This window comes from Erythrolamprus reginae, chromosome 4 (assembly GCF_031021105.1).
Source record: "Erythrolamprus reginae isolate rEryReg1 chromosome 4, rEryReg1.hap1, whole genome shotgun sequence".
Classification (NCBI taxonomy): domain Eukaryota; kingdom Metazoa; phylum Chordata; class Lepidosauria; order Squamata; family Dipsadidae; genus Erythrolamprus; species Erythrolamprus reginae.
In genome coordinates, this window is record NC_091953.1 from 35,046,206 (window position 1) to 35,111,002 (window position 64,797).

At 38.5% G+C, this 64,797-nt stretch overlaps 3 protein-coding genes across 3 annotated transcripts; 1 reads left to right on the plus strand and 2 right to left on the minus strand.

Annotated features, from left to right (window-relative positions):
• Positions 1–11,603: 11,603 nt before the first annotated feature.
• On the minus strand, positions 11,604–38,179 carry LOC139166437 (protein spire homolog 1-like). Its single transcript, XM_070749952.1, has 13 exons — positions 37,846–38,179; positions 36,729–36,772; positions 36,054–36,218; positions 33,348–33,473; positions 33,107–33,163; positions 31,934–32,047; positions 29,943–30,072; positions 27,573–27,748; positions 24,138–24,269; positions 20,991–21,052; positions 18,147–18,174; positions 17,694–17,833; positions 11,604–12,506 (listed from the first exon to the last, which is right to left on the minus strand). Exons 1-13 carry the CDS (start codon positions 38,072–38,074, stop codon positions 12,329–12,331), a joined length of 1,581 nt encoding a protein of 526 aa, XP_070606053.1. The 5' UTR covers positions 38,075–38,179; the 3' UTR covers positions 11,604–12,328.
• A 972-nt stretch (positions 38,180–39,151) lies between these two features.
• Positions 39,152–52,129, plus strand: NEPRO (nucleolus and neural progenitor protein). The gene is made up of 10 exons (XM_070749953.1): positions 39,152–39,430; positions 42,206–42,310; positions 42,718–42,872; positions 43,521–43,597; positions 46,351–46,482; positions 46,737–46,814; positions 47,248–47,618; positions 49,097–49,164; positions 50,259–50,512; positions 51,724–52,129. The coding sequence occupies exons 1-10, from the start codon at positions 39,421–39,423 to the stop codon at positions 52,097–52,099; spliced, it is 1,626 nt and encodes a 541-aa protein (XP_070606054.1). The 5' UTR covers positions 39,152–39,420; the 3' UTR covers positions 52,100–52,129.
• A 1,722-nt stretch (positions 52,130–53,851) lies between these two features.
• Positions 53,852–60,657, minus strand: TAF13 (TATA-box binding protein associated factor 13). The gene is made up of 4 exons (XM_070749955.1): positions 60,499–60,657; positions 57,898–57,976; positions 56,710–56,807; positions 53,852–55,431 (listed from the first exon to the last, which is right to left on the minus strand). Exons 1-4 carry the CDS (start codon positions 60,523–60,525, stop codon positions 55,261–55,263), a joined length of 375 nt encoding a protein of 124 aa, XP_070606056.1. The 5' UTR covers positions 60,526–60,657; the 3' UTR covers positions 53,852–55,260.
• Positions 60,658–64,797: the final 4,140 nt, after the last annotated feature.

Genomic DNA, 64,797 nt, shown 5'->3' on the forward strand with positions numbered 1-64,797 from the left:
TTTTAAAGTTTTCTGATTATTTATGATTTGTTCTATCTTGTTGTGAGCCACCCCGAGTCTTCGGAGAGGGGCGGCATACAAATCTAAATAATAAATAAATAAATAAATAAATAAATAAATAAATAAATAAATAAATAAATAAATAAATAAATAAATAAATGTTAGATTACCGTAACTATGAGTTTTATCCCATATGGTGGGAGAAAACATGAATAAAGTCTGAATCTTTGCCTCCTATAGAGAAATAGCTTCTTCTCATGTCTTTCTGACTCACAGCTGGATTCAACATATGTAGTTGTGTGTTTCTATTTTTTTCCTTAATTAGAGTAATGAATTGCCCTGGCTAGCTGCTATTTTATTTATTTATTTTATTTATTTATTTAGTCCAATACATAATACACATTGAAGAGAATAGATATGTAGTAATATAAATAAAGAAAAGAATAGAAGAAAAGATATAAAAGTATAGGTGAACATATTTGAAAGGAAGAAAAGATAAATGAGATAAGGAGAGACAATTGGACAGGGGACAGAGGGCACACTGGTGCACTTATGCACGCCCCTTACTGACCTCTAAGGAACCTGGAGAGGTCAATCGTGGATAGTCTAAGGGAAAAATGTTGGGGGTTAGGGGTTGACACTACTGAGTCAGGTAATGAGTTCCACGCTTCGACAACTCGGTTGCTGAAGTCATATTTTTTACAGTCAAGTTTGGAGCGGTTAATATTAAGTATGAATCTGTTGTGTGCTCTTGTGTTGTTGCGATTGAAGCTGAAGTAGTCATTGACAGGTAGAACATTGCAGCATATGATCTTGTGGGCAATACTTAGGTCGTGTTTTAGGCGTCGTAGTTCTAAGCTTTGCCACCTGCCCCATCACAGTGGCACTGACAGTTTTAGGCATCACTACCCTTTGAGCTCCCCACTATTCCAGATACATCTGGGATCCTCTGAGAGTGAGATTATCTGGGAAAAACCAGACTTGAGCTGCACTGGAGGCAGTAGAGTCCAGTGACTCAAACTTTATATACATTGATATATTTACAATATTTGCAAAACACACAAAGAAGAAACATATACACCGAAACAAACAAAACAAAACAAAAAACACCACGAACAGTTACAAAATTACAAATAACATAAAAAGAAAATCTCATCGATATCCTCTTGGGGGGAGGAAAGTTTCAATCTTATCAAATATCTAGTTATTTTCTGGTGAGCAGAAATCATCGGCATTCACTATTGTTCTTTTTGGTTATCAATATCTTTTCTATTATTGTTGTTGTTTTTTAAACCACCTTCAGTACACTCTTTGTTAATTAATTTAATTACATACAAATTTTGTCTTCACAAAAACAGTTGTATTTGCATCATGTCTCATCTTTTCGTCAATAAATACATGTCTTAACACAGTGTTTTTCAACCAGTGTGCCGCAGCACACTAGTGTGCCGCGAGACATGGTCAGGTGTGCCGCGAACCTTGGAGAGAGAAAGAAAGCAAGAGAGAGAGAAAGAAAGAGAAAGAAAGCAAGAGAGAGAAAGAAAGCAAGAGAGAGAAAGAGCGAGTGAGAGAGAAAGAGAACGAGAGAAAGAAAGAAAGAGAGAGAGAAAGAGAGAGAGAAAGAAAGAAAGCAAGAGAGAGAGAAAAAGAGGGAGGGAAGAAGAGAGAGAGAAAGACATAGAGGGAGGTAGGGAGGGAGAGAGAATGAGAGCAAAAAAGAGAGAAAGGAAGGAAGAGAAAGAAAGAGGGATGGAGAGAGAAAGAAAGAGGAAGGAAGGGAGAGAAAGAGGGAGAGAGAAATAGAGCGAAAGGGAGGAAGAGAGAGAGAGGGAATTTTTTTGTCCAAACTTTTTTTAGCCCCCTCCCCTGCCCCACTCAATGTGCCCCAGGGTTTCGTAAATGTAAAAAATGTGCCGTGGCTCAAAAAAGGTTGAAAATAACTGTCTTAACACATTGTTATTGTCGTAATTCAATAACTCAAACTTTAAAACAAACAAATATAAAGATACATGGGGAAGAGAGTGAATAGAGGCAGTTGCAGTAACACTTTTAGGCATTCACTACTCTTTCAGGACTCCAAATTAGTCCTGATACAAGCTGCCACTCTCCCCATTTGGGATAAAAAAAGGCAAGTATTCCCAAATTGTTTTCATTTCACATCAAGGGGTTACTGGCCCTTTGGAGGAGGTATGATTTCAATCTGGAAAATGGAGGAGGCGAAAAGGTTAAATATTCCATCTCTCAATGTCATTGCCCAAACCCTGTTCTCATACTCATAAATTCTCCTGCAGGCAGCTGTTACTGAGTTTTTCAAAGCTTTCAGGAAATTTAATCACAGATCTCCCACATGATGCATGATTTTGCTGTTATTTTATAGTCCAGCCACATGGAATATATTATTCATGCAGCAGCTGTAGCCAAATATAAAGTATGTAAAGTAAATATTCAAGGGAAAAGGATATTGTAACCTGATACAGAGATTACAGGGTAGATTGTACTATAATCCCCAGATTTTTCTCATAATATAAAACGAATATCTTTTCTCAATTATTTATAAGAGAACATCATGGATTCTAATAGTATCTCCCACAATGGCCACACAATCAGGTTTTGGACCAAAATAATTTTGTGTGTCTTTTACTAAACTTGCAGCTAGTAAATTCTGTAACTGATGAGCAAGCTTCTTGGAATTGAATGCTTTATAAAAAATAATGGTGGTGAAAAATTGGATCTGTTGATCACTGCATTATTATCATTCTCTTGGTTGAGGTTTTATCAGTCTTTGTGGTACACTAGCATTATGTCCTTTCTCTAAATTGGGAGGGAACTCGGAATCCTGCTCAACCTCACATCTCGTATTTTGTCAGTCCAAAGCTTCCAGAAGTTTTAGGACACAATTCCTATTATTTCCTTCAGGTATGACCACCACCTAATTTTAACACTCCTGTTAAATATGCATTGAAGCAATGTAAATAAGTTGAATGTGGATTGAGCGTTCTGATTGGTTGAAACAATGACAGTTGAGTTTAGGCGGGAAAGTGAAAGTATATGAGGAGCGCTCTGACACTATTACAGTCAGTCGCGTTCTGAGCTGAAGCCACTTTCCAAAAAGAGCTTTCTCCTGCTGAGCCAAATAAAGAATTTAAAGAACCGACTGCCTCAGTCTTCTTCACTGGCGACGAAGAACGGTCGAACCTACGATCCTTCACCATGGACAGCCTGCCTGTCGGACGAGCTCCCGATCCCTTTGACCCAGAAAAGTCCACCTGGGACAACTACATAGCAAAATTCGAGATCTTCCTGGAAGCTGCAGGAATGAAAGACGCTGACAGCGGCAGAAAAAGAGCCATTTTTCTCAATTATTGCGGCTCCGAAGTCTACGACTTAGCCCAGACACTGACAGACCCGCTGCCGGCAAACTCCGTGACATGGGACACTTTGACGTCCAAACTCGCCTCCCACTTCAAGCTGACCAAACCGGCCATTGTATACTGGCACCAATTCTCCCGAATGAGTCAGATCGACGGAGAATGAAGTCACTTTCCAAAAAGAGCTTTCTCTTGCTGAGCCAAATAAAGAATTTAAAGAACCGACTGCCTCAGTCTTCTTCAACTCCAGTTCCAAGAATTGTTTTTTGAGTACTTTCATAGCTATATGCATATTCTTAATGCTTTTCCTTTCTTCCATATACAGCGTTCCCTCGATTTTCACGGGTTCAAACTTCGCAAAATGTCTATACCACGGTTTTTCAAAAATATTAATTAAAAAATACTTTGCGGGTTTTTTCCCTATACCACGGTTTTTCCCACCCGATGATGTCATATGCCATCACCAAACTTTCGTCCGCCTTTAATAAATATTTTTTTTAATAAACTTTAATAAATAAACATGGTGAGTAATAATCTAAATGGTTGCTAAGGGAATGGGAAATTGCAATTTAGGGGTTTAAAGTGTTAAGGGAAGGCTTGTGACACTGTTCGTAGCCAAAAATAGTGTATTTACTTCCGCATCTCTACTTCGCGGAAATTCGATTTTCGCGGGCGGTCTCGGAATGCATCCCCTGTGAAAATCGAAGGAACACTGTACTCTTAATTTACTTTGCAGCTAAAACCACATATCTGGTTGTTATTAAATAATTTTAAGCAAAGTTTTCTCCTGTAATATGTTATATATTATCTGTTGGTCAGGGGTGGGGAAGGAATGCAGTGGGGTAACGAAAATGGAGCTCCACTCCATAGCACTCAATTTGCACTGAAAGATGTTGAAAGAAATTGCATAAGCCACGCCCACAGTGTGGTAGTAAAAATTTTGGCAGCCCTTCACTGCTGTTGGTCAACTTGAATCTTACCAGTGGAAAGAAGTAATACTAGTGCACTAAATCAGTCTTCTCTTAGAATTGTCCTGATGTGATTGTTTTACAATTCCCATTATTTATAGCTAGCCTTCCCTAAACAGGAAAATATCTCATCGATTTGCAGAAGGCAAAAAAGTTTTTAAAAAAAGATCAAATCAAATTATATACAATCCCTGAAAAGACCCTTTTCCTTTATTAAGCAAATTTCTGTAAGTATACCAGAAAAGTGATGAAATAAAGTTTATCTTATTGGTGCACTAGGGAGCTTGGAATTCAGAGGGAGGACAGTCCTTATCTTAGAGATAAGTTGATAAATGGATGCCTCTTTCTTTTAGAGCTATTTCTGCATCTCAATGCCTCTCTATATGATGAGTTCATATCACATGTTCCCATGATGTTGCTGTCATCTCATCCCTATCCCGAGTTGATGCAGCTGAAAGTTGTCTTAAACTGTTCCAGTTTTAAACTAGTGACACTCTTTTCTCTCAACCCAATTTTGCCATGGACACTTGATGCAAACTTGGTTGTAAAAAATATAACTTCAGTAACTGAGTTGTCGAAGCGTGGAACTCATTACCGCACTCCATAGTGTCATCCCCAAACCCACAACACTTTACCCTTGGATTATCCACGGTTGACCTATCCAGATTCCTAAGAGGTCAGTAAGGGGCGAGTACAAGTGCACTAGAGTGCCTTCCGTCCCCTGTCCTATTGCTCTCCTATATCTCCTATACCTTTCTTCTATTCCTATATCTCTTTTTCTATTCTTTCATTAATATGTTCTATTACTATATCTTCTTTTCTATTCTTTCATAGATATATTTTACTATGAGTATCTCCTCTATAACTTCATCATGTATTTTACTATGTGTGTGTATATGTATGTGTGTGTGTGTGTGTGTGTGTGTGTGTGTGTGTATGTATATATATATATATATATATATATATATATATATATATATATATATATATATATATATATACCCACCCACTAAAACCCTCATTGTGTATTGGACTAAATAAGTAAATAAGTAAGTAAGTAAGTAAGTAAGTAAGTAAGTAAGTAAGTAAGTAAGTAAGTAAGTAAGTAAGTAAATAAATAAATAGATTGTTCAGTTTCTATTGACAACTGTAGCTGCTGTACTGTAGGCATAATCCCTTCCCTCAGTGTGGGGGTGTTGTTTTCTAGGTTCTCTTTCGAGATTGCAAAGCCTGTGTGTAAAATAGCAATAAAAACAGCTGCAGGGTGTAGAGGAAGAGGTAATGCGGGAAAGCATATAAATCCAATAGATAGATAGATAGATAGATAGATAGATAGATAGATAGATAGATAGATAGATAGATAGACAGATAGACAGACAGACAGACAGACAGACAGATAGATTTTTACTAACTTTTTATGGGGTTTTAGTTTTAGAAAATGTTTGACTTCTTTTTTTATCCCTTTGTATCTATTTATATTGTATTTTTTATTATTGTTTTATTATTATTATTGTGAATCCTTCGGGATTGGGCGGCATAGAAGTAGAATGAATAGATAGATAGATAGATAGATAGATAGATAGATAGATAGATAGATAGATAGATAGATAGATATAGCAGAAGAGTTCAGTGCTCTCCTGAAAGGGTACTAAATCTCTGTTTCAAAGTAGTCTGATATAAATTGACAAGACTATTCCTGTCCTGTCAGACATTTGAGCTAGAGGAGAGATGTTCATGAACGATTGCTTGGCTTCTTCAATCTGCAATCGATCTGCAAGATGGGGGATGGCAACTCTCGGGTCTAGCTGTCCGTCTTCCTCCTCCTTGAGCCTCAGGTCCTGCTAGGGACAGTGATTGGTACTTGTTTTCTCTGCTGCAGTGATGCTTCATGGGAAGGTAAAACAATGCTGGTAGCAGTCATTAAATATTTCTTTAACTCTGTTATTAACTCTATTTTAAAAAAGCATTGTTCACTAGTCTCATTCCTGAATCAGAGTAGGAATTAGAGTCTGCGGAGATGGGCGGCATACAAATCTAATAAATAATAATAATAATTATTATTATTATTTTCTGTTATGCCCTTCCTCCCAGGAGTAAACATTTCATGCGGCTCCAACTGTCTGATCTGGGCCCCAATGGAATTTTAGTGTTGTTGTTGTTGTTGTTATTATTATTGTTGTTGTTCTGGTTTCTGGTAGAAATTTAGCAATTGCAAATAACTCTTATTAAATGCATTATATCATGAATAAAGAAACTCCATTTATTTCTCTGTTCTTCTGGAATTCAAACACATTTCATACACACACTTATCTGTTGGTCCGTTATCTCCCTTGACCGCATTTCTCACATTCCTTCTCCTTCTCCACTTAACAAGATTTATTTTCCTAAATGCATGATCTCTAAAAAACAGCAGCACTGACTGTTAATCACACAGAATACTTTTGCTTACTTGAGAGCGGCAAGAAAAACATCCATTTTTCTCATCGACAACATTGAAACTCTACCCATCTTCCCCACTGACCCCCTGACATGCCAAATACATCACTACAGTATTTAACCCATTCCTCTCCTTAATATCTTCTTCCAGACCTCTGTTCTCTACGTTTTTGGGCCCTTCTGAATTTAAGGTTAACCCAGTGAGCATCTGATTCTCCCTCGCTAGATCCTGAACTCATAGCCCCATCCTGTGGCTGGCCTCCCACCTGTTCTACTACCTGTAACCCCGGGCCCCCCACTAATTCATAAACACTATCTGAATCAGAGTCCTCAATATCTTCATCATCCTCCAACTGACCAGGAGTATGTACAACAACTATTATTATTATTATTATTATTATTATTATTATTATTATTATTATTATTATTATTTACAAGTAAACTATTGGCTAGGAAAGGCTGTTCTACCCACTTACCTGGGAGTAAGTCACACTGAATTCAGTGGAGTCTGTTTTTCGTTATGCAGGCATTGGTTCCTGTGGTTAGGGCCAGGCCAGCTTAATCAAGCCGATGTTTTGGGGTCGCCTGGCCCATAAGTACCACCTCTGCCGGGCACTCTCAGTGAATGGTGTGGAACGAGGCTTTAAGGTGCCATTCAAAGCTTTCTCCCACCTGCAAAGGATGCTCCTCATTCAGCAGCAGGTTCATCATCATCATCATCATCATCATCATTTATTGGATTTGTATGCCGCCCCTCTCCGTAGACTCGGGGTGGCTAACAACAATGATAAAAACAACATGTAACAATCCAATACTGAAACAACTAAAAACCCTTATTATAAAACCAAACATACACACAAACACATCATGCCGTTCATAGCTACTGCAGCACCCACTAAGAACAACAAGAACCCATGCAGCTGCTCTGCCTCGCCTGGCCGCCTTCCCTTCCGGGCTCCGTGCAGTGTGCAACTGGGAAAACACTCCCTGTCTTGGGGGAATTGATTAAGAGAGATCACACATGTTTCTTGGGGGTCACACGCATCCCCTGGCAATGCTCTGCACCTCCCCCCCCCAGGGGGGTGTTCCCCACTATTTGAGAAGCATTGAATTAGAGCAAGTAATAGCTTGCTAATATATATTTATATTAGTTCAAGGACTGAAGGACTGTACAGCCAGATGACTGTAGCCATATGTCTGGGCCCTTAAAAGCATTTGCGTTCAAAACAGTATTGTAGTTCAGTTTGATATGCTAGCTTGAAACTACTATCATTGTGTACTGTTGTGGTTAGCTCTGGCCCAGCTCCTGCCCCAAGGACTGTGGATGTGGGGGAGACATCCACATGCTGCAGGCCTGTTTTACCCCCGGTGAAATCTGCTGATGAAGGCTCCTCTGACCAAGAAGCCATGAGTGACAGGGAGGAGGAGAGTGTGGCAGACAGCTCAGAAGGAGATCAATTATCTAGCTCCTCCTTGGATTCAGAACAAGAGTTAATGATACAGCCACGCATGCGGAGAGCGATGCATAGGCAACAACAACTGAGAGATTATTATCAAAGAAAATGAGGCCACCTGTGGTTGGGTGGGGCTGTGGTGATTAGTGAGGCTGCTATAAATAGCAGCCTGTGGGTTTGGCCATTGTGGAGGATTATCTGATCGTTGTGTTTCGTGACTGCTTTACTGACTTTAACCTTTTGTGTGCTGATTTTCCTCCGCTTTAAAACTAAACCAGAGCAAAGTGTGTTTCACTTTGTGAAAGAAGAAGGACTGTGAATTGCCTCACAGCTGCAAGCTAAGTATCACAGAACTGATAAGGGACTTGTACAAATTACCAGTTTGTTTGGAGACGAGTGCTCTTTGCTCTACCAAAAGAGGGCTTGGTTTAAGTGACTTTTCATTATAAAGAACATTGTTTTGAATTTTCAAACGTGTGTGTGTCTGAAATTTGTACCTGTGAATTTTTGGGAGGCTCATACCAGAGAGCCCGACAGAACAGTGTACTAAAAAAACCCCTATTTTAAGGAAGACAATTCTTTTGCCATCCCTACTTTCCATTTCACATCATTGCACTTTCTTTATGATTAGTCACAATAAATGGTAAAGTGAGTAAATCCTTCACAGTGACTTTAACAGACATGGCTGTGGGCTTGATTTATCTCCATAGATTAGTTTGACAGATACGGTCTCATAAAAACTCCAGACAACAAAAGAGCTCAGTGTGAGAGCTTATGAGCTAAGTGATTATGAGCAGTACTGAAATTAAACTAGAGTGTGTTGCTCAGAGTTATTTTGCAAAGCTTTGTGCTACTGACATTTCTGGAAAAGCAGCGGAATAGAAAGTTCCATAACAAAAAGGTGTGACATCTTGATAATTGGATTTTTAATTTTTTTTGGCCTCATGCTATGTTGCATACAGTAGTTATTTTGGCATTTTGAAGTTACACAGAACCTAAAAGGAAGAGTTGTGGAACGCACACAATTTAACAATAAAATAGATTTAACTCATTTATTTTCCCCATGCCAGTAATACTTAAAGGCTGAGAAATAAAATTCAGCAACCAAGAAATAAAAAGAAAATGCAACTGCGTGCAATAGTGAGCTTATGAAATGTCTTCCTTCCTTCCTTCTTCCTTTCTTCCTTCCTCCTTCCTTCCTTCCATCCTTCCTTCCTCCTTCCTTCCTTCCTCCTTCCTTCCTTCCTACCTTCCTTCCTTCCTTCCTCCTCCCTCCCTCCTCCTCCTTCCTTCCTCCCTCCTCCTTCCCTCCTTCCTTCCTCCCTCCTTCCCTCCTTCCTTCCAGTTGGAAGGGGCCTTGTAGGCCATCTAGTCCAAACCCCTGCTCAAATAGGAGACCTAATATCACCTTGGACAAATGACATCCAATCTCCCCTTGAAAATCTCAAGTGTTGGAGCGTTCACAACCTCCACATGTAAGCTGTTCCACTGGTTGATTGCTCTCACCATCAGAAAGTTCCTCCTTATTTCCAGGTTGAATCTCTTTTTTGTCAGCTTCCATCTGTTATTCCTTGTCTGGCCTTCTGGTGTTTTGGAAAATAGCCTGACTCCCTCCCCTCTGTCAGTTCTATGTGTTCTGTATCATGTCCAATTATATATTAAAGGTGCTACCTTAGTAGGCTTCCTGGCCCAATTAAAATGGCTGGTTATTATCTTCAAGGCATTTATGAAGCACCCATTTTTATTAGTCAATGCATTGGTAGAATGGATTCTGTTTTTCTAGTCATCTAGAAAGGGCCTGTTGAAAATGTCCCATCCTTGCAAAGTAGATAGTGTGTGGACATTGCTTTGAGTGTATAATCTCCATTCTGTGGAATATTACCTCTGCAAAATATATTCCCAACATTAGTTAAATGTATTTTATTTCAGTGAGCCTTGGCCCTGGACAATAGGTCCAGAACATTTATTTTGGTTTTGTATCAGATTTTACTGTTATAGGTTCGTGTTCTCTTTTGCTAACTTGTTTTTGTGAGTTATTTTTTTACTATATGCTGTGAGAGGTCCAAAGCATGCTGTGTTCATAGACATGTGGAATGGCCTATGCACTAACAGCAGGCAGATTATTAATCAAAGAATAACTCCACATGTTCTTTGGAAACAAAAATATTGAGTGAAGTATAATAACAATTTTATTAAATGCTTTTCTTGGTAAACCTTTTCCTTTGATATAACACTGGTGTAGAAATGTATCATGGGATTTAATCTCAAAAGTAGTTTAAATGTTTGGTATATTGTAATTCGATGTATGCCATATACAATATACCCTCTACGGAAAGGGGTGGCATACAAATCTAATAAATACTACTACTACTACTATTACTACTACTACTACTGCTACTACTACTACTGCTACTACTACTAATGATGATGATGATGATGATGACGATGATCGTCCTATTTGCCGATGACTCTAAAGTGTGCAATAGGGTTGATATTCCTGGAGACGTCTGTAATATGGTAAATGATTTAGCTTTACTAGATAAATGGTCAAAGCAATGGAAACTGCAGTTTAATGTTTCCAAATGTAAAATAATGCACTTGAGGAAAAGGAATCCTCAATCTGAGTATTGTATTGGCAGTTCTGTGTTAGCAAAAACTTCGGAAGAAAATGATTTAGGGGTAGTGATTTCTGACAGTCTCAAAATGGGTGAACAGTGCAGTCAGGTGGTAGGGAAAGCAAGTAGGATGCTTGCCTGCATAGCTAGAGGTATAACAAGCAGGAAGAGGGAGATTATGATTCCGCTATATAGAGTGCTGGTGAGACCACATTTGGAATACTGTGTTCAGTTCTGGAGACCTCACCTACAAAAAGATATTGACAAAATTGAACAGGTCCAAAGACGGGCTACAAGAATGGTGGAAGGTCTTAAGCATAAAACGTATCAGGAAAGACTTAATGAACTCAATATGTATAGTCTGGAGGACAGAAGGAAAAGGGGGGACATGATTGAAACATTTAAATATGTTAAAGGGTTAAATAAGGTCCAGGAGGGAAGTGTTTTTAATAGGAAAGTGAACATAAGAACAAGGGGACACAATCTGAAGTTAGTTGGGGGAAAGATCAAAAGCAACATGAGAAAATATTATTTTACTGAAAGAGTAGTAGATCCTTGGAACACACTTCCAGCAGACGTGGTAGATAAATTCACAGTAACTGAATTTAAACATGCCTGGGATAAACATATATCCATCCTAAGATAAAATACAAAAAATAGTATAAGGGCAGACTAGATGGACCATGAGGTCTTTTTCTGCCGTCAGTCTTCTATATTTCTATGTTTCTATGATGATGATGATAATAATGATAATAATAATGATAATAATAATAATAATATTTATTGATAATTTCAATGCTACTTTCCTTTTGAAACAGAAATATCAAAAGCCTATTTTAAACGTCTACTTTGAAGGGCACAAATGAATCAACTTTATTCTAGCAGCTGTTTGACCGACAGGTCTAGATTAATATCTATTAGATGCTGAACAACATATAAAAGAGGTCACAAGGCCCTCAATAGCAGAAATGAAAATTTCAGGGTTTGCTGCCATCTTGTGGAGAACATCACATCAAGCATTTCTGAAAACAATAGGCTCGTAAAACCAGCTTTGTATCAAAAGGCCCCTCATGGCATGTTACATAATTTTACTTTGTTCTCTCAGCACACCATGGTTAAATCTTGGAGGATTGATTCTCAACCTGTCAGAGGAATAAATCTTCTATATTCTTCCTTGATGACAGTCGCTTATTTTAAGTATACAGTTGCAACCACGTAGGTTTTAACATTAAGTGTATAGATTTAAATTGTGACAAAAAACCTTAAAGCGTGGCTTTTGAAATTATTCATGAATTACATGTAACAAGATCAACAATGTATTTGATGTTTTTCATTTTTAAAATATGTATAGTTTTTCAGGTCAGGTTAACAGAATTTGTCCCGTTAGTTAAAAGGGGTGGGGTGGGGGGTTAATAAGGATCAATTTGTTTAAAGTCTGTAAGATTACTGGTTTACATTTGTCCAATTTTACACAGCAGAGAAAACCGTTATTCCAGTTCAGCCCACGACAGGTGTCTTTTTCTACTAGGAGAATGATGGGACAGCATCTCCAGAAGGTATTGCTCACATTTGATACATATATCCATGGAAGGCCAATCCATCATACTTTTTATGCGACAGGCAAAAGGTGATGTTAAGGAATGGGGTTCAAACACAAGAGGTACTCTGGAAGTCATGAGAAAAATTCAGATTATTTTTCAAATATGCTTTTTTTCATACGTTTGTATGTTTTGAACACCTAGTAAGGGTGTGCATTTAAAAAATGTTTTTGAAGAAATGTGTGAGCAAATTTTCTACTTTGTAGTTTAATTTGCAACATGATGGGAACTAAAAGCTACTGTCTTCACATATCACACTAAGTTATAATAAGCTTGTTTGGTTTTAAACCAGGGGTTAGCAACCTGTGGCTCTGAAGCTACATGTGGCTCTTTCATCCCTTGCTATGGCTCTGTCACTCAAAATATGTGTCACAACTGCCAATGTGCGACACCCACATACAATTTATTAAGCTTTTCAACCCCTGGTAGGCCAACCATGGATAACAATTTTATTAAATGCTTTTCTTGGTAAACCTTTTCCTTTCATATAAGATCGGTGTAGAAATGTATCATGGGATTTAATCTCAAAAGTAGTTTAAAAGTTTGGTATATTGTAATTCGATGTATGCCATATACAATATGCCATCTACGGAGAGGGCTGGCATACAAATCTAATTAATAATAATAATAATAATAATAATAATAATAATAATAATAATAATATTTATTGATAATTTCAATGCTACATTCCTTGTATGCCACATACAATTTGTTAAGCTTTTCAACCCCTGGTAGGCCAACCATGGATAAATTTAATTCTGCTAAATATATGCTAATTTTGTGTCCGCTCAGGAAATAGTCAGGCACGGAAAGAGTTTTGTGGCTCCTGTGTTTTATTTTCTGTGGGAAAGGGGTCCAAATAGCTCTCTGAGTGTTTAAGGTTGCCAAACCCTGCCTTACTTAGACTCATCACAACTTGGGAACTCAGCAACTGTAGCTCTAAAGTAGGGTGTAGGGTAGGACACAAAACTCTCAATTTTTTAGGACATGCAAAAGCGGTAGAAACTAAACAAATAAATGATAGTGGCAGGATAAAAATAAATGTTATTTAACAAACCTCACATTTAAATTTAAATAGTAAATTAAAATTAGTAATTTCCTGAAAGCAGATGGAATGCTTGGAAGTTACTAATTTTCCCTATCTCATTGAAATTACTATTTGATGCCAACTTTTGGAGAGTCTCTGAGCACCTTCAGAGATCCTTTATGACCATAGTTTTTTTTAAAAAAAATTATTATTATTATTATTATTATTATTATTATTATTATTATTATTATTAATTAGATTTGTATGCTGCCCCTCTCCGAAGACTCGGGGCAGCTCACAGCATACAATATAAAACAGTGAATATAGAGACAAATGTAATTAATTAAAAACTACTTAAGCTAAAAATCCCAATATATTAAAAATCAATCAAACAAATTCAGATCGCAGCCATACATTACAATTATTGGGCAGGGTGTCAAGATCTAATTGCCCCAAGCCTGGCAACATATGTGAGTCTTAAGACTCTTGCGGAAAGTGAGGTGGGTGGGGGCAGTGCAAATCTCTGAGGGGAGCTGATTCCAGAGGGCCGGGGCCCCCACGGAGAAGGCTTTTCCCCTTGGCCCCGCCAAGCCCCTGCCAAGTGACATTGTCTGGTTGATGGGACCTGGAGAAGGCCAACTCTGTGGGAACCTAACCAGTTGCTGGGATTCATATGGCAGAAGGCAATCCCGCAAGTAAAGTATATTCCAGGCCATTATAGCTTATTTAATAAACACAGGCCATGGCTTAAAATGATATAAATATTAAATAATTCCACTGGATCTTTTAAGTATGCACAATAGTACTTTTTCATTCTACTAGATAGAATATCTGTCATGAGAAAAATATGGAGCCCCACAATACAATTAGATATAAAGAATTATTGGATCAGCAATTGAATATAAAAACAAAGGAAGAATTGGAACATAATGGTAAGAAAGTAGATTGGTGGACATACCTACAATTAAAAGATGCATATCAAAAAGATAAAAAGGAATATGGTTTTCAGACAGGGAGGGGTGAATTGGACAGGACACTATTAAAAAATGATGAAAAATTAATTGGTAAAATATATAAATTTTTGATTCGTTATGAGACAGAAGTGGAAATTGTAAAAGAGAATATGATAAGCTGGGGAATGAATTTTGGCTACACAATTGAATTAGAACAATTGGAAAAATTATGGACTAATAATTGGCGGATGACAAAATTGACTGCATTCAAGGAAAACCAATTAAAAATGTTTTACGGGTGGCACCTATCACCAGAAAGACTATCAAAAATGTTCCCAAAAACCTCTCCATTATGCTGGAAGTGCAAAAAAGAAAGAGGCACGTTCTACCACCAATGGTGGACATGCATACAGGCAAAACATTTCTGGAATAAAGTAACAAATTGGTTAAAAGAAATAGTAAATGGAAGAAATTGAAAAAAACCCAGAATTATATTTATTGGGTATTTTTAATAAAAAAATAGAAAAAGAGGTAAGATATCTAGTTATACACATACCGTGTTTCCCCGAAAGTAAGACAGTGTCTTACTTTCTTTTTACCCCCAAAAGCCCCACTACGTCTTACTTTCGGGGTATGTCTTACATTGGAAAAAAATTGAAAGGGTCGCGTTCCCGAAGGCATCTCCCCAGAGTCCAGAAGGGCAGCCGTGGGACAGGAGCCTCGTGAGCCCTTTTCCAAGTTCAACCTCAGGGCTCCAAGCGGCGTGCACGTGTGGAGCCACAGACGCGTGTCGGGGAAGCGTGTGTCTGGAGGGGAGGAGCCGCTCTGCGCAGTTGGGCAGCCCCACCTGCCTGCCGGAAAGGAGGCGGGCGAAGGAGGGCGCAGCTCCGGCAGCTCGCCTCGGAGCTGGTCGGCCTCGCTGGCCGCTTGCAGCCGAGCCTCGGCAGGACTCGGTTGCTGGGACGAGCGCCTTCGCTGCAAGCCGCTGCCCGCTCGGCTCGCTTCAGACCAGCCGGGGAAGAGGCGGTGGCGGCGAGGTGAGGCGAAGGCGAGGGGCGCGCGGGAAGCTTGGAAGCGACGTCATCGGGCTCCCCCCCCGGTAATACCCCCGTGTTTCCCTGAAAGTAAGACATATGTCTTACATTCGGGGTACGGCTTATATTAGCCGACCCCCCTGAAACCCCCGATACGTCTTACAATCGGGGGTGTCTTACTATCGGGGAAACAGGGTACTAACAGCTGCCAGGATAGTACTGTATATGCCAAACAATGGAAAATAGAGAAACTACCGGAAGAAAATATAATAATTTAAAAAATACTAGACTGTGCGGAGATGGACAGGTTATCTAAAAGATTAGAGGGAAAAGAAAAATCAGATTACTATAAAATATGGGCAAAATTTTATGATTGGCTAAAGAAAAGAGCAACAAAGAAATAAATAAAAATCTACGCAAAGCAACACGTCGAATAAAAGAATTGAAAAATTAATACTATTTGAAAGAAGCAAAATTCTCTGATCAAACAACTAAAAAGTGGGGAAACTTTCATTTCCCAAATGTTGTATGTGTATGTTTTTATGCATGTTTTTTTCTTTTTTATATATTATATTTGAAAAAACAAATAAATAAAATAATAATAATAAAAAAATATGGAGGTATACTTCGCAATGGTCTCTGTGATTCTTTTATAAGGTCCTGTGCTATGCTTGCGCACAAGGCTATTTCAATGTGTGAAGGTCAAACCACAGGATGGCAGATAGAGGTTCTCCAGAAACAGAGGTGGGTTCCTCCTGGTTCGGACCACTTCTATAGAACTGGTAGTAAGTTGGCGGGCCATGGCACTGGAATCGGCAGCAATCCAGGCCTGCCATGCCCCCAAACTGGTTCTCTCAGCGGCGCCATAGATGCTGCCATATTGTTTTTGCTTTTTGCTTTATTTATATACTGGGAACTGACTTGTGTGTGCACAAAACATGCACTTCTGTCACAATGCAAACTGGTGAGGAAGGTAAGCAACCCACCACTGTCCAGGATAATAAGCCTGGGGAACTCCACTGGGAACCCTGAGGTGGCCTCCCCCAAGTCAGGCAGGAATGCTGTTGCTATGTAACAATAGTTTAGTTTCTATTAGAAATTAATAAATAGCTAATAGCTAATAAATAATATATTTATCTATAGAAATAAAAAAGCAATCAATTTCATAATTTTTTGAATCATGGAACGTGGAAGCCATTTTTCTCAGCATAGAAGCATCATTTTATCAACAAAAGTTTATTATAGACAGTGTTGGTGAAACTTTTCGGTACCAAGTGCCGAAATGGGAGCTCATGCACACTCATGTGCGCATGTGCCAGAAACTGGAAGAGCAGGCGCCTGGTGCACATGCATATGCTGTGAAGATCTTCTAGTTTCCAGTGTGCACATGTACAGATGGTCTTTGCATGTACATGCACGTCAGAAACTGGAAGATCAGGTGGCCATTGTGCATCGGAAACTGGAAGATCATCTTCCTGGTATGTGCATGTACACCGAGCAGCTACTCTTCCGGTTTCTGGCACTCCCGTATATATGAAGATCAGCTGGCTGGCATACCCAAGCCGGAAGAGCAACGGGCAATGGCTTTGCGTGCCACTTCCGGCATGTGTGTCATAGGTTTGCCTTCTGCTGCACGAATCCCAGCGACCAGTTAGGTCCCACAGAGTGGGTCTTCTCCGGGTCCCGTCAACTAAACAATGTCGCTTGGCGGGACCCAGGGGAAGAGCCTTCTCTGTGGCGGCCCCGGCCCTCTGGAACCAACTCCCCCCAGATATTAGAATTGCCCCCACCCTCCTTGCCTTTCGTAAGCTGCTTAAAACCCAACTCTGCCACCAGGCATGGGGGAATTGAGATACTCTTTCCCCCTAGGCCTTTACAATTTTATGCATGGTATATCTGAATGTATGTTTGGTTTTTATAACAATGGGTTTTTAACTGTTTTTAGTATTGGATTATTATTATATGCTGTTTTATTACTGTTGTTAGCCGCCCCGAGTCTGCAGAGAGGGGCGGCATACAAATCCAATAAATAAATAAGTAAGTAAATAAGTAAGTAAGTAAGTAAGTAAGTAAGTAAGTAAGTAAGTAAGTAAGTAAGTAAGTAAGTAAGTAAGTCAATCAATCAATCAATCAATCAATCAATCAATCAATCATGGGACTAGTAGATGTGAGAATTGGCAAGATAGAGAAGAGAATGTCTGTATTATTAATGTAGTTTTATCTTCATGGCAAACTCTCACCTGGATGAATCCCACTGTTCTACTTCAAGTTCTAGTGCAGCTTTTGGGTTGTGTGGGCCCTCATCATCTTCCTTGCCCAGTTGTATGACTTTAAATAAATTAAGTGGAAGGCGTACACAAGGTCTGACTGGCATAGACATCTAGAGAAAAATACCGGGATAATTAACCCATCTATCGAATCACTTAAATCAGTTAATATAATAAATAAATGAAAGGTGTTCACTATTACTATTAAATAAAAAATGAAACTGCGCATTATTAAATAGGATAATGCAACATAAATCAGATACAAAGTACCCTCAAGCAATTTGATAAATGTTTACACATTAATTGCTTGATGGCTCCTAAACAAAACATTATAAATACTGTATAGGCTAAATTTATGGAATGCTTTATAGGTCAATCAAACAAAGAGAATTAATGAAAAAGAAAATAAAGAAAATAATAACTTACTTTGATGCAGCAATCTTTGCAGATCACACTAAAATTAAAAGGCAATACATGAATTATAGCAATAGAATAAAATGAAACAAGAAGAGAATCAAATACAAAGAAAAAGAATAAAGGAATTGAACAAAAATAAAAATAAAAGGAAAAAAATAACAAAGGAGTTACAAAATAAACCACAAACACTAGATACAAAATAAGTTGCAGGGACTTAGAAATTGGCTTGTTATTTTTTCCTTATGCCTGCATGATCAATTGCAGTCTTTCCCACAAAGAAAAGATTCCCAAATGCCACAACTGCAAAGTCTTTTATGAAATGCTTTACTGCAATTAACTCTGAATTTAATCAACATGTGCTCAGGAATGAAAATCTGGTCTCATTTGAGGGGGAAACCGAACAATAAAAATAGTATTTGCTATTGCAGTGGTAAACAATTATTTCTTGGCTTTGAAATAACTGGAAGAGAGTGTCAAATTTTCTTGGGAAATAAAATAATAGGTTTGGAAAGCACCATTTAGGCAGTGTTTTTCAAACTTGACAACTTTAAAATGTGTGAATGTCAACTCCTAGAATCTCCCAGCCAGCTGAAGGCCACTGATGTCCAGATTTAGATCCCTGCTCAACTGTGGAATTGCTTCAGATTTCATAACAGAAGGCAACCATGCTGTTTTGGGAAAAATAGCCAAGGCTCTTTTCTCCTAAAGTCTTGGTTATTTTAGGGTGGCAGATCTAGGCTGGGAATGTACAGATACTCCTCAATTTGTGACTACAATTGAACCTAAAATTTCAGTTTTCAGTGAGACATTTGTTAGGTGAGTTTTGTCCCATTTTATAATTGTTCTTGCAATAGTTCTTAAGTGAATACCTGCAGCTTATCAGGTAGAGTGCTGTACTGCAGGCCACTGAAGCTGACTGTAGATCTGAAGGTCAGCAGTTCAAATCTCATCACCGGCTCAAGGTTGACTCAGCCTTCCATCCTTCCGAGGTGGGTAAAATGAGGACCCGGATTGTGGGGGCAATAGCCTAGCTCTGTTAAAAAGTGCTATTGCTAACATTTTGTAAGCCGCCCTGAGTCTAAGGAGAAGGGGGGCATAAAAATCAAAAAAATAAAAAAATAAAAGTGTGACTGGTTTCCACGTTGATTTTTCTCGTCAAAAGGTTGCCTAAGATGATCATATGACCTTGGGACACAGCAACAGTCATATGTATGAGCCAGTTGACCTTTTGTTTGGTAAAGAGGCTCTAAATTAATCTTCAGGGCCATGCTGAGGCGTTTGCGACATACACACACCATATATGCCAACTATTAATGATGGTTGCTCAGATCCATTCTCAAATGAAGACCAAGCATGGGGCAGACCCATTGGAGATCCTTGGAGAATGCTCTTATTGAGGAATTTGGGAATGGTTTGATCTTATGGGACCTGAGGAAGTGGACAGGTTCTTTTTTTTTCCTCAAAAACTTTATTAATTTTTAATAAAAAGACATACAGATTTACAAACATTTAAACACATAGTAGGGGTTACAATTACCCCTCTTTTCTAGAAGTCAATTTTTAATACAGCAAAAAAGGATAAAATCCTAAATCTTTAAGTCAAAATAATATTCTAATTGAAAAGAAGAATTTTGTTTACACATTCTAATACACTTAGAGTTAAATTGATGAAAAAAGAAAAAAAAAGGAAGTGGACAGGTTCTTTGGGACTGCAGGCATGACCTTGGTCAAGTTCACCTGAGAGACGGCATGTGAGTGGGCCCTAGAGACAATTAATTCATTCTTGTGAAAGAATCAGAGAGAAATTGTCGCCAGTACTATTTAAAGAGGTGTTGCTGCATTCCCTCCTCAAGAAACTCTTGCTGGACCCTACTGCTCTGGATAAGTTGAGTGCAGCCTTTCGTTTTCCTTTTTCAGGGATGATGGTTGAAAAGTTGGTCATATTGCAGCTTCAGAGGATTCCGAATAAGGTAAATTATCTGGACCTCTTCTAGCTAGGTTTCAGGCTCAGATATGGGATAGAAACAGCATTGGTTGAACTTTTGGATGACCACACGTCGGGTAAATTGAGTTTGAGACCCCTGATCTAGACATTGGTATTTGAACCTATATATTTTGAATATTTATATTTTATTGCATTTTAATAATCTAGATGAAATGTTAATATATATTGTGAGTTCAATATGCTAAGTAAATCAATCTAGGAGAATTAGAAAATTAGAATTAGAAAATTAGAGAATTAGAAAATTGAACATTTAAAAAAAGCAAAGCAATTAAACATATCAATACATAGCAGGGTGGCACAAAGAATTTTAAAAGGTGCATCCTAAAATGTATAATTGCAGAGGAGACATTCTTGGAAGATTAAAACTGTCAAATATCCTTTGAAAAGCTCAGGCAAGTGTTTTAAAGTTTTCCTCAGTTCTTTAAAATGCTTTGCATAGCCATAATAAATCATAGAGCTGTGTCTTATTTCAGATAGAGGAGTGGTAGAATGTAAGTGAACGTTAACATAGCACCTGTTTAATAGCTCATTTGCCAAGACTGGAAGCTTTTCTAGCAGCCATGCCATCCTGGAAAATGACATAGCTACTTTAATGAGTTGGAAGCAGGAGTTGCTTTGGCACCACTGTGCATTCTATAGTACTTCAAATATCTCAAATCCAAAGTATTTAGCAGCTCTATTAAATAATAGTGAAGGACACGAGAGAAAATACATTTAAAAGCTACTATCAAGGGTAACAAAGGCATTTGACTTTTTTCAAAAAACTTAACCACACAAATTATAGGTAAAAAGGAGTAATTATAAATTATAAAAAGTATATAAATTATAAAAAGGCTCTGTTTACTTACTTAGCACAGAGATGGCACACATAAGGCCATATAAAGGATTGGTTGTTGCAAAGGAGACAAAGCTGTGGATGGAAAGTTGTGACAAATGGTCCGATTTCGTTTTATAATATGATAAAAATCAATGCAAGTAATAACACTGACGCAAAGAATAAAGAATGTTTGGAGATTAAGATGTGGGCTACAGTTTCTGCAGTAATTTTATAGCTATATAAGCCACACCTTCAATTCACTGAAAAGACTGAGAATTGCTTTGCATTATTTGCTCTGCACACAAATGTAAAATGAGAAATAATAATAATAATAATAATAACAACAATCCACCAGGATATTTACACTATTTTGTATGCTTAATCTGAGTGAAAAACCTGTATGTGATATAAAACACTAATAGGAGTTCATAATTCATCATTTCGGCTGTGGCTAGGAGGACCTTTGCCCAGGTTTGCCTGGTTCACCAGTTGCGGCCCTACTTGGACCAGGAGGCTCTCCGCACAGTCACTCAGGCCCTCATCACCTCCCGTCTTGATTATTGCTATGCGCTCTACATGGGTCTACCCTTGAAAAGTGTTTGGAGACTGCAAATAATCCAGAATGCAACCTCGGTACACCCATATAATACCTTTACTCCGCGAGTTGCACTGGCTTCCTATTAGTCTCTGGGCACAATTCAAGGTGTTGGTTATTACCTATAAAGCCCTATATGGCTCAGGGCCAGACTATCTACAGGACCATCTCTTGCTGCATACCTCCCAGAGCCCACAGAGTTGGCCTCCTCCAGGTCCCATCGACTAAGCAATGAAGGTTGGCAGGACCACAGGGGAGGGCCTTCTCTGTGGTGGCCCCAGCTCTATGGAACCAAATATCACCTGATGTCCGTATTGCTCCCACCCAGCCTTTTGTAAGGCCACGAAGCCTGTCAGCAGGCCTCGGGGCAATAAATTTACTTCCAACTCTTGATGGCCAACTCTATGAATGGTGCGCATGTGTATGACTGTGATTGCCTTTTTAAAGCAACTTTTTATGGGGTTTTAGTTTCTGAAAATGTTTTAGTTTTAGATATTGTTCGATTTCTTTTTTATTGCGTTGTATCTATTTATATTGTATTTTCATTACTGTTATAAGCCGCCCTGAGTCCTTTGGGATTGGGGAGCATAGAAGTCGAATGAATGAATGAATGAATGAATGAATGAATGAATGAATGAATGAATGAATGAACGAACGAACGAACGAACAAACAAACAAACAAACAAACAAACAAAACATAAACAAATAAATAAAATAATAAAAAATGAAATAAGATAATAAGGGGAATGAAACTTTTGATCTCATTTTCCTCTCTTCTGAGATGGTGGGTGGATGTTTTAAAAAAATAAAATGGGTCACATTAAACATATCTACTTGTTATTGGGGAGGGAGTAAATGGTAAGCAATAATAGGAAAGAAACTTCAGGGTTCTACATAAAGAAGGGGTGGAATCAGCCTATGACCCACACATTGTTCAATCTGATCCATTGGCCAAAGGATTAGTATAGCAGTGTTTCCCAACCTTTTTTGAGCCGCGGCACATTATTCGTATTTTCAAAATCCTGGGGAACACTGAAAGGGGGGGGGGGCGGGCTAAAGAAAAGTTTGGACAAAAAAACCCTCTCTCTTCCTCCCTTTCGCTCTATTTCTCCCTCTTTCTCTCTTTTCCTTCCTTCCCTTCATTCTCTCTCTCCATCCCTCTTTCTTCCTTTCTTCCTCTCTTTTTTGCTCTCTTTCTCTCTCCCTCCTTCCCTTCCTCTATGTCTTTCTCTCTCCCTTGCTCTCTCTCTCTGTCTCTCTTGCTATCTCTTTCTTGCTTTTTTCTCTCTCTCTTGCTCTCTCTCTCTCTTTCACTGTCTTGCTATATGTCTCTTTCTTTCTCTTTGTCTCTCTTGCTATCTCTCTTTCTCTCTCTGTCTCTCTTGCTATGTCTCTCTTTCTTTCTCTTTCTCTCTCTCTCTCTCTGTGCCTCTCTTGCTAAGTCTCTCTTTTTCTCTTGCTATGTCTCTCTTTCTTTTTCTCTCTCTCTGCCTCTCTTGCTATGTCTCTCTTTCTCTATCTCTCTTTCTCTGCCTCTCTTGCTGTCTCTCTTTCTTGCTCTGTCTCTCTTTCTCTGCCTCTCTTGCTATGTCTCTCTTTCTCTCTCTCTCTGCCTCTTATATGTCTCTCTTTCTCTCTCTCTCTCAGCTGACTGCAAGCGGGAGCCCTGACGGCGGCAGCTGGACGTGGTGCTGGACACCGTATATGCCAGGCACGCAGCGCCAGCATGTACGACGTCCAGCAGAACGTCCAACCGCCACCGTCAGGGCTCCCACTTGCAGTCAGCTGAGAGAGAGAGAGCGAGCGATCCCTCTCGCCGCTGCCATCTCCCCTGACTGCCTGCGGCCGCTGCGGCCACCCCCCCCCCCCCCGCTCCCATCGGACACTTGCCGTCGACGAAAGAGGAGCTCCAGCTGGGCGGGGCGCTGCCGGTACTTCCGTCCTGGGGCTCCCGCTCGCAGCTGTCCCCCGCCTCCTGCTCGATGCCGCGGTTTTCGGCGCTCTCCTGCTGGGCCCCAAAGAAAGAAGGCGGGAAAAAGGTGCGAAGAATGGAGCTCTCCTTCTTCCTGCCTTCCTTCTTTGGGGCCCAGCAGGAGAGCGCCGAAAACCGCGGCATCGAGCAGGAGACAGCTGCGAGCGGGAGCCCCAGGACGGAAGTACCGGCAGCGCCCCGCCCAGCTGAAGCTTGGCGGCACACCTGGCCATGTCTCGCGGCACACCAGTGTGCCGCGGAACACCGGTTGGGAAACGCTGTAGTATAGGACAGTGATGATGAACCTTTTCAGGACAGAGTGCCCAAACCGGAACGCCCATATGTGCATGTATATGCAAGTGCGTGCCGGAAACCAGAAGAACAGCTAGGGAAGGTGCATGTGCCCACAGAGAGGGATCTGCGTGTCACCTCTGGTATATGTGCCATAGGGTCACCATCACGTTTATAGGAGAACAAAGTTAACTAGACAGACCAGTGTTGCAAAAATGAGCTTAATCACTAACCATTTAAATATTATATGAACACTCGTCTCTGTTTTAATAAATATTAACAAAGCAACCAACGAATCAATCTTCTTATTCGAAAATTACCTCAGTCCTTGAAGGAAGATTGCTTGTTGCTCTTTGGCAGGAATCTTTTATTTCTAAATATCTTTTCCCCATTAGATCTGCAATGCTTGGTAATGACCATCTTGAGCATGTCTTATTGTAAGTGGAAGACAACTATAAACCAAATGAAGAGATTCAGAAATTGTTCTTCATGATAAATTTATAATAAAACAAAGTCCTCTGGAATTTAGAGATAAATTGAAGAGCTTTTTGTTTAATGTGAAAACCATATTTTTTGGAGTATAAGATGTACTTCCCCCACCCCGAAGGTGAAACTTTGGGTGTGTCTTACACATTGAAAGTAGTCCTGCCCGCCCCCCCCCCCGGCTTCCACCCTTTGGCCTCTACCTTCCAGCAATCTGCCTCCTTGCAGCAAACAGCCTGTTTCAATTTCAGCTTCAGCACAGCCTGATTAGCACAAGGGAAAAAAACCGCCTTTGCCTCCCAGATTTTTTTTTCTTGTGCTGAATTAGAAACATAGAAACATAGAAGACTGACGGCAGAAAAAGACCTCATGGTCCATCTAGTCTGCCCTTATACTATTTCCTGTATTTTATCTTACAATGGATATATGTTTATCCCAGGCATGTTTAAATTCGGTTACTGTGGATTTACCAACCACGTCTGCTGGAAGTTTGTTCCAAGAATCTACTACTCTTTCAGTAAAATAATATTTTCTCATGTTGCCTTTGATCTTTCCCCCAACTAACTTCAGATTGTGTCCCCTTGTTCTTGTGTTCACTTTCCTATTAAAAACACTTCCCTCCTGAACCCTATTTAACCCTTTAACATATTTAAATGTTTCGATCATGTCCCCCCTTTTCCTTCTGTCTTCCAGACCAGAGGTCCCCAACCTTTTTTGCACCAGGGACCGGCTTTAAGCTAGACCAGTTTTCCATGGCCCGGTGAGGGGGGGGGGGGGGAAGCTAGCTGTCAGCGGCGCCGTAAAAGGGGCGATCAAGAGAGGAATGGGTGAATGAATGGACGGAGGGTGGGAAGGAAGGAAGGAAAGAGGGAAGGGACAGGAACAAAAGAAGGGTGCAAAGGAAGCAAGGAAAGGTGTGAAAGGGGAGAGTAAGAGAGGAAGGAGTGAAAGAAGGGAATGAGGGAGGAAGGAAGGGAGGAAGGAAAAGGAAAGCAAGAAATGGAGGGAGGAAAGGAAGGAAAGAAAGAAAGAAAGAAAGAAAGAAAGGGGGAAGGGACAGGAACAGAGGAAGGAAGCAAGGAAACTTATGAAAGGGGAGAGTAAGGGAAGAAGGTAGGAAGGAGAAAGAAAAGAAGAAATAGAGGAAGGGAAGGTAAAAGAGAGAAAGAAAAAGAGCAAGAAAGAAAGCAAGAAAGAGAAAGAAAGAAAGGCAACTTCAAAGAAAGGCTCACTGAGCATCTCTCACTCTCTCTCTCTTTCTATCCCTCTTTCTTTCTTTCTCTTCCTTTCTCTCTCTCCTCTTCCTTTATCTCCTCTCTCTCTCCCTCTCTCTTTCTCTCCCCCTCTCTCCCCCTTTCCCTCTCTCCCTCTCTTGCTATCTCTCCCCCCTCTCCCTCTCTCTTTCTCCCTCTCCCTCTCTTTCTCTCTCTCCCCCCTCTCTCTTTCTCTCTCTCTCCCCCTCTTTCTCTCTTCTTCTCTCTTCTTCTCACTTTCTCTCTCTTGTTTTCTTTCTGTCTCTTTTGCTTTCTCTCTCTCTCACTCTTTCTTGTTTTCTTTCTCACGCTCTTTCTCTCTCTTGTTCTCTCTCTTGCTATCTCTTTCTCTCCCCCCCCTTTCTCACTCTCTCTTTCTCACTTTCTCTCTATCTTGCTGTCTGTTGCTCTCACTCACTCTCGTTCTCTCTCCATTCTTCTCAGCGATGACGCGCGCACGCCCTGCCCGCCTCACCTTTGCGAGAGCACTTTCGCCCCGGGCTCTCAGCAAGGGGGTTTGGAGGAGAGGCGGGGCCGGCGAAGGTGATATTGAATGTCGGGGGAGAACGGGCGGCTGCAAGCGCTCCCTATCCCCCTGCTAGCCCACTCGGAATATTCAAAATAAGAAAAGCCTTCGCCGGCAAAGGTTTTTCTTATTTTGAATATTCCGAGTGGGCTAGCAGGGAGATAGGGAGCGCGTGCAAATACCCGTTCTCCCCCGACATTCAATATCACCTTCGCCGGCCTCCGCTGAGGAAAGCCTTTGCCGGCATTTCCTCTCGTTGTCAAGGAGGCGCAGCGGCGGGCGGAGAGAGGGAAGGAGGGGGGGGGCAGCGGCGTCCCTCCTGGCCTTGGCGGGCCGCCCAACCCTCCCCACCTCCTGCAAACGCGGCGGGCGGCGGGGGGAGAGCGAGGAGCCGGTTCCGGCGGGCGCGGGGCTTGGCTGGCTGGCGGGGGGAGCGCCGCTGGTGATGCGGAAAGGCCGAGGGGGCCCTGGCGCCGCGGACCGGCTGAAAAGCTCCAACGGCCCGGTCCCGGTCCGCGGACCGGCGGTTGGGGACCTCTGTTCCAGACTACAGATTGAGTTCATTAAGTCTTTCCTGATACGTTTTATACTTAAGACCTTCCACCATTCTTGTAGCCCGTCTTTGGACCTGTTCAATTTTGTCAATATCTTTTTGTAGGTGAGGTCTCGAGAACTGAACACAGTACTCCAAATGTGGTCTCACCAGCGCTCTATATAAGGGGATCACAATCTCCCTCTTCCTGCTTGTTATACCTCTAGCTATGCAGCCAAGCATCCTACTTGCCTTTCCTACCACCCGACCACACTGCTCACCCATTTTGAGACTGTCAGAAATCACTACCCCTAAATCCTTTTCTTCTGAAGTTTTTGCTAACACAGAACTGACAATGCAATACTCAGATTGAGGATTCCTTTTCCCCAAGTGCATTATTTTACATTTGGAAACATTAAACTGCAGTTTCCATTGCTTTGACCATTTATCTAGTAACGCTAAATCATTTACCATATTACAGACCCCTCCAGGAATATCAACCCTATTGCACACTTTAGAGTCATCGGCAAATTGAATCTGAAATGGGCTGTTTGTTGCAAGGAGACAAATTGCGGTGAGGCAGAGGCAGATTCTCCCCCTCTCCTTTCTGCTAATCAGGCTATGCTGAAACTGAAACAGGTTATTTGCTGTTTGCTGCAAGGAGGCAAATTGCTGGGAGTCAGAGGCAGATTTTTTTTCCTTATTTTTCTCCCCCAAAATGGTAGGTGCGTCTTATAGCTCAGAGTGACTTAAGCTTGCACATCTTTAATTATGTGCATATAGGGACGAGACAATGCATTGTTCAGCTTTGTATGACTTCAGAGCCAAATTCAAAACAAAGAGGAGGAGCAGCAATAATTCTCCAAACCACTGTACTTTTCTCTACCTTTTCAATATGAAGGTTTGGAAAAACAAACATGTGTTGAAAAAGAACAGATAAGTGTCATTTGTTTGTTCTTGCCTGGGTTTCTGATCCCCTACCATCCTCACATAACTTTCCTAGTTTTATCTTCCATTCCAAATCTGAGTAAATGCAGCTGGGTTCTGTTTTTTTAGCTTTTGAGAAGTTAATGCTGATGTTTTGTTCAGAGATTATATTTTTATGTGGAGAATTCAAGACAAAGTTGTCAGTCTCTCCTGTAGAAAAACAACAACACAAAATCAAAAATGTAAATAGAAATTTTAAACTATTTTGACTTTGTTCAGAGATAATAAAATACTTAATTCTCACTACATGCAGCAGAGACTATATGACATAACAATGTACAATATGTCTGATTCAAATATTTTATTTCATTTCTGTTATTTAAGATCCTCTTTTTTCCTAGCATTCTATATGGATTAAACATTTTTTAAATATTTTCCTTTATTAATGTTGTTTTATTTTGTTATAATAAGATTACCCACTTGTTTTGGGAGAACTGTACAAATATAAACTATTATCTGCATTTTAGAACTTAATTCTATCAAATGGAAATACTTTTTTTCAGATATATGCTAGTTGACTTTTTAACTACCATAACTAACTAGAGATAGTTAAACTGTATCTCCACTGCAAGAAAGTGATTCTCATTACTAGTCAACAACTGACAGTTGTATGAGGATATTGTAATTTTATTGTTGCATCACTTAATTTGGGGGGAAACATATATGCTTGAACTCCATGACTTCTCTCTATAGTTGTAATTTTAATGACTTAGAGAAGTAGAGAAAATAAAGGTTTCCATTTGATTTCCAAAGATTAAAATAGTGGATAGAACAGTTAATATTCTAGAAGCTAAAAACAAAATAAAAAATAATCTACATAGATTAGATAAGCTATATAAATGAACTGAAAGTAACAGAATGAAATTCTGAGCAGAGATGTAGGCAAAGTTCATAAGAAAAAGAAATAAAATGTGCAAGTATAAGAAAACAGAAATATAGCTTGGTAGTAGCATCAATAATTCCTGAAGGGGATTATGCAGAAGATAACCATGACCAAGTCTCTATTGTCCCAGGGTCCAGGACATAGAATTAAGGCCCTAAGATATATCAATTTTATTATATATTCTGGTTGAGCATAGGAAAGGAATTTGAACATGGTACCAGTTACCAAAGGAGGTAGTGAATTTCTTTTCACTCTATGTTTTTCAACAGAGGCTGTACAGTCATCTACTGGAAATATTTATTTTGGATTTTTGCATTGAACAGGATGTTGGATTCAAAGTTCTACATGCTTCTTTTAAATTATGATTCCATTTTAAGGAATTTGTTTATATAGACCAAATTCATGTGACGATCTGGTAAACATTGACCTTATTTTATATCAGATCATTGTATTGGAACTTTCATCATATGCTAGCTGTAATATATCTTAAAAACAAAGTTCTTAACCAAGAATAGAAGGGAAAAAATAGAAATGTTCCGTTGAATATGTGTGGGATAAGCTGGGATTTCTTTCTGCCCATAATTTTGATTATAAAAGAAAAAATTCATTAATGAAAAAGCAAAATGATGGATGTATTTTTTTGCACATGTACTGGTGTAACAATTACACCATAATCTTAAAAGTAAGTTTACTAGCGGAGGAATTTTTTTTAAAAAATGAGAAAAAGATTGCAATACTGCCCCATTCTCCCTTTTAGCCCAAGTGAGAAGAAAAATATTGAGATGGTGTTATTTTTCAGTATGATAGGAAAAGAGGTCGCCATGAATCAGAATAATCATGTGTTATGGATGGGACATAAACCAAAGAAAGAGATTTTCTAAGTTGGCTTCATTTGAGAAAAGATTATTTTACCGAAAGAGTAGTAGATGCTTTGAACAAACTTCCAGAAGACGTGGTTGGTAAATCCACAGTAACTGAATTTAAACATGCCTGGGATAAACATAAATCTATCCTAAGATAAAATACAGGAAATAGTATAAGAGCAGACTAGATGGACCATGAGGTTTTTTTCTGCCGTCAATCTTCTATGTTTCTATTTCCAGACAGTTTATGCACTGACTGGAAATTCAGTTCAACAGGTACAGTCTGTTGAAAGTCTCTGAAGCTCTAACCAATACACAGTAAAAATTCAAAGACATTTATGTTAAATATGCATTGAAGCAATGTAAATAAGTTGAATGTGGATTGAGCATTCTGATTGGTTGAAACAATGACAGTTGAGTTTAGGCGGGAAAGTAAAAGTATATAAGGAGCGCTCTGACACTGTTTCAGTCAGTCACGTTCCGAGTTGAAGTCACTTTCCAAAAAGAGCTTTCTCCTGCTGAGCCAAATAAAGAATTTAAAAGAACCGACTGCCTCAGTCTTCTTCAATTTACATTATCACAAATGTTTTGAACATACCTTCATAATTGTTGCTACTTTTCTGTTCAAAGATCCGTCGAAGTTTAGGTGTATTTTTCACTTCCCTCATAAGCCGCTCGTGCAGGCTGAGTTCTTGACAGGTGTTCTCTTTCAATTTCCATACTGATGCCTAGCAAATACAGTCATTTACAAATGAAAGATGACAGGAATCTAAGGCCTTGCAGTTGAAAAGGTTGCCAAGCCCAGCATGACACTGATTTTTTTTTAACAAAGGAAAGAAAACTACTCTCGGGCATGACAGGAAAGTGCAGACATAATCAAGCAAAGAAGCTTAGTAAAATTGAAGAGGGAAAGACTTGCACATGGTGTGGTGGCCCTCTTCAGCCCTTATCACATTGATAGATGTCTCACAAATGAGTGAGTCTCACATATACATAAAGAAGATTACCTACGGGACTGCCTCCTGCCCCATGACTCCCAGCTACCAGTCAGGTCCCACAGCTTCGGCCTTCTCCGGGTCCCGTTAACTAGACAATGTCACTTGGTGGGACCTAGGGGAAGAGCCTTCTCTGTGGGAGCCCCGGCCCACTGGAACCAGCTCCCCCCAGAGATCTGCACTGTCCCCACACTCTTCGCCTTACGCAAGAGTCTGAAGATTCATTTGTGCCATCAGGCTTGGAGTTATTAATTACTTGTCCCCTGGCCGATGAATGAAATGGATGCTTGAATGAATGAAATGAAATGGATGCTTGCTCTTTGAATGGGAGTGACTGATTTTTAATGTACTAGGGCAGTGGTGGCGAACCTATGGCGCGGGTGTCACAGGTGGTACGCCGAGCCATATCTGCTGGTGCACAAGCCGTTGCCCTGTCTCAGCTCCAACGTGTATGTATGTACCAGCCAGCTGTGTTTTGGCTTCCACAGAGGCTCTGGGAGGGCTTTTTTGACTTCCAGAGAGCCTCTGGGAGGTAGAGGAGGGCATTTTTACCCTACCCCAGTTGCAGGGAAGCCTTTGGAGCCTGGGGACAGTGAAACACGAGCCAACTGGGCCCACAAGAAGTTGGGAAATAGGTCGTTTGTGGCCTCCAGAGGGACTCCAGGAGAAGGGGAAGCTGTTTTCACCCTTCCCATGCATTGAATTATGTTTAAGTTTTAGATTTTATTAGATTTGTATGCCGCCCCTCTCCGAAGACTCGGGGTGGCTCACAACAATAGCAATACAACTTTGAGTGTGGGCACTTACACATGTGCGATAGCGCACGCCCATGCTCAAGAGGTTTGCCATCACTGTACTAGGGTTTAAGATTAGTTAGTTTTAAATTAAAATTGGATTTCAGATGTTTTTCATTGTCTTTTACATGTTGTAAGCCGCCCCGAGTCCTCAGAGAGAGCAGCATATTAAAAATAAAATAAAATAAAATAAAATAAAATAATGAAATGAAATGAAATAATGAAATGAAATGAAATGAAATAAAATAAAATAAAATGAAATGAAATGATGAAATGATGAAATGAAATGAAATGAAATAAAATAAAATAAAATAAATGAAATAATGAAATGAAATGAAATAAAATAAAAATAAAATAAAATAAAATAAATAAATAAATAAATAAATAAAATAAATAAAATAAATAAATAAAATAAATAAAATAAATAAAATAAATAAAATAAATAAAATAAATAAAATAAATAAAATAAATGAAATAAATGAAATGAAATGAAATAATGAAATGAAATGAAATAAAATGAAATAAAATAAAATAAAAATAAAATAAATAAAATAAATAAAATAAATAAAATAAATAAAATAAATAAAATAAATAAAATAAATAAAATAAATAAAATAAATAAAATAAATAAAATAAATAAAATAAATAAAATAAATAAAATAAATAAAATAAATAAAATAAAATAAATAAAATAAATAAAATAAATAAAATAAATAAAATAAAATAAAATAAAATAAAATAAAATAAAATAAAATAAAATAAAATAAATTCTGCTAGGTCTGATATGACCCAATACTTACTGGTTGGAGGCTGTAGCGTTTGTTTTTGATATCATCGACCACCATACTGTAAGATGAAAGGGCACCTTCTCCTGAAGAAATGCTGTGCCGAGTGTGCCCCAGTCTCATACTTTTCTGTAAATAACCAAATACATCCTACCACAAACCATCCTCAAACGGGCAAGCCCAACCTAAAGGATTCATATTAGCCTGCAGGTGTATCATGTTGTATGATTCCTAAAATGCAAGTTGTTGAGTATTTTTAAAAATTGTTGTTCTTGTAACAGACCAGTTTATAATATTCAGAATTTCCACCGCTATAATATATGAAAAAGTTAATAGATGGAAGCGATTTGTAATCTGAAACAAGAAAAAACATTTGCCTTATTTCATAATGCAATCCCTCCCCCCTTCTCCCCAGGGTTGAGTTTTTTTCCTGGATTCATCAAATATTGAACAAGGTTTGGAATAAAGAGCAGGTGAGTTCAGAGGCTCTTTGTAATTCTCTCTGAACAAGGAGAGGATTTGAGGGTATCCACAAGTGCTCCATGCACTTGCTCCTTGCAAGAAACCTATAAGACAGTGGTTTCCACTAGGTTTAGAGCGCTGGGAGACAACTTACCAGTTAAATGGACTATTCAAATAACAAACCAAGAGAAGGATCTGGGTAATTTTCCTGTATTGAATTTACAAAAGAGACTTATTAAAGCTTTGAAGAATTTTATGAGATGGGATAAAGGAAAAATGAAAAGAAATCAAGTTTTAGGACATTCTTGGATGGGACTAAAGATCAAGACTGTTAAAAGTAAAAAGAAAGAATAAAAAGTTATTTTATTTGATCAAAGATAAAACATATGTGTTGCTATCTCTTAATGGATTTATTCTGCTGCTCAGAGCTGAACAATGGAGTTTTACAGATTTTACATACATATCTAAAAAGATATGTGATCTGGTATGGAAAAAAAGAGATCATCTGTTTTTATTTATGAAGTGATAAATTACTGAAATTGTTTATACTAGTGACTGCCTTTTCATATTTCTTCTTTTTTCTTTACAATATACCTTTTCTTCTATTCTTTCTGTTTTTCGTTTCTGCAACTTTTTATTCATTTTTAGTTTGTATTAATTTTTACTTTTTTAATTGTAATTTTTAATAAAATTAGTATTGAAAATAGCAAAGTAGACTGTCCTTACCCAATTGTTTGTCTTCTGTCTGGCAGAACAGTCTTCTGCATCCATTGTTCTCAAATACTGAAATACATTAAAAAGAAATTTTTGTTTGCTCAGCGTAAAACCCTTTGATTACCTTTTCAACTTTCTGCATAGTTTTCCTCCAATTTCAAAAGAAAAATGATGATGTGATGGAGAAGTCGTTAAGTAAATTATGATGTGATGAAGACGATTTAGCTACTGTGTTCTCGCACCCTCCAAATACCTCTTTGCAACTCTGTATGGTTAACGTAAGTTTCTGGAGCTCAAGGTACTCAGAGAATAGCATTTGGCAGATAGCTGTATAATGACTGGCAGCTTCGGACGGCCCGTGAAAGTGTTCCTCACAGATCTAAAATGGAGAAACAGTCATAAGTTTTGGACACATATTCAATTACATTCATTAAAATAACTTCTGAATGTATAGACCTGACATGCAAATCCTGCTCCACTTCCACTAAATCTTTCTACTCAGGGGACAGCTTATAATAATGGACTAGAAACCATTAGACATTAGAAATGTATTTTTGCAAGTCCTCTAAATGTAGTCAAAACCAAATCAACTAAATAAATAAAGGGCCAGATCAAGTGATCAACTTGATTTTATATAAAATTTAATTTTAATAAATGCAACTTCTATGCCGCATCTTAGATATTTGCTAAACCAAAGGAGAAATAATTAAATATTTGTTGTATAATAATTACAGTTTTGTGGGAAAACATAAACTTGGACCACAGGGCAATTTTACATTGGTTTAGCATGTAAGCCAGTGATGGCGAACCTTTTTTTCCTTGAGTGCTGAAAGAGTGTGCATGTGCATTATCGTACATGCACGAGTGCCCACACCCATAATTCAATGCCTGGTGAGGACGAAAACAGCTTTCCCTGGCCCCCGGAGGCCCTTGTGTCAGCAGATATGGGCTCTGCGTGCCACCTGTGGCACCCATGCCATAGGTTCGCCATCTCTGATATGCAAGCTATTAGGACATAGGAAGATACCTTTAAAAGCAACCGTCTTCAACTTCCAAAAGAAGATGATATACAATATGTTGTAGCTCAGGTAGAAATATGGTCCTTTCATTACCCAACTAGGTTACTTAATCAATGCTAGGGAGTGTGGCGGTTGCTTCTTGTTTATATATTGTAGCTTGCCTTGTCAGTGCTGTTGGGGTACAGCTTTCTCCTTCATAATTCCTTGATTTTTTTGGGAGGTTTTTTTTCTGCTTGATTATTTTTTCTGATTTTAAATCTATTCTTATCCGAATAATGTTTACTGGAAAGGATGTATTCTAGTCTTTTTGTTTTCTTTTTAGCTTTATGGTTGCCTTTTTAAAAAATGGTGATAAAGCAAACTCTTTATGGCTGTACTGTATGTTTATTGATTAAGGTAAGCTACTTATAAATTAAATGCTCTTTATCACTAAGGATGTTACCTAATCAGGTAATGAAACATGCACCAGCAAACAACCAAGCTCAGAGAGCACCAAGGATTTTATATATCCAACTTGCGAGAGAGGGTGGGGGGGAGAGAAACTTCAATTCTTTATTCAATAACTACATTTAAAATAACAAAACTCCAATAGGTATTAGGAATTACCAACCAGACTTATAAGAAAGAAATTCTTTACTTAATTATACACATATTAACTGCGGCTAGAATAATATATGCGCAAAATTGGAAGGGGGAAGAAATCCCCAAGGAAGAAGAAGTTATAGCTAAAATATTAGATTGCGCTGAAATGGATATGATGACAAGACGATTAAATGATCAAGAAGATACTAAATTCTATGAAACATTGAACAATGTTTATAAATGGATAGACAAGAAAAAATAAGATATACAAATTTATTTTTAGTTAATCTTTTGTATTTGTTTTTACCTAGGTGATAACAATGTTAATATTAGTTTAAATGTATTTTTTGATGATTATGGTATAGTAGTTTATGTACAAGCAACATATTAAGAATTTTGGTTTATATACGTATAGTAGTTAAAATTAGTTTAAATGTATTGTTTGATGATTATGGTATATTAGTTTATGTATAAGCAATATATAAAGAATTTTGGTTTATACACGTATAGTAGTTAAAATTAGATTAAATGTATTGTTTGATGATTATGGTATATTAGTTTATGTATAAGCAACATATTAAGAACTTTAGTTTATATATGCATAGTACTTAAGATTTTGAAAATTCTAACCCAAATTTACTAGACTTTTTAATATTCAACATATATTCAATTATGTATTCTTTTTCTGTATTTGAATCTATACTTTCAAGAGAAGCGGGGGAAATGCACCCCCACTTTATGTTTAATGTTTGTATGTGTGTCTGTTTATTTTAAGAAAAACTAATTAAAAAAATAATAATAACAAAACTCCAGATTAGCAGATCTACATTGAACGCAGAGAGTGTGAACAAAACAAGTGAAACAAATCTAAACAATCACTATGATATGAGATTTAGTATTGGCATGGTTTTGTGTTTTGATTATTTTTATTTTCCCACCATTGTGGATTGAAATGGACTTATAAAACTAGGTGCCTTTATAAGTATTGAATTACATTATAGATGTACATACTTCAATGTGAACTTCTATAACAATTGTATTTAAAAGTATTACATCAGTGTTTTTATTAATTAAAGTATTTAAACTAATTGCTAAAGTTAAATAAACAATTAACTTAAAGCTGCACTTTAAACTGAATGCATTCAAAGGAGATTAACATATTTAAGTAAGTAAGTAAGTAAGTAGGGAGGGAGGGAGGGAGGGAAGGAAGGAAGGAGCTTTTCCTATATAGACAGATTCATTCCATCACTGTTCTTCCTTATACTTTATACTGAATGTGTAACATTATTTTTTCTACCCATCCAAAGGACATTTAGAACAAATGGCTAAAGATATAAATCACATGAAACATACAAGACCTTGATTACATCCTGAAAAGCAACTGTGGTGTTTGAGGTCTCTGAGTTCAGTTTGACCATAAAGGTTATTAGCTTTGTCAGGGACTGACTCAGCTCTCTCTCCATATAGTTCTCGATTCCCCAGTCTAGAGCTTTGTAGATCAATTTTCCTAATGATTCTGTCAACTAGAAAGGAAATACTGAGTGATTGGTCAATTCTGAAAATCCTAAAACAGTTTTGTCAAAACCAATGCACAAAAAATGTAAAAAGATACAAATACAATAAAATAAGTCAAATATAAATATTTAAAACTATAAACCCCAGATTAAAAAACCCACAGCTCAAACAATCCAATCAACACATATAAATACCATTCAGTACAATTCGGCCATGACAGATGTCAACTTGACGGCCACCAGTCCTGTCCGCAAAGCTAGGTTTTCGTAGCCTTTTGGAAGGCCATCATGGTGGGAGGTAATGGACATCAGGGGGAGATGGGTTTCATAGAGCCGGGGCAGCCACATAGAAGACCCTCCCCCCAGAGGTTTATTCATGGTTACAAGAAGAATGAAATCCCATCCATGCTAAATGAATTATCTAACAGCTGAACCTAAATATAGTCACTACCAAATCACTACATTATTTTGCTAATGGCAAGAGAATGCCTTCAATTGTGTCAAGCATCATAATCTTACCTTATCTTCTAAAATCTCTCTTGGCTGTTGATTTATGTGACCATCTGAAACAAATTTTTGTCAATTTCAATTTAATTTGCATGTTCAGGGTGACCATGGAAGATATTGATAATATATTGACTAAGGACAGATGAGCAACACTCTGTGAGTCATAAATCTAGTTCTTAATCAAAATATTCCACTGTAGATAGATGGGAAAACCTTTATTTTGTCAGAACGAACATGGGGGAGGGAAGAAACATTATAACAACATTCCTCATTTCCTCTAGACCAGTGTTTCCCAACCTTGGCAACTTGAAGATATTTGGACTTCAACTCCCAGAATTCCCCAGCAAGCGAATGCGAATGCTGGTTGGGGAATTCTGGGAGTTGAAGTCCAAATATCTTCAAGTTGCCAAGGTTGGGAAACACTGCTCTAGACTACAGATAACATCCTTCATGGCCATATTGCAGGTACATGACAGTAGTCAAATACATTTGAAAAACTTAGATTGAAATAGGCTGATATATAGGATTATAATGTTTAAAATAAAAAAATAAAAAAATAACTGGATGAAGGTAGTCACATATTTTATAAAGGACTATCTTCTGTTTACAGAGTCTGGTTTAAAAATAGAACAGAAATGTTAAATATACTTGGTGAGCAGATTTGATAGGCACATATTCCCTAGCCTGGTTGTTATAGGAAGGTGTACTGTACTTCTATTTCTGAAATAATTATTTCTATAAATCAGCATAAATACATTATCAGAATATACACATTTTTCTAGCTTTTAAGTGTGATGATAGACTTCCAGTGTTTTGACATATAGTGCATACTATATATATATGTATATACTATTATAATGCTTGTGTTATATTTTATATAACATAGCCAGTATAATTTGTGCCTATGATTTAAAACAATACATAAAACTTCAAGCCGTCTAGAGGTATTTTTCAAAGGGAAAAAATTATCAGATACTTATCATTTTAAGAGAAAAAACTAAAATTAAGGCTTTAAAATACTTTTAACTCTCTTGGTCTTACTCAGTTGTGTCCTTCAAACAACAACTCATCATTATCAACAAGTCTAAAATAAACCACCATTTTAGTAATTTTAATCGTAATTTCTCACCATAGTTATGTTTGACAGTGAAAGATATACTTCCGTCAGAATGAATATAGAGCTCATCAATTTCTGGAAGCTTCATCTGTACTACAGAATCTAGTTCCTGAGCTAATATCTGATTCATTTTATAACAACATTTAAAGCAAATAGCCCAGGCTTGTTCTTCGCTTATGGGCTGTTTATAAAATCTTAGAAACTGAGTTAGAGAGACCTCTGTGATATCAGTATTAACCATTGTAATTGCTGGTTTTGTCCTTTCTTCTGCTCATCACAGAACTAAGTGAAATCTTTACAACCCAACAAGTACTTCCTCTGTGTCTAATTTATATCCTTTGATGTGATTGTTTCAGGTTTAGTTATTTAGAGAACATGTGGATGAATTTCTTAAAGGGGAAGTAACTCCATACAGAGTTACTCTATACTAGGGATCTTTAAACTTGTGGACTTCAACTCCCAGAATTCTCCAGCCAGCATAGCTGGCGCAATACAGTATTAATTTTGACTGAATAAAAAGTCAAGGTCAATTTATTTATAATACCCTACATCTCTGCAACAGTTTCCTATATTTGACCCCTATGACAATCATTAAATGTCGTACCACATGATTCTTGACAAATGTATATTTTATTTTATGTACGTTGAGAGCATATGTACCAAGATAAATTCCTTGTGTGTCCAATTACACTTGGCCAATAAAATTCTATTCTATTCTATTCTATTCTATAGAGGAAGATAGATAGCTGGATGTATCTTACAAACATATTTATCTATTGAAATAATTTTAGTTTTGATAAATTCTACATTCATCCAAAACTTGAAATTTCCTACATTAATTTGCATACATACTTGTAATCTAATTTCAAACATCACATATTTCTTTGCAACTTAAAATGATATGGGAATTAATAATATTAAATATATAAACAAGCCATTATTTATATATTAGCCTATTTGATTATGCCAATTGCAATTTATTGAAACTGTGGTTCAACATGCACGATAGTGATTCAGGGGTGGGTTCATGCCAGTTTGGACCGGATCGTCCAAACCAGTAATGACCCACTGGTGACATCACAATGGTGCCACAGATCCAGTTCGGTCAGTGCTTATCCGTGGGCGCCACCATCATTTTGGGGGGAATATTATGGGAATTTTTTCCTGTTGCGAAGATTTTTCTTCTGCTGTTTGAAAAAATGCCCTCCCACCTGCCCCCCCTTTATACTTACCTTTATTACTTTGCTTGAAGCACAGCTGATCAGCTTCTTAGCTGTATTTCCGGCTGATTATTGCTACTGAGTATGCGATGCAAACTGGTGGCTAATATCAGTGGAATCTACCCGTAGTGATGTTATTATGTTTCATGAAGTACACTAAGACATTTCTTAAGGGTTTAAGAAGTTATTATTGAAGCAAAAATATCACAATATCAAAATCACAACTATAATTATAACAAATCCTTTAGATATATTTTTTTAAAATGAGAGAAAAGAACTTTAAAAGAAACTCAGCAAAGACCATGTGATATCTCTTCAGGAGGATGAATTTGGTTAATGAAACTGATTTGCCACAACTGATGAGACGATGGGTCAAGGTAAGACAATATATGCCGAGTAGAATCCGAGAACAAGCTACAAGGAATAAATTGGAATCACTTTATAATATGTAAACAGATATTTTGCTCTTGAGTTAAAATGCTATATACAAGAAACACCCCTGATCTGGGGATGGAGTGTAAATGTTTGTCTGGTGGTGGGCACTACTCTCAGAGTACCTGTTTTATATTGTGTGTGTGTTTATGTTTTTAAAAAATCAATAAAAATTTTAATTAAAAATATCTCTTCAGGAGACAGGTAGGAAACCTGGTGAAATTCATAATGACTTAGTAGAACATCTCATCCTAAGCCATTGTAAAGAGATCTCCTATTTGGAGTAAGCTGTCTCAGTTTAAAGCAGGGATCAGCAACTCATGGCTATGGAGATGCATGTGGCTCTTTCATCCCTCTACTGTGGCTCCCTGTCACTGGTCGGCTCCACAATTGATAGGGCTTTTGGCCAGGACAGGTAGAGGAAAAAGGATGCCACAGAAGGAGGAGACTCCATGGTGGGGGAAAGGGATTTCTGGACAGCTCCAGAATTGAATGGGGGTTTCCATTTGGGACAGTGATGGCGAACCTTTTTTCCCTTGGGTGCCAAAAGTGGGTAGACACACACTATTGCGCCTGCGTGAGTGCCCATACCCATAATTCAATGCCTGGGGAGGGCAAAAATTTCCACCTTTGTCCCCCCCCCCCCACCCGGAGGCCCTCTGGAAGCCAGGGACAGCCCATTTCCCAACTTCTGGTGGGCCTGGTAGGTCTGATTTTGATCCTCCCCAGGCTCCAGAAGCTTCCCTGGAGCCTGGGGAGGGCAAAAATGCTCTCCCCCACCCCCGGAGGCCTCTGGAAGCAGAAAATGCCCTCCCAGAGCCTCTGTGTGAGGCAAAAATCAGCTGGCACGTGCGCACTTGTGCTACATCTGAGCTAGGGCAACGGCTCGAATGCCAGCAGATATGGCTCCGCGTGCTACCTGTGGCACCTGTGCCATAGGTTTGCCATAACTAATTTAGGATCTTTGTGGCTCTTGAGTGTATAAGGTTGCCAACCTCTAGTTTAAAGTAACATTTCTGTTATGTAAATACGCCTTACAATTTGCAACTTTTCTGTGATGGTGCTGGAGTAGATGAAGTCAAGGGGTTAGTTCTGCCCAGTTTTTATTAGCCTTAAATGGGCAGATCTGTTTCCCTGAGCTGACAACAAATTTTTGGCTGCTAGGATTTGCAGAAGTGGCAAAAGAACTGGAAAGGAGGCATTATGGAGGAATGTGGGCAGTAATGGGCCAAAATTTTTACTGCCACACTTGGGTGTAGCTTACTTTGTGGGTGTGGCTTGATGGTCATGTGACTGGGTAGGAGTGGCTTGCCGGCCATGTGATGAGATGGGAGTGGCTTGAACGATCATCATCGTTCAAGTGAACTGTTAAGTCCTTGACTTACAACCTCACCAGTGTCGCTTTCTGGGGTGACAATTTGCTTCGCGTTTCCTGTGCTCTCCTTCCTCAGGCCGTGCCTCAGGCTGGGTAGCTAGGCGAACAGGTACCAATCAGCTCTTGAGAAAAGATGGGGGAGGAAATGGGCCCCCTGCAACTCCTGCCGGTGCTGGTCTCCCTGCCGCTTTCCAAGGAGGAGGAGGATGGGAGGGTGGGATGGTCAGCTGGAGCTGGGCACACAGCTTCATTTATATTGTGAGCCGCCCCGAGTCCTTGGAGAAGGGCAGCATAGAAATCCAATAAATTTCCACTGGTGGAACTGTGTTCCACCCCGTCCTGCCTGCTGCCCACCCCTGAATGTGAGACCTTGATTATTGCTTTGCGATGCCAAATTTCAGTATCCTTGTTGTTTGCCCTTTGAACCAATTTCAATTTGGCACTTTGCAGAGATCTCATATTTTATGTTGTATCATACACAATCATCCCTAGAATTGCAGTCATTACACTATGGAAAAATATTGTGGAAAGATGATTCTTTTTCTGCAATCTGATTTGTACAGAAGTACATCTGCCTCAATTTCTCCCTGTACCTGTTAATAAAGTTTTTCCTATTTTTTTCTCCATCTTTCAAAATTATTCTGTATCTGTTTATGATGTAACTATTGCTCCTTTATCGCTGCACTAAACCTTTAGTATGCAGGGAAGGGGAGTAAAATTAAACTCTGCAGTAATTGCTATGTACCGAGTAAAGGAATTGAAAGGTACCCTTTTTTAGAAAAATCAAATATATGACCAGCAATACTAATCTCGGGCTATTTGTGAGTTGCAAATATCTGGATGCAAAACATCTCAGTTGGTAGCAAAGCATTAGTTCAATTAACAGAGCAGTATTTTTCACCGCTCTTGATAGTTTGTGGGAGTTGAAGTCCCCGCGTCTTAAAGCTATCAAGAATAGAAATAATTTAACAGGAAAAAAGGCTGAGCGTGAAACGAAGAGAAAATACGCAGCAGAAGCTTTTCCCGTAGCTCAGGGGTTGGCAAAGTTGGATCTTCCATGACATGTGGACTTCAACTCCCAGAATTCCTGAGCTAGCATGATTGGCTCAGGAATTCTGGGAGTTGAAGTCCACAAGTCATAGAAGAGCCAACTTTGCCTACCTCTGCCGTAACTTAAACTAAAGCGCGCTTCCAGGTCCCGCCTCTCCGACGGAATAGCGAATCAGAAGGCGTGAGGTTAAAAGGAATCCCCTCTTCCGTTCTCCCTCGCCCTATGAGGGCGGAGTCGTCATCGGTCAGCCATTCTTCTTCCTGTGACATCTTTTATTCCGGGATTCCCCCCCAGGCAAGATGGCGGCGCCCGGAGACGGCGAGATGGTGTGGAACCGGTGGGACGTGCCTTGGCCTGCTTGTAATTCGGCCGAAGCGGTGCCGTCTGAACATGCTTCAGGTAAACGGAGAGGCTTCAATGCGGAACGAGGCTCTCTGGATAAAAACGGAACATCTTTGCATTCTGCGTTTAATTTAAATAATAGATAAAAGCACGCTTGCTGCTGACTTTCCTGCCTTGAACCATGGTTTAATGAAACAGTAAATGGTACAGCAAATGTTTATTTATTTATTTATTAGATTTGTATGCCGCCCCTCTCCGTAGACTGTTACCTTTCCCAAAGTTTTATTTTATTGTCATTGTTTTTAGTGCTCATGATTTTTTAAGGGGATGTACCAAATTTATACCAAAGAGAGGTGTGGTGGCAACTGAACTGATACTGAAATTTGAGAGCCATTTCTTTTGTTACTGGTTTATTGAATTATTTTTTAGATTTTCCTATCGATGCATGTGTTTATATTTTCTAGTGAGCTGCCTTTCAGCTGTTTTGAAGAGGTGTTGCGCTGTTGACAGCATGTTAAACAGCAAAATGCTGGTTGCAGAACAGAGCCTCCTGCATTCGATCATTTATAATTACCATTATCAAATGATTCATCAAAAGGCATATGGGAGTCTTAAACAGGTTGGTTGAATTTTGTGATCTTTTTAGAAATCTTGATTAAATCATTTTAATCTCTAATAATCACGCATAGGTGGCATCCAGCAATTCTGCTTTATGGAATAAGGCCTTCCATAATCAAAAATGCTAAATTTACATATTATATCATCTTTAATAGAGGTATTCTTCAGGGAAGAGCAATTTTTTTTCCAAAAATAAGATTTAAAAAGGCTTACGCAGCTCAACAGAAGCTTTTTTTGCCATGGGAATTATGTAATACTGACTAATGATTTTGCATCAACTATATTTTATTTTGAATATCTAAATAATTTCAAATTAATTATTAATTATGAAATATTAATTATATTAATATTCCAATAGAATGCATTTGGTTCTGCAGAAAGTTTGCTTAATTTTGGGGATATGTAGATTGTTTGTTAATTTATTGCAACATACACTACATTGAAACTCAATTTTGAACATAGTAGGAGTGCTTACAAGTATATATGCTAGAGATATGGTGCATATGAAGAATCTGATTATAATTGATATGAAAAAATGATTCATTAACATCTAGAACTAAGGATATTTGTTGGTAATAATAATGGTATCAATTTGCTTGCTTTTTAATATAGGCCAGTCAGCAACATTTTTTTATCTTCATAATTTCAGGTAGAACAGTGCTTGAAGCGTTTAATTTTAATGGATCTGCAAAAGTCTATTCAAAAAATTTCTCAGATGGATCTCCCGTAAGTAACATGTTAGCATTTCCATGTTTTTATACTTTTATTAATAGAAGTTGTACTTGAAATACAACTGTAATGGGCACATGTCACAATGGTCATTAAGCAACGCAGCATCACTTAACCCCATTCACTATCATGGTGGATAAAAATAAAAATCAATTAATTTTTTTTAAAAAAAATTATTTTAATCTGATTTTTTATCATATTTGTTTTAACAAAATGCTTTTGTGATCTAAAGATAGTTTTCTATTTAAGATATATTATTAGTTTAGTTTATTCAGCATGAAATGGAGCTTAGTTATATAGCATGTGGCTGTATATTATGCAATATTTACATTATTGGTAAACTCATTCAATGAATCCAAGCCCTGCAAGCTGAGACAACATGCACACTAAATGGGAAACCTTAATTTTCTTTGCAAACAATAATAGTAAAAATTCTAGCTACCAGCAAGAATGAATCCTTACATTTAAAGAGCACCTGTCATTTCAGATCCATCACAGCAGTGCCTGTTAGCAGGCATCCACTCATCTGCAGCCCACCATGTCCCTCACCTTGTTGTGTCACTGCCGCATCACCAGCCATCCCATTAAAGTGAATGGGACTGTCAATGAGTCATCAGCGGGTTAGAAGACACTGTGGGACAGAGATGACAGCCGCTCTTTAAAAATTATGATTTAAATTGACTTGGTTTAAATCAAGCCTTTTTACTAATGATTTAAATCATGATTTAAATCGACTTGATTTAAATCAAATCCACCCTGTTCACTACTATTCCTGATCTAACCATTAAATGAAAATGAGAATTGTTTAATAGAGCACAGAGTGCCTTGGGTGGGGGAGGCCCTGGTGGCATATACAGGTTGCCTGCCCTGAGCTACTTCCACCTCCTGAGGCACTCTGTACTTCACTTTTCTCTGGGATCCCTAGATTCCTTCAGCTTCCTTTCCACCCATCAAGCAAGAGAAAAGCAGTCCAAACTTTGCAAACTTTTTCACAGAGTACAAATTTAATGAAACTCAATCTTATGAATTAACTCAATGAACTCAATCTGTATAGTCTGTTTGGAGGACAGAAGGGAAAGGGTTAAATAAGGTTCAGGAGGGAGGTGTTTTTATTAGGAAAATGAACACAAGAACAAGGGGGCACAATCTGAGGTTAGTTGGGGGAAAGATCAGAAGCAATGTGAGAAAATATTATTTTACTGAAAGAGTACTAGCCGCTTGGAACAAACTTCCAGCAGATGTGTTTGGTAAATCCACAGTAACTGAATTTAAACATACCTAGTATAAACATATATCCATCCTAAGGTAAAATACAGGAAATAGTATAAGGGCAGACTAGATAGAACGTGAGGTCTTTTTCTGCCATCAATCTTCTGTTTCTTCTATGCTTCTAAATACCATACTCATGGAATTTCTTAAGGCAGATTTTCCCAATACAGATAGTTCTCAATGTATAACGTTTTGTTTAATGACCGAAGTTAAAATGGTCCTGGAAGGAAGTGACTAATGACCATTTTTCACACAACGACTGTTGCAGCATCCCCATGGCTATGTGATCAAAATTCAGGTGCTTGACAAATAGTTCATATTTATGACAGTTGTTGTGTCCCGGGATCATGTGATCACCTTTTGCAATCTTCTGACGACCAAAGTCGGCATGTAAGCCAGATACACTTTATAACCATGTTTTAAACTTAACTGCAGTGATTTACTTCCCAGCTGTGGCAAGAAAGATTGTAAAATGGAGCAAAACCCACTTAATTGTCTCACTTAGCAACAAAAATTTGGGATTGAGTTGTGGTGGGAAGTTGAAGACTCCTTGCACGGTGTGACTACTGTCTGCAGCTACCGTGTGGTCCAGGAACAGCTCATTTGATTCAGTGGTTCTCAACATTTCTAATGCCGTGACCCCTTAATACTCATGTTGCGGTGAGCCCCAACCATAAGTCTAACACTAATTTTCCTAACAGAGCTTTAAGGTGATTGGCAGGAAGGTCAGACAGACACCCTCACTGTAAACGCCTGATTGATTGGATTGTAAAAAATACAGTATGTTCCAAGGTGCCAGAATAGAAGTTTAGTTCCTAACACCATGGGAAATTTGTCGTTTGACCCCCAAAGGGGTCCCGACCCCTAGGTTGAGAACCACTGATATAAAGAATTGCAGACAGGTTGTAATGCATAGTCTTTGTCTTTTAACATTATTACGATATCAGTTTGTGACAAAGCAGGAAAGAGTAGCATTCAAGCATATGACACCGGACCAGAATATCTGTGAGACCGCCTTCTGCCGCACGAATCCCAGCGGCCGGTTAGGTCCCACAGAGTTGGCCTTCTCCGGGTCCCATTGACTAAACAATGTCGTCTGGCGGGACCCAGGGGAAGAGCCTTCTCGGTGGCGGCCCTGACCCTCTGGAACCAGCTCCCCCCAGAGATTAGGACTGCCCCCACCCTTCTTGCCTTTCATAAACTTCTTAAAACCCACCTCTGCCATCAGGCAAGGGGGAACTGAGACATCTCCCCTTGCCTATGTAGTTTTATGTATGGTATGCTTGTGTGTATGCTTTTTATATAATGGGGTTTTTAGGCTTTCAATGTAAAATTGTTATTTTAGACTTTAATATTAGATTTGCTATTGTATATTGTTTTATCACTGCTGTGAGCCCCCCCGAGTCTACGGAGAGGGGCGGCATACAAATCTAATAAATAATAATAATATGCCCATTTACTTCTTTATTTGTTTTAAATAGAAAACAGAAATCTGAAAATTCTGAGGAGTCCTTGGTGCCCAGCCAGCCTGTAATAGAAGTTGTTCTGGTGAAGATACTGGGTAGTTGCAAGCTTATACTATGTTTACTTGAACGTTGTTGTACGGCATTTAGGTATCCTTCCCAAAAAAATATTTCTGTAGTTGCTGTTATCCTGTTCATTACTGGTTGTGGTGCATAATTTTTCTGGTCTTAAGATTTTACAGTTCTCTATCATCACAATTTAGTATAAATGACTTTGATTTATATAAATGACAAAAAAGTAAACTTGTTTTACTCTTCACTGTTTTAGGATTGTAAAACAGACATTTAACTTGGATCTCTAGTTTTTTGGGGAAATATTCAGCCTTAACCTACTTATTTCTCAGTTTAATTGTTAAACATCTGTGTTTGGAAGAGTATGTATTGTTCAATACTTTGATTCTGGGGTTGCTGAGTCGATTATGGTATGTACACCTCTTAAATATTTTTATTGTTTCATTTCTAGTTATTCATTTACATGTTTATAATAAAGATTTTGCTTAGCCAATTAGATTGGGTGGTGGTGGAAGGGGGGGGGGGGGCATACCAATGGTTATTGTACCAAACCACAATTTATAAAATTCCAACTGCATTTATTGCTATGGTGGATTCAGGAAAAGTGGTGGATGAAGGAAATTAAATGGCATCTTCAGATGCTCCGAAACTTTGTTTCAGCTGGGATGGGAAAAAGGAACATACTTTCTTATGAACTTTTATTTATTTTTCCCTAATTGGTTTTGAATGGAAGAAATTTAAATATGGCAGATGCCATTAATGTAGATCTGGTTGTGGGCACTGCATGTGTAATAGATTTCAAGTGTTACATCTCTCTTTTGTGTTTTTCCTTTATTATTCTAGGATTCTTTATGAAGCAGTATTAAAAAAGCTTAGTATGTTATATAAGGATCTTTTTGAATTGCTTCAAGAAGTAGCAAAAATGCACCAAAGGCCATATATTAAAGGATTTGTCTTTCCTTCTGAAATAAACGATTGTATGAAAACCAGTTATTTAGAGATTAAGAAGAAAATGCCTAAAGCATTTATAGAAAGGAAAACTGGCACTGGATGGATCAATACATTGTTTTCGGTACATAAAGCTGTATCCCACTCTCAGAATCTGAGCGTAGCAGTTGCTCCAGCAGTCAGGAGAAAAAAGAAGAAAAAGAGGAAAGGTACCCAAAATAATTCTGATATTGGAAAACCAGTTTTCATCAACAGAACTAATGAAGGTAAATAATAATGGCTACTTAATTTAGTACTACTAACAATCACACTCATGCTTATATTACAGCATTGTATACATTTTAATACTTTTATAACTTGTATTAAGTTGGAAGGTTGATTACCTTTTCTCTTAATAGTGCGGAGAATGCCTGAAGAAAAAAGATGGGAAGGATGACAATTGCAAATGCTTAGGTGTTTCTTTGGAACAGACTATTAACTAACCACTGGCGGGAAATCAGAATATCTATTTGGAAATTCAGTGCAGATTACAATAATGTACAAAATAATAATTTATTAAACTTGCATGTTCAATTCCTAACAACCGTGCCCTAGCCTACAACTGAAAATTTACAATAGAACTATTAAAATATGGCAAGCATGACAGATAAGATAGAATGTGTTGTGTTTGGGCCTGGGCCAGCTGTTGCCCCCACATATGTGAGAGATGCTTCACAAAGTGTTTGTGAAAGCCTGGCTGACAGCCAGGAAAACGTGGCAGACAGCCCAGAGGATGAGGCAGATGGTTCAGAGGAGTTGGCAGACAGCCCACAGGAACTGGCAGACAGCCCAGGAGATTTATTAGGCAGTCCGTCCGATAGCCTCTCTTCTTTGGATTCGGATGCAGAACATATAATCAATATGCGTAGCCGTAGAGCAATGCAAAGGAGGGCTCAATTAAGGGATTATCACCAGTGATTATGGTATCACCTGTGTTTGGGTGTGGTCTACAGAATGAGGGCTGGGTGTGGTTCCCATAATGAGGGCTACAGTTGTAAAAGAGAACAGAGGCAGAGGCAAACTGTGGATGTTTATCTGTGTGGTTTGTGTGGCGTTTTTGTTCCTGCTTTGAAGCTTCTGCTCTGTGCCTTTGGATTTCAACTCAGCAGTGTCAGGCAAGTGGCATTTGAAAACTCTGGGACTAGCTGCTGCTCTCGTGCTTCGAGAATTCAGAGAACTCTTGGAACGTTTCTGCTATGTAATTTTTGTATTTGTTTGCTTTTTCATGAACTTTGTATCCAGCTGAATTTTCGCCTCGAACTGTGTTTTACTCCTGAAAATAAGGACAGTTTTCTTTAGCCTTTTCTGTTTAATACAAGTTTGCTGATTAGCAATGCACGTGTGTGTCTGACCTTCTTTCCTGGACCGTTAATTATTGCCTGAGCCCGGTCAGGCAGAACAGAATGAAGCGAGGGGGGGGGTCTTACTGCCCCTCTCCAAAGGCCTGGGTGAAAAGCCAATTTTGCTTTTGTTAGAAACAGCAGATATTGTGAGGGAAAGCTCATTCTAGAGGGCGGGTGCTGGTACAGAAAAAGTATGTTTTGGGGATCCCAATAGATATTGGTTGATGAAAGAAATCTAGAGCATGCTGATCCTGAAAGATCAGGGTGGCCAAGCTGACATTATAGCAGATTTACTGATTCAAACCTATTGTTCAAGATTATGTACCTGTTTTTAGTTTAAATCCCTGTGCCTTTTCTTTTAGGACTTACAGAGAAGTTGGAGTTTGATCTGAAGACATTATGCAAATATCCTAATCCTGTATTACAGAAGGTTTGTCCATTCTATTCTTGTAGGCTTGTATTTATTTATATTTGATAGTCAGTTGGATGTAGTAGTTAAGACATTAGATTAGTTCTGGAAGACCATGAGTTGTAGTCTTGCCTTAGGCACAAAGCCAGCTGGGAGACCTCGGGCTAATCATTTTCTCTCAGCCCTGGGAAGGAGACAATGGCAAATGACTTTTGAAAACCTTGCCAAGAAAACTGTGGCGACTTGTCCAGGCTGTCTCCAAGAATCAAACAATTTTATTTCACATTTATTTTGGATTAGCTGAAGGCAATTACATAACTAATGCTCCTGTCTCCTGTTTTATGCATAACAACCCTATAGAAAGAATACCTGGCTCATAAACATCCAGCTAGCAGTCTGTATTTTTTTCTTTAATTATCATAAGCACTCTATGCTTTGTAATTATATACAGTATATGAATAAACATATTCATCTACCCCTCTCCTTTGTAAATAGGGTTAGTGATTTAATTGTTAATTTTGTGTAATAGACGTTTATTCTGTTGAATGTGGATTTATAAGATCTCAAGAATATTTGGGAATAGTTGATGGTTTGATGGTCAGAAACACACTTTCAAATGGAAAGCTTAGTTTTAATTCCTGTCTCATTCTTGTTTGGTGTCTTTAGAATATGTGAAACCTTTGAGGGAATCTACTAATTAAAATAAGCAGCACTAATCAATTACAGTATTTAATTTGGTCCTAGACAATTTCATAAGTTAATCAGATGTTCTGTGGAATTTTCTTGGTCACGAGAAATAGTGATTTTTTAAGAATATGAAGAAGAGGCAACATTTCACAGTTCTGGAAACTACTTTGATATGCATTTCAGGAGGTCATTCAAAAAGCAAATTTTGAAGATTTCAAAGGGATATTTGTTCATGGTTAACATTTGCCTTGTATTAACTCTAAACCTTTTAAAGTGTTTAAAACTGTTTGATTTAATTTAAAAACTATTTAATTTTTCAACTTCTATGAACTTTTTAGCCAAAGATGCTGTGTGTTAAAGCTTATTCTAAGTACAGTATTAGCTTTTTAATTGTTTTCCAGTATTAATTTTTCACTATTATATTTCAGAATTCTAAATTAAGTAATACACTTCCTGAGTCAAAGAAAATCACATCTACATCTTCTAAAGCCCCGACATCTCATCATCTTCACTCTTTTGTGTCCACGTTTAAAGAAGTGCACTCCTTTGAAGAACTGTCTCAAAGACTGAAAACAGCAGTTACCTGGTGTAAAAACAATAAATTTAGATCAGGGGCTTTCTTCTTAGGAATGAAGCTTTTAAAAAGCAAAAGGCTACAGCATGTGGAAGCTCAAGGTTGCAGGTGTGTAGATTGTTAGTCCTTGTTCTTTCCATATCTTCAGTGTAATCCTGAAATATAGGTGGTCATTCCTTAGCCACCACTTGTTCAGCACCTGTTCAAAGTTACAGTGGTACTCAATAAAAGGGACTTGGGACCAGTCCTCAATGTTGTGGCTATTGCAGCATCCCCATGGGCACATGGTTGGGATTCGGACGGATGGCAACGGGTTCTTAATTACAAGGACTGTAGTGTCCTGTGGTCACTTATTGTCATTTTGCAATCTTCTATCTTCCTACAAGCAAAGTTAGTGGGAAAACTGGCAGAGATTGCTTCTGCCTTTTTTTTGGGGGGGGGGGGGGGGAGCTCCTGAGCTCTATGGGGGTCTTATCCGTATTGTGTTTTTGGGTTCATGCCTCTTCCTATATTATAATTAAGAGGCCTAGAAAGTTTGAAACTTGTATCTAGAGAACTATAATTTCTCCGGTCCCCAAATGGATGCTAAAAGTATTTACCTCCGGAACCACCTGCTACCGCACAAATCCCAACGACCGATAAGGTCCCACAGAGTTGGCCTTCTCTGGGTCCCGTCGACTAAACAATGTCGTTTGGCAGGCCCCAGGGGAAGAGCCTTCTCTGTGGCGGCCCCGGCCCTCTGGAACAAACTCCCCCCGGAGATTAGAATTGCCCCCACCCTCCCTGTCTTTCGTAAACTACTCAAGACTCATTTATACCGCCAGGCATGGGGGAGTTGAGATATTCCTTCCCCCTAGGCCATTACAAGTTATACATGGTATGTTTGTGTGTATGTTTGGTTTTATAATAAGGGTTTTTAGTTGTTTTATTATTGGATTGTCACATGCTGTTTTTATTATTGTTGTTAGCCGCCCCGAGTCTACGGAGAGGGGCGGCATACAAATCCAATAAATTATTATTATTATTATTATTATTTGATTTACATAATTGCAATACGGAAATGATGAAACTTTTCTCATTGTGCATATTAATAAAATTAAACCGCATGAATGGTGTTGGAGCATGCCTCTGCATCCATAATGTTAAACTTACCTCTGTAACCCATTTCAGATTTTGTTTAGTCAATTAAGCTCTTCCAAGCTCACTAGAACTTTTGACATGAAAAAACTGGATTATGCAAAAGAAATGACTCTCTTGGTTTTATAGACTGTTACAATTGCTCTTTGCTGCTTTGATTACTGATCTTTTTTCTTTTACAGATTACAGCGGAAACTTAGATGTGTTAAAGCCACTATCTGTAAATTCCTTACACTCAAAAGTTGCAGAGACAGACCTGTGCAGCTTCTTAGAGGAAGTCATCAGCGAAATAGACAGTCACGGAAGCAAAGTTGTGTTTCACAGACTACCTCTGAACCTAAAGGGAGTCCTCTCTTCAAGGGAACTGTATCTCCTTCTCTCAATCAGTGCTTTCTACTTCAGACTTTGGACTCAAGTGATACAAAGATTTTTAAGGAAAGTATCCATGATAGCATTTCTGGCCCTGCAGTGTTGGAGAGTCATCCTACCCATATACAGAAAGAAGCCGCTGAACAGAAAGATGACATTGACGATATTTTTAAAGTTATAGGTCTCTAAGTCTATTTTCTATTAAATAATCCAAAATGATGTTCGGTTCAAATGTTCTTTGTGTTCCACTATAGCGAATGCAAGTAACTGTCCTTAGGTTTTTAAGGTATAACAAGCAGGAAGAGGGAGATTGTGATCCCCTTATATAGAGCGCTGGTGAGACCACATTGGGAATACTGTGTTCAGTTCTGGAGACCTCACCTACAAAAAGATATTGACAAAATTGAATGGGTCCAAAGACGGGCTACAAGATTGGTGGAAGGTCTTAAGCATAAAACGTATCAGGAAAGACTTAATTAACTCAATCTGTATAGTCTGGAGGACAGAAGGAAAAGGGGGGACATGATCGAAACATTTAAATATGTTAAAGGATTAAATAAGGTTCAGGAGGGAAGTGTTTTTAATAGGAAAGTGAACACAAGAACAAGGGGACACAATCTGAGGTTAGTTGGGGGAAAGATCAAAAGCAACGTGACAAAATATTATTTCACTGAAAGAGTAGATCCTTGGAACAAACTTCCAGCAGACGTGGTTGGTAAATCCACAGTAATTGAATTTAAACATGCCTGGGATAAACATATATCCATTGTAAGCTAAAATACAGGAAATAGTATAAGGGCAGACTAGATGGACCATGAGATCTTTTTCTGCCGTCAGTCTTCTATGTTTTGAGGTTTCCTTGAGGCTGTTGAAAAACAAGTTGTCATTGTTGGTGGACAGATTTGAATCATCCCTCAATTATTTTTATAGTAGCATTTTACTCTTGTATCTGTAGGAGTGTTGCTACAGATCATGACACTTAAGTTGGAGCACTGCCGAACAAATGCTGCTAAGAATGGTTGAGTAACAATTTCCTCAATTGTTCCTCAACCTAATTCTTTGAGCTGAATGGACAGTGAGGACAGTGGAAAGGAAACGCAATGAAGAGCTAAAATGGAGTGCCTTCGGAGTTTATAACAAATACCTGGAATCAAAAGATCACTTTGCAGTATTAGGTGGTTGCAGGAACAATCCTTTTTTAAATATCAGTAAGAATATGTCTATGAATTATATCTAGTATTCTTTAAAGTGATACCTTTGATGGGTAGTTGTGAAAGTATAACTTAGAGGTGTCCTAAGTTAATGTTTTATCTCAGAAAGGGGGAAAACTTTTTTTTAAAGGGGAAACGCCTGGATTTTTTAAAGTTATGTATGACATGTTTATCCTTTCTATGATAGCACATAGAAGAATGAAACAGGGTTTGTTTATTACTTTCTTCTATTTGTTTTATTTTTGTTTGCCTAAAGTTACTTGGATTATTGAAATGCCTTATAAATTTAATAAATACCTGTAATTTTTTTATTTTTCCCATCTATCTTGTTTTTCTCTTACATACATGCAGAATGTAACCTCAATTGGTAACAAAGAGCATGAATACATTTTTTATCACTTTAGTATCAGGCGATTCAGCTAATTTACTGCTTAATTCCTCAAAACATTTTCTAATAAATTTGATGAAATTCCTCTCTAAGTTGCTCTAGAATATTGTCTCTACTTCCCTCTGCTACTTTTGCTTATATTATAGTGGGTGCCATTGCAATCCAAAGTGAGAGTTTTAATTGCAAGGAAAAAAGCAAGACCACCCTTTCCCCATTGTATGTATCTTCCTAGACCATTAATTATTTAATCTTAGATGACACTCCATAGTTAAACTCAGTATCATAGTCTGCCTCATTTTATAAAATTTACTTTTGGGTAGGGAAAAAAGAATTCCACAAAGGTCTGATTCATTGGTCTATTTTAATTCCATTTAAAAAAAAAAAAAAACTTTCATTGAAAAATCTTTTATTAAAGATTTAAAATCTTTTAATCTGTTTATACTTTCTTATAGCCACTCTCTCTTAAGCTTTTTGCCAAAAGTTTAAAATCTTTGATTCTTTTCATTTTAATCCAGAAAAGTAGTTGACACCAGAAGTGGAATTCTCTTCCTATCACTCACAAAATCTCTTTAGCTGTAAATTATATTCAAAAACATTTAAAACATCAGCAAACCTTTTGTCCATATGAACTGTATTATAGCTATGGACTTAGCTAACTCACAGCTGCTCAACTCATAAGCTTATCAACAAATCCTGAAATCTACTTACAAGGAGCAGCTGTCCAGAATGCAACTGGGTGCACACAAACATTTTCTGGAAAGACTGCTGGAATTTACTGTCTGGCCACCATTGTTGTTGCACTACTCTTCCAGAGATGTTTAACCTGCCATCTGTCTTCACCAAAAGTCCCAATTTCTTGCATTTTCTTACATTAAGTTGCTATCCATATAGATGACTTGGCCTTAATGGTCCAGCAACTATCACTGACATAAAGCATACATTTATATTGTTTCATTTTAATGCAAAGTGACTGATATAAAAACACAGTATCCAAAATATTTCTGCAGATTATCATCGTAGGAGGAGTCTCATTTAGAAATTATGGTTAACGCCTTAGGTGAATTAAATAATTATTTCTGAGCTGATGATTTAGTTCTATTTGTTCCATTTCCCCTTGATAGATTAGCTCAATCAAACTAAACTGTTCTCACTTGCTAATATTTGGACCCTTGTGAAAGATGCAGGGAGAAAAGAAAAATCCGTTTAAAGTACGGGTGTCAAACTCAATCACATCATGTGATGCATCTATGTTTTTTGCCTTTGTAGAGCCAGGGTGGATGTGTCCTGCATATGATGCATCCAGCCTGTGGGCTGCCAGTTTCACACACACATACACACACTGATTTAAAAGTATTGAGATTTATGAGCATGGTTTTTTTAAACTAAGAGTTTAATGGGACAGAGGTAAAAGATAAAAGCAATGTGGCCCTTAAAGTTTTTTAGTAATACTTTGAAAAAATTGTGAGCTAAATAAGAATGTAAGCCTAGAATTATGACACTCAAATGATTGCAGTCTTAAAAAATCCAAGATATAATAAGGAATAATGTCCAAAAATGAATAGTTTGGAGTTTTGTTTTAAAGAGAAGCAATACAATACAAAGACTCTCTTAAAACAATCCACAAATCTATTTCAATGCACAGCAGTGTTCTGAATTATTTTTCACAGAGCTTCCTTTTATAGAAAGGAAGACTCAAAAAATGAGATGAATCAAAGGGTGAATCACAAAATGAGATGAGCTCAAAAAAGGCCTCAAGAGCCATAGTTTGCTTCATCAAATGCTTTTCGAGCCCGTTTTAGTTCTTCGTTCATTGTTAACAAGTCCTTCACACGAGCAAATTTTCGTGGGTCTTTACGAATCAAGAAGACAATATCTTCAACTTGTACTCGACCTTGTCGTCCAATCGACATTGCTTTGTGGGTCTATTGGACAAAAAGAAAAGATCCATTTCAATTAAATATAATTAAAGGCATTTTCTGTGATGCTACTGAGTTGTGCTCAGTATTTAGACAACATACTTATGAAAAAGAAACTAGAAGCTGATTATCCACTGACTTTGTGACTGAGGGGAGACTAAAACTTGGATATTTCTGCTTCTAGTCCAATACATTTTAATCACTATGCTAATTTGGTTCATTAATAATCTGAGAACTACTTTCGTGCACTGATTAAGGCACTAGTACAGAAAACAGGATACTGAGTTTTAGTTCTGCCTTAGGCATTAAATCCAGCTGGGGTACTTTAGGCCAGTCACTCAACCCAACCCACCTCATAGGATTGTTTTAGGAAAAACGGGGTGGAAGTGGTATTAGATATGTTTGCTGCTTTGAGTTACTTATAAAAGAATAAAGGGTATATGAAAAATTGTAAAACAAATACAGTGGTACCTCATCATACAAACTTAATTGGTTCCAGGAGGAGGTTCGTAAGGTGAAAAGTTCGTAAGATGAAACAATGTTTCCCATAGGAATCAATGTAAAAGCAAATAATGCATGCAAATCCTTCAGGAAAATCCCAAACTTTAGAAGGGAGGCGAGCAGAGGGCAGGGAGGAGCAGCTAAAGGGGGCGGGTGGAAGAAGCAAGGCTAGGCTAAAGGGTGAGTGGGAAGGTGAAAGGCAAGGGGGGCGCCTCTCCCTTTTCTTTTTTCAAAAGACACAGTTTCAGTGCCTTTGCAAGCATGCAAAATCTTTACTCCTCCAAGCTGCCCCTCCCTTTTCTTTCTTAAAAAGACACCGTTTCAGTGCTTTTGCAAGCATGCAAAATCTTTACTCCTCCAAGCTGCCCCTCCCTTTTCTTTCTTAAAAAAACACTGTTTCAGTGCTTTTGCAAGCATGCAAAATCTTTACTCCTCCAAGCTGCCCCTCCCTTTTCTTTCTTCAAAAAAAGGGGGGGGAAAGAAACCCCTTCATCCCAGCAGCAGCTGCTTGGGTTCCTAAGGTGAAAATAGTTCGGAAGAAGAGGCAAAAAAAATCTTAAACACCGGGTTCGTATCTTGAAAAGTTTGTTAGAAGAGGCGTTCGTAAGATGAGGTACCACTGTAGTTATTGGAAGTTTAGTCGGTTGGGTCATAACAGCTTTTATACTTGTCTCTGAACTCTTTCGGTTTTGCATAAAACAGAACTGCAAGGAAACAAAAGCCAAAATATAACATCTGTTGTATCAAATGTCTAATAAGTAGTAACATATTAGAAGAGCCTACCATTTCTGTGATGAATTCTATGACTAGGTCTTCAAGAATATCCACAGACTCTGTGTAAGGATTCTGATCATCTCCAAATCCATACATCATACACCTCACTGGAATTAAGAAAGCAAAAATCATCTGCAGGAGGGCACCAAATGCAGCAACATGGAAAACGTATGATCAACATAATTATTCAGAATCTTCTAAATTCTCCTTTCAACCAAATTTTAATTGTATTTTGAAAATAAATTTTGTGAGAGAAAACAAAGAGACTGTCTTACTGTAACTTTCAGATCACTGTTTAAAAGATTATTTTATTAGAATAATGTTGAAGGAGGAATATTCTGGAAAAAGCCCCTGCCACTTTTATAACCCAAATGAATAAAGTACCCAGCAAGTTCTAAACTCCAATCTTATATAAGCTTTAGTACAACACTTCAGTTTTCAGAGAAATGATATTTTACTATGAAACTACTTAGAGGATTTTTGCCTTACTGTTAAAACACTGGGCGGAAAAGCAAACTGCCCTTATAATTGTCATGGAAGTATTAGCAAACACAAAAGCCCAGAATACAAATATATTGCACTCTGTAGTAAAAATTAAATATTTTATTAGTAGTTGATGCCCAGTTGTCCATCACTAACTCACTGCAAGACCAACTGGCAATGAAAGATATCTTACATGACTCATAAAATGTGAAATATTTTTTAATGGATATTTCACTTTCTGTGCTACAAATTGTATCAAATGACAAATGAGCAAATGTAAATAGCAATAGCACTTAGACTTATATACCGCTCCACAGGGCTTACAGACCTCACTAAGAGGTTTACAGAATCAGCATATTTCCCCAAGAATCTGGGTTCTCATTTTACTAACCTTGGAAGGAAATGATGTTAAGATATCTTAACTATCTCAATTTCTTTTTACTTAGTAATGCAGATTCATAGGATACCGATGGTAGACAAAAATCATTCAATAATTCACAATAATACTGGCATTCAAAATGTATACCGCATAAACAAAGAGATTCTTCAAAAGTGGAGACTATAAAAGGGTTAAGTTTCCTTACTACCTATGAAAACATAGAAAACTGCCTTATTAAAAAAATTAAGTCATTAAAACTAACAATAGATGGCAGTTCTTTGGCATCTTTAGTATGCGAATAATCTACTTTACTCTTACTTTTAGGCTCAACTTACATTCTTTGGAGAACAACCGCTTCCTTTTTCCCTGTCCACCATCTGATCCTCCTCCAGTGTCTTCAGTATCTTCTTCAAACTATAGATAATAAATCCAAAATTTAGGTGAAAAAAAGAAGCATACCCCAAGATTAAACTAAGAAACAAAGGAGGCTAAAATTAGGATGGTTAAAAGCAGAAAGATAGCAAAGAGTTCTAAAAAAGTCTCTTGAAGTTGGAGGAATAAACAATACAATATGAAAATGTTTACTGTAAACAAAGATGAAATTATGCTTACAGACATTTAAAAAATCACATTGATAAGATCTCAGCTAGAACCTTGAGATGATACAGGCAAAGTTCATAAAAACATCAAGTATGGCAACTATAAAAGGTGTATTCCATGCTACATATCATTTGAAGATTTTAACAAACTTATCAACAGTACAATAACGCCTTTATTAAAAATATATGAATACTATACAGTTCTGTCCACTCCACAGTACATTAAAAATTATATTAAAAACCTAGAAGGGAAATCTAAATGACAACCAGACTGGAGCAACTCAATTCAGAGAAAAGTATAAGGAAAAGAACTTTGAGCAAAAATAGAATACTATGAGAAAATGGATAGGAACAACTCTACATGCTCATAACTCTTAGCAGAGGACTGTGCAGCAATTTAGAATGAAAGGAGAAAAGGTGATTCTTAGCACATGTTGGTACTTGTGTTGTACATATCCTTAAACTGTATCTTGCTGTGCAACTCCAAAAAAGATGCATATGATTTAACAAAATGGCAATAACAAAAGCAGCAATGTAATTGCCAATATGTATTCCTAATCAATTGTTCCATTTTGAATACATATATATATTTCAGCATCTATAGGTACTGATCTGTTTGAGCTGCTCTAAAACCAATTAGTAGTAGAAAAATTAGTAGTTTCTAACAGCTATTAAATATGCTAACTATGGAGGGATTGCGTTCCATTCTATTTCCTTAAATTTTGTGAGTTTCTCATAGATTTTCAAAATATCTCACATTTTGAATGATGGAGAAAGAGAAAAGATAATTAAAAAAAACAATTCTAGAAACATTTTTTTGCAAATTTTATAACAAACTTTACTTATAGTGTTTTTACTCTTCACCAACTAATTTGAATCAACGTTTAAGTCTACAGCCTCTTTTATATGACATGAATCCATGAAAATAATAAATAGGTTCATCATCAAACACTTAACAGCTTTATTAAACCAAAGGGCGGTCCCATGGAGCAAATCTTATTGCAGATGCATCTTGAATGAGGGAAACTGTATGTTTGAAATTAGTTTGTAAAGCATCATGCCACTATGAAATGTGATTTTTTTCTCAGATGTTCTGGATTATAACTTCCAACAATTATAGCCAGCATAGCCCATGATCAGTAATGAAGGAAATGCTAAGCAGATGTTAATACAAAGTACAAAAATAATAGAAAGCAGAATTTTAGAATGTGTAAGGAGTACATTGCTGGTCCACATCTAGTATACATTAATTCCACAATAAACTTCCTTAACAACCATTTAACTGGAATGCTACAGGGTTCCTGCCTTGAGTAGAAGATCTCAGAGTTCCCTTCAATATGATTCTATGATTTATGAGATTACTGGGAATTACATCAGAAAATGTAAAACCAAATTCAAATTTATCTACCTGTAAATCTTCTAATATACAGGGAATTTTATTCTGAATTTTGTTTGCATAAAATGAATCCAGATTAGAATCGTACACTCTGAAATCCACAGCGAATAAAAACAATTCATCTGGATTTATTTATTTAAGCTTCCTGATGAAGAATATTCTTTCTGCACCAACTCAGGAAGTTCAAACTGCCCAAGGAGATGCTGACACAGTTCTACAGAGGAATTATTGAGTCTGTCATCTGTACCTCTATAACTGTCTGGTTTGGTTCTGCAACCCAACAGGACCGACACAGACTTGAGTAATCAGAACTTCAGAAAAAAACATTGCTGCCAACCTGCCTTCCATTAATTCCCTCAACACTGTCAAACTATTTACTAAGTCTGCACTTCTATTTCTACTAATTTTTTCTCATCATTCCAATCACCCATTTCCTCACACTTATGACTGTATGACTGTATGACTGTAACTTGTTGCTTGTATCCTTAAGATTTTTATTAATATTGTTTCCTCATTGCTTATTTGACCCCTATAATCATTAAGTGTTGTACCTCATGCTTCTTGACAAATGTACCTTTTATTTTATGTACACTGAGAGCATATGCACCAAGGACAAATTCCTTGTGTGTCCAATCACACTTGGCCAATAAAGAATTCTATTCTTCTATTCTATCCTATCCTGTCTCATTCTATTCTATCTTATTACAGGTTTTCCCTGCTAGTTATTCAAAATGATGCGCTGCTATCAACGAACAGGCTGTAATCTAATACCCAATAAACCCTAGATTAAAACTTCAGTTCTCTACAGTCGATGGGCGCAGCTGTCTCCAGCATCCCCGGGGAATTTTGAGAAGGCGGGAGGCGCCACTTTCTCATTTGGTTTTTAATCCCGATTCACATCTTTTGTGCTCCGCAACCTCTTATGTTTCGGCTTCACTTACAGGTGGGTCTTCTTCCTCGTCGGCCATGTTAGAATCAGGAATTACCTCCTCCCAGATATAACAATCTAAGACCGTTTGTGACTATCAACTCTCCCCCTCCAGTTCAATACGGAAGGAAAACGTTCGACTGCGCATGCTCCTTTGAGCAAATGATTCTATAGCAGGGCTTCGATTTCTTTTCCACTCGGCTTCATTGGACAAGAGTTACGCATGCGCAACTTTAAGAATGGCCGGCACTGGAAGGTATTCTCCAGCGGTTTTCTACATCTGTCGGGAAGTATCTGCACGAACGCCTTAGAGCAGCGAAGAAATACAGAAAATGCACACTCGGGACTGCTATCTTGTGAAAATCTGAATCTTTCCAGCCCCGATTTATAGCTCTAGTGTGAAGGGGTAGGCAAAGTTGGCTCTTCTATGACATGTGGACTTCAACTCCCAGAATTCCTGAGCTAGCATGATTGGCTCAGGAATTCTGGGAGTTGAAGTTCACAAGTCACAGAAGCGCCAACTTTGCCCGCCCCTGCCTAGTGTTTAGGTACAAAGAGAAAGTAACACAATAATCGACAAATTAAGTCGGGGTTTGCTGTTTTGATTTCTCTACCTAGGATACTCCCGTCCAGTGTGTTGGTTTCATAAATGCAACATTATGTTTGGCTTAATAATGGAATATTGTACACATCAAAACAATTCCTGTAATAATCCTACATAAATCAGAAGAAATTCGTCGTAATGTGTTATTTAAATACAGCTACAGTACTTTATTTGCCATTTTCAATCTTTGGCAAAGTAGCAGAAGCTTAAAAAATAAAATAAAAACTATAGACTCGCATCAAAGCTTATTATTTACCCTTTATCAGAATACCCTTTATGGTTTTATTTTCAAATATTGACGTATCTGGAGAATACTTCTCTTCTGATAGTCCAACTATTTTGAATTCATGATATTAACATATCTGAGCATACATTAAGATGCTGTATACCCTGGAATTCATTGTGATGAATACATGTTTGAACGTATGCAGGATAATGCACATTACCTCTCTATAAATGTAAATATGAATTGCTTCTGTATTGCTCATTTTGAGTCCACAAACTGGACTTCTTTATGAAAAATCCTGCTATTATTAAACCATTTAACTATTGCATTTGATCTTAATTTCAAGAAACAAAGAGTAGGCTTCTTGATAGAGAAAAAAGGATTGGAAAATAAAATGACAGCAATTAGGAAATGACCACCAACAATCCATCTGCCATTGAAAGTTAATTATTCTGAAGAACCCAAGTGGCAGAAACTGAGGCGAGGCAAGTAGTGAAGAAACACAACCATTTAATGCTAATAGGCAACTCCAAACAGTAATAGCAACATGTACCACCTGACAGCTGCTTATATAGGAGCGGTCAGACAGGCAGACCAATTGAGGGGCTGTATTCTCCCCTGGCTGACCGCTCGCATCTTGGCCAATCAGAGGCATCCTTTTAGGCCTACCTGTCTGCTTCTATGGCGCGTTTTCAGGCATTAGCATTTATAGCAATAGCATTTAGACTTATTTACCGCTTCACAGCCCTCTCTAAGCGGTTTACAGAGAATAAGCATATTACTCCCAACAATCTAGGTCCCCATTTTATCGACATTGGAAGGATGGAAGGCTGAGTCAACCTTGAGCCTACTGAGATTCGATCTACCAAACTGCTGGCAGCTGGTGATCGGCAGAAGTAGCTTGCAATACTGCACTCTAACCACTGTACCACGAAGGGTCATTGTTGTAACTCCATGGATTTAACATTATTAGAGCTTAAAGTATAGTTTTTGTTGTGATTCCGTCCGAGGCCCCTCAGGGAACGGCTGATCTTCTGTCGGTTTCCTGCTCATAGGGGGAGGATGAGGAACAGGAGGTGCAGGCAGACGAGGAGGAGGAATCCCAGGCTGAGGAAGAGGGGGAACAGCCAGAGGCCCCCGAGAGGGAGCTCTCCCCAGCAAGCAGCCTGGATTCCTTAGAGGAAAATGCACAAGCAATAATCGATCTGCGACAGAGGAGAGCAACACAAAGAAGGGACCAATTGGCTAGGTACTTTCAGCACTAAAGAGGCAACAGCTGGGTTTGGGTGTGGTGTTCTCTGGAAAGGCTAAAAGGCAGACCCACCCTTCCTGGCTTGTGGAGTATTATCTTTGGGAGTCCTGGGACCTGGCTGTGATCTTTGGCATCTTGGAATTCTGGTTTGCGACTTTGAATACTGAAACCTTGGGGGGGAAAGGTGGGGGTCTTATGCTCTACAGTGGTGGGTGTGCCAGCAAGAAGTTTGCTGTATTGTCTGGACATCAGGACTCTGCTGTAAAGTCTCCTAGCCTGCCTGTTGGGAAGAACAGGTTTTTCTCTGTGTTTATTTTTCAAGCTATAAAGTACTTTTGCTTTTACCAGCGGGTCTGGCTGTTTTTTCAAGTTGGTGTTGAGGTCTGGGGGAACCCAGACAGAACAGTTTTAAGCAGGGTAAAGTACTTAGAACCAATGTTCCCTCTAATATTTTTTCGGTGTGGGCGGAAAAGTATAGTGTCTGAGCGACAGTCCCTTTGGGACTGGGCGGCATAGAGGTATAAATAAATAAATAAATAAATAAATAAATAAATAAATAAATAAATAAATAAATAAATAATCTTTTCTTTTTTATTAAAAGAAATTAATAATTTAAAAAACCAAAATCCATTACTATTAAAACTAAAACAACCAGCAAAACTATTAATAAAAACAGGTGATGGCTGGGTTTTTTTTCTCTGCTATTATTTAAGTGCTTTTACCATATGCTTTAAATCAAGAGTCACTTCTCTCTCTGTTTCTATCTCTTTCCTGTCATTCTCTGCCTCAATCATTTTCTCATTTCTCTTTTTTCTCCCCTTTTTTCTATCATTTCTCTCTCTTCCTTCCACTCTTCTCTCTCTCTCTCTTTCTTCCTCTCACACTCTCTTCCTTCCTTTCTCATCTTTCTTTCTCTCTTTCTCTATCTTGCTTTCTTCCTCTCACTCTCTTCCTTCCTTCCTCTCTCATCTCTTTCTTTCTCTTTCTTCCTTCCTCTCTCACACTCTCTTCCTTCCTCTCATCTCTTTCTTTATTTCCTTCTTTCTCTTTCTCTATCTCTCCCCCTCTTGCTCTCTCTTTTTCTCACTTTCCCTCTCTTGTTTTCTTTCTCTCTCGTTCTCTCTCTCTTGCTATCTCTTTCTCTCTCCCTCTTGCTCTTTCACTCTCTTTCTCACTTTCTCTCTATCTTGCTCTGTCGCTCTCACTCTCGTTCTCCGGAGGCTGGCAAAAGTGATTTACAATGTCGGGCGAGTGGGCCAGCGCGCGCTCCCCAAATCTCCCTGCCAGCCCACCCGCCCGGAACATTCAAAATAAGAAAACCCTTCGCTCTTACTTTGAATGTTCTGGGCAGGCTGGCAGGGAGATGGGAAGAGTGCGCGCTGGCCCACGCGCCTGCCAGCCTCCGGAGAATGCCTGCCCCACCTCTCTTGCAGCGGAGGAGAAAGAGAGGCGGAGCGGGTGGGCAAGCAAGCAGGGGGGGGGCGGGGGGGCGGGCGAGTGAGTGACAGCCGGCGCTCGCTCCCCAAATCTCCCTGCCAGCCCACCCACCCAGAACATTCAAAATAAGAAAACCCTTCGCTCTTACTTTGAATGTTCCAGGCGGGCGCGCAGGCAGGGAGATGGGAAGAGGGCGCGCCGGCCCGCACGCGCGCCAGCCTCCAGAGAACGCCTGCCCCGCCTCTCTTGCAGTGGAGGAGAAAGAGAGGCCAGCCGGGCGGGGGGCAGGGCCGAGAGGCCAGGAGCGCGAGGGGGCCGGAGGCACCATGGAGAGGCAGGGGCGGCCGCGGCTCCCTTCTACTGCCCGCGCCTCCCCGCCCCCCCCGTGGGCTGGCAGGGGGATGGGGAGCGCGCGACCGAGGAAAAGGGTGCGCGCGGGGGTATTTTGGAGCGCTCACGCGCTCACGCACACAGCTTACAGAGAACGGTGCTTACAACTGCATAAGCCATCTGCCTTCCAGCAATTTGCCAAACAGCAAACAGCACAGATGATATACACTGCTGTGTATTTCTGTGCATGTGTGCCTGACCCACAGAAATAGCAAAGAATTGGAGAAATATACATTATGGAATTATATTAATCCCAGAAAGTTTTCTTAAATGTAATCACACTAACTCCTCCCAATTATTTAAATAGATCTAATCCAAACATGACTAAGTCAGGGTTTAACACAGTTGCCTTATCTTAATACTAATATTTAATACAAATACTTAATACTAAAACAGGGTACAG

Bases quoted from the DNA above. Each gene is read 5' to 3' on its own strand.
- NEPRO (XM_070749953.1), top strand. The intron at 43,598-46,350 runs GTAAGTAACATG...TGTTTTAAATAG, and splicing joins ATTTCTCAGATGGATCTCCC to AAAACAGAAATCTGAAAATT. The intron at 46,815-47,247 runs GTATGTACACCT...TTATTATTCTAG, and splicing joins GGGTTGCTGAGTCGATTATG to GATTCTTTATGAAGCAGTAT.
- LOC139166437 (XM_070749952.1), bottom strand. From the start codon at position 38,074: ATGGTTAATACTGATATCACAGAGGTCTCTCTAACTCAGTTTCTAAGA. The intron at 36,773-37,845 runs GTGAGAAATTAC...AATTTGTTTCAG, and splicing joins CACTGTCAAACATAACTATG to ATGGTCACATAAATCAACAG. The intron at 17,834-18,146 runs GTAAGTTATTAT...ATTTTTCTCTAG, and splicing joins GCAAAGATTGCTGCATCAAA to ATGTCTATGCCAGTCAGACC.
- TAF13 (XM_070749955.1), bottom strand. From the start codon at position 60,525: ATGGCCGACGAGGAAGAAGACCCACCT. The intron at 57,977-60,498 runs GTAAGTGAAGCC...TATTATCTATAG, and splicing joins ACGAGGAAGAAGACCCACCT to TTTGAAGAAGATACTGAAGA. The intron at 55,432-56,709 runs GTAGGCTCTTCT...TTTGTCCAATAG, and splicing joins TAGAATTCATCACAGAAATG to ACCCACAAAGCAATGTCGAT.